Raw genomic sequence first — 72,089 nt, 5'->3', positions numbered from 1 at the left:
TTACTCCACAAACTCAGGAGATCAGAAGATAACACACTCAGCCCTCCAGCCACTTCCAACGTACCTCCACTCAATGGAAGACCTGAATAAAAGTGTTGGATCAGTTGAGTTGCTGGAGGAAGGGTAAACAAAATGTGTCAAAGGAGCTAAGATCTCTCTCAATGTTCCTCTCTTATTTGAAATGTATGCAATAAAATCGCTGCAGGTAAATAGTACCTTTTGTGAATACATCATTGTCTTGGAATGCAAAGATGTCTACATAGATGTTCAAAGTGTCCATTTGAAATTTATTCTAACAAGAGGCAGCCTATTTCAGGAACCAGAACATCTTGCACAGAACATTCACAAATCCCCCCAAAGAACTTAGATATGATTAGCTAATACACATGGCCGCTCTCTAGAAAATCGGCTTATTAATTTCGTCTCTAGACTTGGTTGCCTGTGATATATATTTGTCTATGTTAGTTTACATATTCAGTTGCCTCCTCTGAGGAATTCCTCTTTCTTTTTCTCAGACTGCAAACCTGTTCTTTCTACCTCCCAGTTCAACTTAAGTAGCAAAGATTCTTTCAAATTAACTTGCAAATTAAGCAAAACTAATGAGGCTCTCCTCGATGCACTCCTAGAGTGCTTTGACTGTGATAACTTATGCGGTTTTATCTTCCCATACAAAATTCTGAGCTCCTTTAATCAGGCAGCAGGCCTTGTACATCTTTGTATCTTCTGCTTCCAAAACATGATTGGTATCTGTTGCTAAAACTTCTGTGCGGGAGACATAAACTTCTCCTCCTCCTCCTCCTAAGGTGCTCAAAACAAACCAAAGTATGAGTCCACCAAGGTTCACCCTAGAAAACCAATACATTGTAATGTTACTTACAAAGCAATAGAGACAGACTATGCCCACGATTGTGGGTGGCATTAGAAGGTCTGCACATAGCATGGATGGTGACTTCCCTATGGATGGGTAGATGGAGTCCCCTCCACAGTGTTTTCTAGACTATATACTCTAGCCCCTCCTGGAGACCCAGAGCCCACATGGACCCAGGACAGAACTGCATTGAGACAGTCTAGCTGCTTTAAACTGTACTGTAGTGAAGGATTCATAACTCTCCCTGCCTTCTCCCTTCCTGACAGAATGGCAACCGTCAATAAGCTGAGCTGTGATGATTGTTTACAAGGCCCAGTCAAACTTCTAAAGATGAGACCAGTTTGGCTTGAAGGAGACCCTTGTACTTCTGTACCTAATAAGTGCTATTGGTCTTTAAAACTGAGGGTTTTTTTTTTTAATAGATGAACTTAGAACATGAGTTAACCCTGTAACCTGAACCATGGAGAACCATCTTAGCTGATGATAACAGAAAATCAGTTCACAAAAGAAAAGAGACTTTCCACTATCCATTACCAGAGTTAGTTTTGTGCATGATTGACAGTACTGTAAACAACATTCATCTGAACGGGGACCAGAAGTAATAGTGTAGACAGTGAGGACTTTATGGAACTGCTCAATGGTAAATACTCTGGAAGGGGCGTATGGGATAGTTCACTCTTTCACTAATTAGGTTTTGCAACACAAAGAGAAGCATACAAGACAGTAAGTACCTGTGAAAGGGAGTCACATTTGGCATAATGATTGCAAATTCAAATTCAAATTTTCTATTTGAACACTATTTTTGTTGTTCTTGCTGCTGCTACTGTTGTTGGTGTTGGTGTTCACTTTTGACTACTCCATTTCTGGGTCTGGCTTTAGTAGAATCTTCCTATAAGCCAAGAGGCTGAATGAGTTATACTGAAAATGCTGGCACAGACAGCAGGGGTGATCCTCAGTGAGTTACCAGCTCCCTTGCAATTCCATAACAATGTGGCTTAGTAACAGCATGACTATAACCAGAGAATGCTTCCTAACAACTACTGTGGATTAGAATTAGAATCTCAGGCTTCTTTCCAGTAAGCTGGAAACTTGTCAAAATTATTTCCTATCCATCCAGGTCCTTCATTTGACCTCATGGACATTGTAGGCCTTTGTCTCAGCAAGACAGATATGTGAGACCAAATCATCTCCATATCTCTCTACACACTACAGTAAAACCAACTCAAGAGCCAGGCCATCTGGCTAAAGTTTCTCAATAAGTGTAATATCAGAGTAAGATGAGGCTCTGAGGAGCTCTTGTCCTGGTTACTGATGCCAGAAATAAGACTTAAGGAAAATGTTACTAAGGGAGGTTGGCTCTTGCAAAAGCAAATATGGCTGTGATATCAAGTTGCTTTTCTAGTGCCCTTCGCATTGTAATTAGAACACTCTCTCTCTCTCTCTCTCTCTCTCTCTCTCTCTCTCTCTCTCTCTCTCTCTCTCTCTCTTTGTGTGTGTGTGTGTGTGTGATGCTGCCTGGGGATCTATCCCAGGGCCTTATGCATGCTAGGCAAGATTTAAATACCCTTCCTGTATTCCCCATGCCTGAAACAAACAAAAAAAATTATACAGTGTGCTTCTTGAAAATTCCATCTGTAAATCATGTAGATCAGTTCAGTTCAAATATTCATGTGTCTAGGAATCACCTGGGAATCATATCTTTTAAAAAGGAACCAATTCTAATTCAGGGCTTGACTAGACCCTGAGATTCTAACAAGCTCCCAAGAGATGCTGATGTAGGAGCATCCAAGGTCCACAGAAGAGTTTGCTTGAGAATGTCTTGTACACAGAGGGATGCAGAGTGTGATGAGTGTTGACTGAGGAGCCCTCAGGCAAGTCAGATCTTCCCCAGACTGACCAGTCAGGGAGCCTACTCCTGAGAAAACCCTGTGAAAGATTAGCATAGCAGTGGCACAAAGCTCTTGTTTTTTTCTTTTAATATTTAAAGAAAGCAATGTGCAGAGATGAAAGCAAACAGGAAGGTGACTTTCTGAGGCGACTCCAAGAGGAATAAGAACTGATTAGTTTACAAGGACAAGATACAGAGAGACTGTGTATCAAGAATAATTGTTCCCCACTTGGTTCTTTAGTTTTTCACAAAGTTTGTGAAGAGGGAAAATAATTGATCCCTCGAGAGGTGGAGGAGAGAAAGTTCTCAGGCTGAAAAAAAAATGTTTTCACAGATAGACTTTTCCAGAATCTGAAGTTGGCAAGATCACAGATGAAAAAAAAATCAATCCCGTGGTAATTGATTGAAAAGTAAAATAATTTATTTGAATATAATAAGAGATCAGCGTCTCCAGGCTGTGGAGCCTGGGATCCTGCCTGTACACCTGGACAGCTTTTCTTCATTTTCCTGGATTCTTGGTGGCCCCACGCGGTGACTATCCACACTAAATTCCACTTCTTGGGTTTTTTTCTCAAGCTATCCCATGCACAGAGCTAGTTTTAGAAGTGAACAGGAGGTTACTCATACTTTCCTTCCTTCTCTGTTAGTCGCGGCTCAGCTCATATTTAATCCAGTGTAAGAAAATGAACACCGGAACTATTCCTACGCAACAAGGTTCCATGACTTCCTCAACGAACCACAGATTTCCAAGGAATGCCTGTACCCTCTCACCTTCTTGCCCACAGCATCCTTACCATCTGCTTCTCATCTGTCCTCTACCACCATTGCTTTACCAACCAGACGCCCTAGTACTCAATCAGAAAGTACTGAGAAAAGCAGCCTCAGGAGCATTAAGCAAATGATCCCAACTCTGGGACATGGAGCCTGAAAGACCCCGGTAGGGACCTTCCCTCAGGTGGAGACCCCCGGACCCAAAGACCAGGCCAAGACCACGGGTTGGATGCAAACTGCATGAGGTTTATTAGGTAGATACAGGTACCTGCCGGCGGCAAAGTCTTTCGGAGGACTTGTGCGCCTGCAGACTGGGAGGAGGTCTTTTTATAGGAAAGAGGGCAGCAAAAGCAAGTTTTACAGAAGCAGAAGTGTGGTTATCGGAATGGGGGGGGCATGAATGGTTTTTCCTCTCCCACCATGGATGACTGGCAGCAGACATCCTGTTCTTATCTTATAGATATCCTACTTTGCAGTCATCCTGCTTTGTAGATGTCCTATCTTTTTTTTTTATTTAAAAAAAAATTTTCTGCCTTCTCCCCGCCTCCCATTTCCCTCTCCCTCCTCCCGCCCCTCTCCCCCTCCCCCCACTCCTCTTCTCCTCCCTCTCTAGTCCCAGGAGCAGTCAGGGTTCTCTGCCCTGTGGAAAGTCCAAGGTCCTCCCCCCTCCATCCAGATCTAGGAAGTTGAACATCCAAACTGTCTAGGCTCCCACAAAGCCAGAACCTGAAGTAGGATCAAAACCCCGTGCCATTGTCCTTGGCCTCTCGTCAGCTCTCATTGTCCGCCATGTTCAGAGAGTCAAGTTTTATCCCATGCTTTTTCAGTCACAGTCCAGCTGGCCTTGGTGAGCTCCCAATAGATCAGCCCCACTGTCTCAGTGGGTGGGTGCACCCCTCGTGTTCCTGACTTCGTTGTACATGTTCTCCCTCCTTCTGCTCCTCATTAGGACCTTGGGAGCTCAGTCCGTAGATGTCCTATCTTATAGATATCCTCTTTTCCTCTCACGAGAGCAGGCTAGCTGCTGATCCTAAGAATCTTTCAAGCAAACAGGACGTTCTCCCGGGAGCCTGCTAGCTGCGGGTTCTGAGGAGGGAGTCTGTAGGGTCTTTCAGAGCCGATTCTGCGGGAGAAGAGAAGGAGCAGAATATGTGAAGGAGAAAAGAGCAAGTCCGAGAGTGGAGACACAGGTTCTTTTCCTCTCGGGTACATGGAAGAGACAAGGCCCCAGGATCTCCGTACAGAGATAGGAAGCCGGCTACTCAAAGAACCATTTCTGCGGGAAGATAAAGAACTTTGGAGCTAGACAACTTGGGCATAAATGGAACTGCTAATCAGGAGTCTGAGGGAGGACCCAATGGCGGCCGGCTACTCCCAGCACTTCTTCCATTTCAGAACGCCACCCTAGACGCTGAACCTGGGTTTTGATAAAGAAATACATCCAAATCAAAGTTTCCCACAGAGACAAATAAAAGATTACAAAAAGAAACAAAGCACTGAATGGTAGTGGTGGTGCACACTGGTAGGATTTGGTGAAGGAGGCTGAAGCAAGAGGATCATGAGTCCGAGGAAAAGCTCGGCTGCACATTATTGGGGACTGGAGAGAAGGCTCAGCAGTTGACAACACTGGCTGCTCTTGAAATGGACCCAGTTTCAATACCCAGTACTCACATGGCAGCTCACAACTGTCTGTAATTCCAGTTCTAGGGGATTTGACACCCTCACACAGAAGTATATACAGGCAAAACACCAAAGAACACAAAACAAAAATGAATTATATATGTAAAAGAATACTGAACCAAAATGAGGGAAAGAAAAATTTAATAGCACATTTACTAATAGTTGCTACAGTTCAATTTCTCCCTGTGTGTTAGATCTTATTCTAATAGATTTATTTACATGAATTTATTAATTTGATCATTCCACTATTTTCCCTACATGGTAACCTGTTCCTTTACTATCTCTGGCTCATAGACGCTTGGTTTTGGAACATTTGAAGGATGCTATATGTGTAGTTATATTTTATTTATGTTTTAATAAATATTTATTTAATAAATAAAGCTTGCCTAAGGAGTTGAGTGGCAAAGCTAAGTCACTAGATGTCAGGCAGTGATGGCATATACCTTTAATCCCAGCATTTGGGAGGTGGAGGCAGCTGGATCTCTATGAGTTCAAAGCCACTTTGGGCTACAGAAGATCAATGCAGAAGCAAATCCAGGTGGTGGTACTTCATACCTTTAATCCCAATACTAGAGGGAATATAAAATGGGAGGAGAGAGAGGCTTAATCTGCTTAATCTGTGATTGCCCAGCCTTGGTGGAGGTAAGATTTCTCTAGTGGGCTTAGAAATTTGTTCCCCTGGTTTTCGGGTTGAACCCTGATATCTGACTCTGGGTTGTTTATTATTCGTGCTACATGTATGTCCACCAGCTTTTCAGAACGTGAAGGAAGAATTATCAGTGGAGATGATGAAATGTGCAGACTACAAAGATGGACTTAATCTGGTCCTACATAGATAAAAATGGCTACATACCATGGGGTGGTGGGTACAGATGAAAAAAGGCTGCTGACCCCCAGGAGAAGAAGAGATACACTGTACGGCAGCTATGGTGAGACTGAAGGAAACTATCATTCAGCGTGATCAACACAAGGATAAAAAGATGTCCATACACTCAATGTAGTGGGTGTCAGAACAGGTCAACTGGAGTCATGGGCAGGGTCACAGCAATAACAGTCAATGGTCTTAGAAACAGAGACAGAGTTTCCACAGTATAGGAGAGACACAGAAAGGAACCTGACAACCCAGCAAGCAATCACTACCTTCGTACAAACTAAAGCACTCAAGTAGTTAGGCAGCACAGAGAGTAACATTGTAGAAAATGTAGTGATAAAATGTCAGGGAGGGGTGAGGAAAAGAAAAGTGGAAGAGAAGTTTTTTGCTTTTCTTTGTTTTGTTTATCACACACACAAAAAGAGGTTGGGTTAGGCAATGAACCATGGAAACCAATGATATGGTCTTGTGTGTGGACAGCGGGTCTGTCAGCATCCTAACTATAATGGAGGTGAAAATAACTTCACAAAGCAGACATTGCAAAGGAAGAAGTACTAGGATTAGTGGAGCCAAGGAAAATGAGGGTGATAAGAGTCAGGACCCCCAGCACCATCCACAGGAAAAAAAAAAAAAAACAGAAGACTTAAAACCTGTGGATACGAAAATACCTTAGGAGCACAAATTCCCTGACAATGACCCTTGATGGCATTTATCTGTCTTACCTGTGAGAGTCAGAAAGTCTTAGCAGGAAATCACTATCAACTTTTCCCTTTCCCAAAAATATTGTCAATAGCACTTCTAACTGTAGGCTATAGGCATTTTAAAAAGAAGTTGTATATATTTCAGTTGTATGGCATGGTGTTTTGACATACAAACACAGTGAAATCATTGTTAAAGTCAAGCTAACTAATATAGCCAGGATTTCACATGACTACCATTGTGTGTAGGTGAATAAATTTAAGATCTAGTTAGTTCCTTTACAAATTTTAAGCATGCATTATAGAATCTATTACTGTAACCCCATGCTGCAGATTAAATCTCAAGGACTTATTCATGCTAATAATTGAAACGAGTAAGCAGGATTGCTTATCTTCCTCCAAATCTTTTATCGGACATGCTTTGCAGTTCAAAAGTCTAGTAAAATTTTCTAGAGCAGACAATTCTCCCATGTGCACATAATACTGTGGAGACGTGAAGCACATTAGAACATTCCTCCTTGTTCCTCCTCTGTCCCTCTGTCCATGTTAATCATTTGGCTAATACTGTACAGATTATCAATTACTTGATTCTTCAATGAAGTTTCTTAATCTAGAAAATTGCTGGGTTTGCACACTGTGATTTTCATATGAATAAAAGAGCAGGACTGAGAAATGGAATGGAGCATGAACACACACATGTATATGTATGTATGTGTACAAGTCTATGTGCATATCTTAGGTTCTACTTGTAGTCTTTAGGGATATGGTTTAATTTGTTTAATAAGATGGTATCCACGTCAACTTTTCTATAAGAAGCATAATTTTATTCTTTTTTTTTTTTTTTTTGCTGGAGTAGCAAGATGACTCAGTAAGGAAAGATGTTTTTCATAAAGCCTGATGACTTGTATTCCATCCACCAGGATCCACATGTTGGAAGGAGAGGACCAACTCGCCAAAGATGTCCTCTGATCTCCCCACACACCATCACACACGCACACACACACACACAGAGAGAAAGGTCAGACACACAGCACACATGCACACACATGCTTTACAATTTCATTGGGGATATATAACCTATTTTCTTATCCACCCAACTGTTAAAGACCATAGATCAAAAGATGATCCTATAACTTTACTATCAACAGTGTCACAGAAAGCATGGGGAAGCTTAGATTCCTTTGTGTTTATTCAAAAAAAAGTCACTATTTTTCATTCAGTTATTGAAGTATTTAATTATAAATATAAAGTAAAGGTAGAAGCTGATCTTGGTGAATCTCCTTGTGTAATTCTTTTACAAAAAGGCCAGTGAGATAGCTGAGCAGGTAAAGGAACTGGCTGCCCACTCTGACAAGCTGAGTTCATTGCTAGGACTTACAAAGTAGGAGGAAAAAACCCAGTCCCACAAGTTGTCCTCTGACATCTACACATGAACATCCCCCAAATATATAAATAATAAGTAAATAAATAAATTTAAATACTTTTTAGAAATTACAAACACAGGAAATTTGCCCCAAAGTATAAGTTCTAGGTAGAATGCCAGGTTCTGAAAGAAAACATGGATAGACTGTTTGCCTGTCTGTGATATGTGCCAAGCTCTTTTCTTAGACTTACCATCTCTTCCCAAAATGCAACAGGACTATGTAACTTCTTTGATCAGGTTCCTGTTCAGTTTGGTAGTGATTACAGTCATTACTTCCTTCAATATTCAAATAGCAAAGTATAGCAAACATGGAGAGAGATCTGAGCCTCTAAATCATTTAAGGCCAACTGTAGCATATTTTATATGTATTTGGAAGTTATGGGTGAACCAGTGGGATGAATAAATGGTAGTAGGTGGGAGCTTGAGGTGGACAAATGAAGGCATGAGAAGTTTTAAGAATATGGAATTAGAAAATAGTCAAAAACATCATCTGAACTTAGTGAAGTCCTGTGATCAACAGCAAGGAGGAAAACCATGAGAAGATGGGAGAAAGAACAGAAGAAGAACAATAGCGAGATTCACGGGTTTTCAAAGGAAAGATGCTTGACTAAAAGCACAAGTGAATGTTCTGGGAGCATGAGATGCTAAGGATGCTATTCTGCCTGGTTAAAGGCAAAGCTTATGGATGAATTTACACATTAGGCATGAAAAATCCGCTTGTTTTAGGTGACACCAAGTTTAGAGACTTGAGTGGTAGCAGTAGAGAGAGCAGCAATATGAGTAATAAAATTAACTCTTCCTGATCATGAGAGATGTTCTAAGGAAGAAAAATAGCAACCACCAAACCATGCTAAAGGGAAACTGAAGTTGAGGAATCAGCCAGTGGCTGTTGTCTGGACCCCAGCTTGTACCTAATGAACACAAGGCATGTACAGTTGGTCTCCACCACGCATCCTATACCTGCATTTCCAAATGATGTCCTACTTACCAGTAGATTTTTGAGATTGCCTTATTTCTCAGAGGGTTCTGGATAAACTCTAAACGAGTTTAAAATTGGGTAAAGTTAGGAATGCAGTATATAGGTACAGGAAAAGAAAATCAATTATGCAGTCAACAAAAAATGCCCCAAAGTCAATGAAATAAAAGATAATGGGAAGAGAATATTAAATTCAGGGCTGCTTGGCAGTGACTCCGTTAGCCATGGAGTGGAATACCTGGTTTGTCAATAAATGCCCTGATAAAGGAGTTTTTGAGAGTTTGTAAACTTTGGCAATGGGCCCATGAATACACAATTTCCACACTCTGTATCTCATGAAGCTAATTATTCTACCTAATTATGAGCTTAAAATCAAAAAGTAAGTGGTGAACACATCTTTGCCTATTCCCTCCTTACAAAATAATAATCTGCCAACAACCAAACTCCCTCTACACGTGTACACAAGCTTGCACACTTGCACATAAGCATACTTAATTCCATATTCCTCTTAGGAAGCCTGGATCTCTTTTCCACAATGGTTGCTTTGTCCCTGAGACAGAGACATCCAGTGTCTTTTCCTCCATAGTCCTAACAACCTAAAGAATCCTGTATCTTCAGCAGTCAAAACTTTAGGCTCTTTATATCTAAACTCCCAAACTTCAGTCTGAAATAGCTCTATTCAAACAGCTTTCTCCATGCTTGCTGACCCAATACCATGCCTCACTCCACCTTTCTCTAATTCCAAGTTCCCCACACATTCCATCTCTGCTGGGCAAGTTAGCTTACTCTCTTTTTAAGACCATTTATTTCTTCCTAGAATTACGTCTTAGTCACTTCTGCTTCCTGGAAACACTGCATCAGTCTCTCTCTCTCTCTTTTTTTTTTTACCATGCATTATTTTTTTCCATGATCATAAAGCCCATAACAGCTAAAGTCATTTGTTTTTCTCTTCTCTTTAGCACTTAAGGGCTTAGGTTACCCAAGAGCTGCAACCATTTTAAGTTCTGATTGAGACTTGGAAAGAAGATGAAAAAGCAATTGTCAGGAAATTATAAATTGATGAGAATTAATAAAGGAGTTAGCATACTGTCATCTTTAGACATCCAGAATACTAAATTGCCCATAATGAGAATTAAGTACTCATTAAGGAGCCGCTTCATCTCAAACAATCCCCAGTATCTCCAGCCGAGGCAGAGCTTTACAGGTCCCTTTGCAACTCTTAGTTATCAGTCTGTGGTCCTATGTCTATAGGAGAGACACATCATTATCATTGAGTATTATACATTCTGACAATGAAATGGCTGTGCAGGAGCAGTGCTCTCCCAAAAGAGTGCTAAACACTTATTACAGTGAAATTATGTTTGTCTGATCATCGCCTCCTCGCAAATAATTGAACATTATTTAGGAAACACATTCAGAAATAAATGAAAAATTCAAGACCTTGAGGCAATAGCAGCCTTTGCCTTGAGAAATTTATGTTCAGGCACAAAAAGTAGAACTTATCTAATAAGAAAAGTGATACTATGTCCCAAATTTGCAAATGTATGATACACAGAAGAGGCCTATTGATCTCTACCCTTCCGAAATATTCCACCTCCTTCCTTCAGGAGCTGAAATCAAGAAGTATCTGTCATTCTACATGTTGAGGCACTCTTCCTCACTAAAACTCTGAGTCTTCATCATCTTAAAATGTAACTTATGTAAAATCCCACCTCTATCTTCTTTTAAAAGGAGTAGGTAGTTCCTTGGCAGAAGCGAAATGAAATACATTTGAGACGGAGAGATGTATAGAGGTCAGTCAAAACTATATGAGAGAAAGAGTGTATGAGAACTTCGGCCTTCCTGCTTAGCATTTTCCTAGTAACAATGTAATCTGGAAAACACTTCAGCAAGGTTGGTAGTCAAGCCATGTCTGAGGATCGCATCCTTCTCTTTGCTTCCCTGTATATACAGTGTGTAGTCCTCCTTTGCTTCTGACTGTTGTCTCATCCTGTTTCCTTTCTTGACCAACTTTCTTTGAGTTCCAATAACCTGGCAAAGCTGTATGTCAGTAGATCCATTAAAATTACCACATCCTAACTTACCTTTCAGGTCAAATACTCATCGTCTCTGGATTTTGCTTCAAATTCTTCAGACAGACTATTTAAATGACCCAGCTCATGATGTTAAGACTCATCTACTGAGCAGGACAAAACTCTGATAAGAAAGGGTGATTGTTCCTCTTTCAGCATCTAGCTGGGTAGTTAACTATTCTAGATTTAGGTTTCCAGACTACAGCTTTCCATGATTTCAATGTTTTGCAACCTTCACTACATATTACAAGTTTTGTAATGTTCTTAAGCATCCAGGAAGGATTCCAAGAAATTCTCACATTATTTATTGGTCTGAGGTGATGCTCCCCAACCAACTGCAACATGTAGACTCATCAAGAACTTCTGAGACTCTCCTTTAGAGAATTTCAAAAAGACAACTGGATTTGCCAGTGATTCATGAAGTCTTTCTAGCTTGATCATCAATATCAAGTATATAGCTGGTCTTTTAGCTGGTCCTCCTATTCCATTGGTACATAGTCCCAAAACCAAACTAGAGGACTTTTAGAAAAGTTATGTATTTGTTTAGGTATCAATAGCCTTCCCCTCAAGAAACACTGACATTCCAAATTATAGAATCATAAATGAACAATGGCAAAGGTGGGATGATGTATATTAAGCTAGATTCTTATGACAACTCCTGGTTTTCATTATCAAGTGATTCCACTAGTTTTATGCCATGTATAGTAATGTTGAGCAATTAACTCTGCCAGCATCCTCCTCTTCATTAACCCTCCTTGAATTTCTCCCTTTTTTGGTCCAGAAGCAATCCCTTCAGTGATCAATTAGAGACATCTTTTCCAACGCATTCTACTCCAGCTTCTCGTATGATCAGAAGACAGGAGACACCAGTGCCTCCTCTTGTTAGGGTCATCTTCTTGGTAAATTTACCAGAGAAAGGTTTTGTTTCTTGAAGTTCCCATTTAATAATGTAGAGAAGCAGCTCTTTAGTAAGCAGGGGTTGCCAAAGGCTGCACAGGCAGTTCTGGACATGAAGTCACAAGATTACTTTCTGACTTAAACATTCATGTCTCCAGAACCATGACAAACAATACCGTGAGATTATCCCAATGTCCTAAGTGATTAAGTCAAGCAGTTCCTTCTGAGGGCCTGCAGCCAGATATTTGTGCTGGAGTAAGACTTCAGAAAACATGTGTAAATAGGACAATGAAGATGATAACTAACTCAGGGAGCGCTCACACTCAACACTCCTGTGTTAGAATTCATGGATCCATGCAGAAAAACACTGGCATACATCAGAACCACTAAGGCACATACATATGCTCATACACATCAGACCATGGTCACCAGTGCTCAGGTCATATGTGAGTCCTCAAGCACTTGTAAACACTGTGCCCTCAAACCCTGCCTTATGTGTCGCCATCAATACTCACATATATTCATGTTAAGAGAGAAACAAATTCCCATTCCATGTGCTGCCTTAGCTTCCATGATGAACAGCTAGAGATATCCATCCCCTTCTTCTCTCGCTTCCTCAGGTTATCACCCTATGGGAAACAAAGCAGAGGTATGGCATGCTTCTTTGCAGCATGGGAAGAAACAATTGTGTTTCTTTTAGGAGATGCATTGATCAAACCCATGGCTCTTCTTCCTGCCAAGTAGGAAAGGAGTTGATCCCCTACCTGGAGTAAGGGGAACTCAGAGATAAATCTAAATAATGAAAGAAAGAATCTGGACTCAGCCATCTTGACAGATAATATTCATCCCTGCTGCTATAATACCCTGGTTACCCCAGAGGGATGGGAAACAATTTCAGTGTGCCTCCTCATTTCCCACCCTGTTCCTCATATTGCTCTACATGCCAGCGATGATTTCATTTCAGAGATCATCCTCTTGCTTCCAAAGAATAACAATGACCACCGTAAAGGCATATACACCACGCTGTTCTCTCACCTTCCCTGAGACTTCCCAGAGGTCAGGATAGTGTTTATTGTAGTATTCCTGGAGGCTACAGACATGTTGCATCTAGAAAAAAATCCAACATAAAAGCCATAGGATTTGGAAGGTATTCTACAGCAGTCTGTTTATCCAGCTAGGTAAGTTGTGGTAGCTGTGCCTCCTGCTCCTTCTATCATACAACTGGTCACCTACTGCTTATGCTGAAGTCCCCGTGTGAGTGATACAGAAGCAGGGCTTCAAATCAGTCTGATTCTTCAAAAGCCATTTAGCCACTGATGATTGTGAGTGCTGTGATTCTTGAGACTAAGGTTTTGAGAGGTCACTGCTTAGAGCCACCTTCATCTTGTCAGATCCCTTGGTCATAGTCATCTAGGCAATAAGTGATTTTGCATTTGACTGTCTAGTAGAAAGTGTGATGGAAAAGGGAGTGTAACATGCACTTTGTCCTCAAAAAACTCAAAATAGAATATAAATCTCCTTGTCTGGGTTCTGGTAAAGGTAGCGTGGGCTGCTTTCCATGGAGTGTTCATTATCCTTTCCCTAATTTTATCAGATTAATTAACGAGCTTTTTTATTAATTAATTCTGAAAATGCATTTTGAAGTTTATTACTCTATTGACTTGACACTCACTATTTGGTAGTATAGAGATTAAGGAATAGTAATTCTAATAGATTGCATATGTTTATGCAATGATAAGAAAATATTTGTTAAGTTGTCTTATACAGCTGGAGGCTGAATAGTTCACAGTGGCCACATGAAGGCAGGAAATCCAGAGAGATATGTAGCTACTTATTCCAAGAACAAGAAAGACCAATGGTGTAACCCCAGTCTGAGTCTGAAGGCCTGGAGACCGCACATGAAGTCAGTGAAGAATCTGGAGTCCACTATCCATGGATGACAACATCAGAATAAAATCACACTTGCTCCAAAATCTTCCTTTCTAAAAAAATTATCCAGGTCTCTACAGGGAGAATAGGTATTACCTTACAAGTTCACTGACTCATAAGCCAAATACTTTTACAACCCCTCTCAAAAAGAAGTATGCTTTGTCAATTGTCAATGAATCGCTCAACCTAGAATAGTGGACGGTCAAGATTGTTCATCACAGGCATCCATTCCAGCAAGGCCACAATGGAGCAGAAAAAAAGAACAACTCTGGGATGCTTTTCTAGAGAAGAAAAATGGCACCAGGAAATATGTATGTAATGTGGTATGAAATGAGGAAGCTGGAGAGACAGCTCCATGCTTAAGAGCTTGTACCACTCTTCAAGAAGACATGCTTTAGTTTCCAGAACCCATGTTGGGTACCTCACAACAACCTGTAACTCCAACTCCAGGTTATCTGATGCTCTCTTCAATCTCCTTGATCATCTGCACTCACATAAGAATATATCTACACATAAACACCCAAATTTTTAAAAATAAATATTACTTTAATTCAAAATAACTAAATATATTTCTATGGAAGTCTATGTAAGTAAAACTATTTTTATACAATATAAAACCAAAGCAAAAAAGGAATTAATTCATCACCTTTCACTTTAATTTTGTGATGAATGAAATGTTCATAAGCTGATGTAGTCACCAACTACTGATTCCCTTAAAGAGTAATTTTGGGATGTTAAGGAGGATAAATATAACTTAAATAAGTTAAATTCTGTTGTAATAAGGAGCGGCAGGGCTGTGTCCCCGGCATCCGGCCGCCCACATGGCTAGCTTATGCCCCGAAATAATTATACGGAAACTATATTTTTTTAATCACTGTCTGGCCCATTAGTTTCAGTCTCTTATTGGCTAGCTCTTACATATTGATCTAACCCATTTTTGATATTTTGTGTAGCCCCACGAGGTGGCTTACCAGGGAGATCTTAACCATAATAGAAAGTGACTAGAACGTATGTTAAGGGAATAAATCAATCAAAAAGAATAAACATTTATGATTAAAATATACAGAAGGTGACTAAGGGGAGAACTCAGTTGGCAAAATGGCTTGCCCCCAAAGCATGAAAACCTGATGTCAACCCCAAACAGTCCCATTAAAAAAGCTTGGCATAGTGACATGTGCATGCAAGCTGGCACTGGGCAAGGAGAGACAGGCAGATGTCTGGCCTCACTGGCCAGGCAGCATCACCCACTCAGTGAGCTTCAGGCACTTGTCTCAAAAAACAAGGGAGACGGTTCTGGGAGTAACATCCAGCCTTGTCCTCTGGCCTGCACCGACACACACACACACACACACACACACACACACGAGAGAGAGAGAGAGAGAGAGAGAGAGAGAGAGAGAGAGAGAGAGAGAGAGAATAGAGAGATCATTAGGAGAGAAGACAAAAGAACTTACTCCTCTAAAGATGAGGATTAGATATGTAGATATGGTAAGGAAAAGAGTGGTACCTACTATTCTCACACCATGCTTTTAGCTCTTTGATCTTCCCAAAGATGAATGTTTTACTTGCTTTCAAATTATGTTTTGATTTTTGCTTGCTGTATTTGTCCTTGCACAGTTTAATAACCCCTTCTGGAAACTAGTGTACTATGATCTAGTCTACATAGTATATTAAAATATAATAGAATTGGGCCAGTAACTGGATCAGCAGGTAAAAAAGCTTGCTGATAATCCTGGCAATCTGTATTTTATCCTTAGAACACACATGGTAGAAGACAGAACTAAAGTTATCTCCCAAAGTTATCCTCTAATCCCCCCACACACACACTGATTAGCTAATTAATTAATGAAATTTTTAAATTTTTGAAGACATAACATAATTAACACTCTATGAATGTCCTTCCATTATGGACAACGATGCTAAGCAATGTAGTCAATTATTAGTTGCTAATCGCAGAATCCAAACCCAAACATGTAAAAAAATTATCATATTTTCTTTCTTTAAGTGATGTGATACAAATCAATGATCCATAAAAGAGTAACTATACCCAAAGACAACCTGTTCCTCATAAAGTATATTGGCCTAAGGAACACAGTTTGCCTTAATTTTCAGCAGGAAATTCTCGCTGAGTACAGATGGAGGGATTAATGACACATCAGCGCAATCTGGTGCACACTGAATCATTTCAACCCAAACTAGCCTTTCATTGGGTGGCTGCAATTTACCTTTCCAACACATTTCTTTTAGTACTTTTATTCAGAAGTTCATTTTAGCCACACTGGTCATCCAACAGTTTTTTTTTCTCTCTCTAGATTACTCTTGGTCACACCCTTAGCCATGTTTCCATGCTCTCTGTTCTCTTCTTACTTCTTAATGTTACTTACCTCTCAGTAATCCATAGGTCAATGACTTGCTGCAAATTTGTGATCTGTAAAGACACTGTTAGTCACGAAGTAGTTAATTCTCTAAGGACTTGATATTTTAATAGAACATGAATACAAATAGACATGTGACTATAATGCAGGAAGAACTGAAAGCATTCAAATTTCATAATAATACATTGTGACTGATAAGGTTTAGACACTATCTGCAGAGGGAACACATGAAACATATCTCAAGGAATGCATATAGCTTTCCTTCATAGCTGGACTATGAAGGTGGGCAGTGTTTAAGTAAAACTCTTTGCAGGCATCTTTAAGGAAAAGGGGAAATGTGGTTTGTCTATGAGGTAGAAATTATGCATAGGAAATCAAGCAGGAGGTGTATTTGTAGATGTAAGTTGGCTGCATGGTAGATGGTCTTGAATACCACTTCTTTTATTATTTAGTCACCTTGATAGGCAGGAGAAGCATTGAAATATCATTAAGTGTCCTGATGAGGACATCAATTTAGAAAGGATAATTTAATAGTAGCCTTTAAGATTTTTTGAATTAAAGGAAATAAAAGTCAAGGACCATAAACAAACAAAAAATGTGTAGTAAACACAGCGGAGAGTAAAAAAGGGAAATAAGAAGGAAATGAAGAAGGGTGGAGATGGACAGGAAATCCATACTGCTTGCTAACTCCATCTCTTTCAGATGCTGACTACAAAGAAAAGGACTCCAGATTTCGTACATGGCAGACTAAAGAAATTACAGAAGCCAGATGGGGAAGAGGTTTCTTGAATATATTTTTAGTCCACTGAGTTAAATGTTAGTGTGATGTGAAAAGAGAAGCAAGCAGCAGGGCATTGCAGGGAGTGTTTCAATGTCAAGGATGAAGTCAGTGCAGACACTGGTGGACATTGGTCAACATAATGAAGTTGAAGCTTGGAAAGTGTAGAGACGAAGTCTGTAAACACACTTGAACTTAAAATGGCAAGCAGGTGGATTAAATTGATCCCGAACACAAAGACACCATTTCATCTATAAAACTCAGAAGAACACTCTGTCCTCTATCCTCTGCCCTCTGGGCAGTTTCATGACATGTGCAGTTGTGCAGATGCTGTGGACATTTCCCGTAGAAGCAGAATCTGCCAAAAAGCGCATAAGGAAAGATAAGAGGCATGATGGCATGCCAAGTGGCCTGAAGGCACTCTTGATCTTTCCCTACTGGCTGATCCCTCCAGAAACTCCACTAGCTAAAGCAGACTGCTTCAGTTCCATACACTAAAGGAGATACCGGCCAAGGAGTGTTAATCCTAACCTCTATATTCAAAGGTTTGCCACAAAAACTAAGTTGGAATCTTAACGGCATTAGGAAGTGTGCTATAATAAAAGAGGGCTTATTTTACAATTAGAAAGACCTAGATAGCAATCTTATCTGGCCACTTAATATTTGTGTTATCCTGGATGAATTAATTTCTAGACACTTTAATTTTCTCATAATACTATGTACTTCATAGGGCACAAGTGTGACATAGACATACCCATATAAAACAACTACAATATACATAAATGGGCATCTCATTCTCCTTCTACCACATTGTTTATACATGTACACATATCTGTATATTTATACATGTATGCATGTCTGTGAATGTGATACGGTGTGTTGGTTTGTGGGGTCTATTTCTCCATCTTCCCCATAGACTTTCATATTCAAATACCATGTTTTAGTTTTATTTATTTATTTTATATGAGGCTATAGTTTCCCCTTCTTCTTCTCCTCTCAGTCCCTCACCTCCACTCCTGTCTCTTTCCCACACCAACCCACCCCCAATCCACTCCTCCTCTGTTTCTGTTCAGAAAGGGGCAGGTCTCCCATGAATATCAACAAAGCATGGCATATCAAGTTTCAGTAAGACTAAGCACCTCCCCTTGTGTTAATGCTGGGCAAGGTGGCCCCTAGTATATAGTAAAAGTGGATTGGAACATGTTTTCTCTTCCTGTAGCAGGGAGAATATAGAGTCAATTCTGCCTTGGAGATAGTCTGCTTCGAATTCTCCAATCTTCACATCTCTGTCTCTCCTGCATCAGTTTTCCCATTATGTACATCACAAACTCACCAGGAATATCAGTCTCTAGGAAAAGCTTTCACAAGAGAAGGATAGCACATTTTTTTATTAAAAAAAAAAGACTACAGCTTAAAGAAACCCTGCAGAAATAGAAACTTATTGGAGCTGGAGAGATGGCTATAGACAGTGATGAGTCACCACATGGGTGCTGAGAACCAAACCCAGGTCTTCTGCAAGAACCGTGACAGGATTTGGCTGCTGAGTCAGCTTGCAACCTCTTGAGATATTTTAATTCTGGAGGACATTTACTCATTTCATTACTCTCAAGAAATGTCTGTTGGTTGACAATATCTTAAAGCTAACGTGTGTGCCTTCGTGATGAACACAAGATGCAATAGGAAATTCTCCTCCCACTAAACTTGCATCCTGTTGGAGGGATAGGCAAAACAAACAAATAACAAACGCTGGTATATACCTATAAACCTAGAACTTACACGGTGGGGACAAGAGGATCACGAACTCAAGGTCATCCTTGACCACATGATGACTTTGAAACCAATTTGGGGTACACAGACCCTTTCAATAAAGAAAGAGCGAAAGAGAAAGAGGTAAAGACAAAAAGAGTGGAAGGAGGAGGAAGAGGCAGAGGGAAGGAATGAAGGAAACTCCATAGAGTATATGACAGTAAAAGAAATAAACCCAAAACACTTCACTATTACTGGGATACATGGATATTTCCTGGAAATGTTGAGTTATAGTCCATTATTTTAGCACTCATTTCTATAAAGAAGTCATTGAGTACTCTGAATGAGCTTCCCTTAGAAACCCACAGGAAGAAAATGGCAGCTGAGTTAGTTTGGTTTTTGTTTGTTTGTTTAAAGTGGTAACTACCAAAAAGCACTAGATATGTAAAGACAGTCATTAAAATATCTCAGGAAATAGTGAATGTCTACATTTCTTGATTCATCTCTGCAGAGATAATGTTTTTTAATTTAATTTTATTTTTATTGGAGCAAGCAAGCAAGACATTAACAAAGGTAGGAAGAAAGAAGGAAGGAAGAAATTGAGAGAGGAGAAAGAAAGAAAAAAGAAGGAAGGAAGGAAGGAAGGAAGGAAGGAAGGAAGGAAGGAAGGAAGGAAGGAAGGAAAGAGGGGGGAAGAAGGAGGGAAAGAGAAAGAGAGAGAAAGAAGATAAGGAAGACTGCTTAAAAATGATTTCAACTTTCGTTAACATTCTCTATACCCATTAGAATCATTAGATGACCCATTAGAATCTACTGTAAAGCTTTGTAAAAACATCAAGTTTCTACTTCATTTTTATCAAACTCTGAGTCTAGGCCAGCCTGGTCTACAAGAGCTAGTTCCAGGACAGGCTCCGAAGCCACAGAGAAACCCTATCTCGAAAAACCAAAAAAAAAAAAAAAGAAGAAGTGCATCCAGCATTCTTTGACTTGGATTTGGATACAAGCCCAATATCATATTCGCAAGCTTCTACTCTGGTTTCAGAGTTGGTCAAATTTTATTTCTTCTGGACCCAAGCCAGTGGGGCTTTTTCCTCCTTAACAGTCCAGTCTTTTATATTTCAAATTTTTGCTTCAGGTTCTCTCACCTGATTCCCATCTCCACAGAAAATGTTACTCCAAAGTGTGATTCTTCCATGAACAAGACACTTTAGAAAAACTCAATGTAAGAAAGTGTGTCTTCTCAAGCAGCCAAAACTCTAAACTTTCTGAGGAGTAACTGATACAAAATATACCTATAGAAAATATCTATAGCAACTTTGATTTTAAGTGCTATGTCGTGGGAGGTGATGAAACAAAAGAAATTTGAATGTTGCTAAATGACATATATAAATATTGTGTTTCAAAAGAAGGAAAAAGACAAACTGGTCAAAGATATAATGTTTGCCAGTGGGACACTTGGGCTGTATCAATTCAGCCAACTCTTGCACCACCGATACAAAGGAACATTATTCCAGCAGAAGTCATAATTATTTTAAGGACAGGTCACAAAGACTTAAAATCATCCTGAATTGCAGTGAGATTTCATAGTTCAATACTCAATATTCAGACATGGATGTATGACATTCTGAATATGTGGGCTTGGATAGAACAATTTTTCTAACACAGATACGGACACGGACTGTCCTAAAATGTCAAACAGTGCCTGAATCTAGCCAGCTACTCTGGGGAATTGTCTTGGTTAGGATTTCTACCTCTGTGATAAACACCATGACCTTCATCTTACACTTCCAGGTTAACTATCTGTCCCTGAGGGAAGTCAGGGAAGAAACTCAATAAGGGCAAGAACCTAGAGGCAAAAACTGATCCAGAAGTCATAGAGGACCATAATTTTTTCAGACAACTAAGGACCACCAGCCCAGGGGTGGGACTGACTTCTTTGGGACAGGCCCTCCCACATCAATCATTAGTCCAGACAATACTCCCACAGATTTCCCTACAAGATAATTTTATGAAGGTTTTTTTTCCCCAATTAAATTTCTTTCTTTTTGAAGATAAGTCTAGATTTATATCAAGTTGACAAAAAAAAAAAAGACAACATAGGAAGCCAATAATCTGTATGGATCAGGTCACACTATGAGTGGTGGTGCCCTAACTCCCTTCCCCCCCCCCACACACACACCAGGAAATACGCAGGAAATGTCATAACTCTTCATGGAAATACTAATCTTTTCTGATAAGTCAGCAGGCACTCTCAATTTTATTATCTGGTATTTATTATTGAGTTTAGCAAATTCCTCCCCAGTTTAATCACTACAAATATTTGACCAAACACCCAAACCTAAGAAAAATTCTAAAAATTAATTCACTATAATATCTGTTCTGGCCCCAATATAGATAAGTCCTCTTAAATATACTTCTTCTTGAAAATTGTGGTATATCTACAGGATGAATTTTCATGTTGCTAAGGCTGAGCAACACTTTTGAATGCTTAGTGTGAAAGGAGATGAACATGGAGAATCCAGGGCAGTACATGACCATGACTCAGAACTTGGGATAAGGAGGAAGGAGCATAGGAGTTCAAGGATAGCTTTAGATACATGGGACACCATCTCAAAAAGCATAAGAGTGTAAAATTATCCACCAGAGATCAGTTCCAGCTTTAAGTGAAAAATCTACCTTATTCCAAGTCCTGTGATCTTCTTAATTTTATGTTTTCATGGAAAAAATAATAAACTCATTTATTATGTCTTGATATATGTACATAATTTTGAATGGTTTAGTTATACAAATTGGCATAATTATCACTGCACTTACTGTTTCGGGTAGGAAAACGTTTGAAATTCACCCTTTAAGTTATTTTGGAATATACTGGTATTCTTTTTTTTTTTTTTTTTTTGGTTTTTCGAGACTGGGTTTCTCTGTGGTTTCGGAGCATGTCCTGGAACTAGCTCTTGTAGACCAGGCTGGTCTCGAACTCACAGAGATCTGCCTGCCTCTGCCTCCCAAGTGCTGGGATTAAAGGCGTGCGCCACCATCGCCCAGCTTATACTGGTATTCATTGTTAACTATAGTCACCTCTGCCTTGTAACAGAATCCAAAGCTTACTCCTTCTTATATAACCGAAACGCTGTGCCCTTTGATTAGAAACTTCCTCCATGTCTACTCCAGCCTCTGGGAACTGTATTCTCTCTCCTCATGCAAGATCCTGTGGTGTTTGCCTTTACATACCTAATTTCACTTTCCACAATATCCTTTGAGTTCATTCTTACTGATAAAAGGAAAATTCAGTCATAAATTAAAAATCAAAGAGTATAGTGTGCATACATACCCCAGTTCCTTTATTCATTCCTATATAATAGAAAGTTGCATTGATTTCACATCCTGCCTATTATAAGCATAAGATGGACCCTCACTTTTGGTGATTTACTGGATGTTTGTTGTTGTATGAGGGTATGAAATATATATATACGTATACATGTATATATATATATATGCCTATAGCAGAAACCGTGCTTCAGGTTTCGAATTTTGATCTTCTATCGGGCTAGTCATATGTGTCTTTGTCTAAATGCCAGGCAGTGATCACAAGTGTAGCAACAGATTATCTCTAAAAGATTGTGCTGTCAGAATTGTTTGGATGCAAGCATTCAAAAGATTGCTTGTTATATTCAACACTTATTGGGGTGTGTGTTGGATGGTACCACCTAAATTTAGCTTAATGTTAATGATACATTCAAGGTAAACTATACTGAGCTGCAATGCTTTCCAAATTAACATAGTAAGTGCACCTTCACCCTCCAAAGTTCGTTTTGGTGTATCCTTAAAATTAGCCTGCTGATAATTTGCTAAAGGATATTTGCTTCTGCCTTCATCAGAGAGATTTTCTTTTTTCCGTGTCTTAGTCTGGCTTTTCTATTTGGGAAATTCTAGCTTGATAGAATGACTTTAAAGTATTCTTCCCACTTCAGATTTTTTGAGAGAGTTTGGGAAGGATTGAGTACTTTACTGTTAGCCTCAGTTTTAAAGCTATCTGGTCCCTCGTTTTTCTTTAACTGTACATTTTATCACTGACTCAATTCTATCCTCCCTCTTTTATTTAGCTTATTTGTTTGTTCTCACTTTGTAACTTAAGTTGGTCTCCAACTTAAGAGATCCTCAGGGCTGAGCCTCTTGAGTGCTGTTGGGAGTGTAAATCAGCAAAGTCTCTCTGACTTTGGAAGGCCTGTTTGTCCGGGTCAAGATTCTTACTCTGCAGGGTTTTCCATTTCTTTTCCTATAGAATTTTGTGCACATAATTCATCTCTCCTGGACTTCGGGCTTCCAATGAGAAGTCTCCTAAGAGCTACTACATATATAACCTTCCTTAAACTTGATGTTTCTTATCAGTTGTTGCTTTCAGAATCCTTTGCTTTTGATTTGTAATGGTTGATCATGATTTGTGTTAGTGAATTCCTCTTTGGGTTGAATTTGGGTGATGACTTTACAGCTTCCTGTATCTATTATTATCTTTTACTAAATTTAGGAAAATTTTCAACCATTGCTTCCTTAAATTTAGTTTATTTTCCTCTTTTTTTATTTTGTAATAAAATGTGCCCTGAATAAACCTTTGGTCTCTTGATGATATATTGATGATTCTCAAAAGTCTTCTTATTTTTTATTCCTGTCATTTCGATAATAATCCAAGTGACTTATGTTTGGGCTCAATGATTTTTTTTGCATAACCATATCGGCTGTTGAAGCTTTGAGATGAACTTCTTGCCTCAGCTACTGTGTTCTTTATCTCTTGGGCTAGTATTGTTTCTCTTTGTCAAAATTTTTACTTTGGTCATGAAGTTTTATTTTCCAGACTTTACTTAATTTTTTAATCCATATTTTCTTGCAACTCTTTGAATTCTGCTCAGGATTGTTTTGAACATTGGATCCTGATTTCCCCACATTGGTGTCTGTGCATTTTACAGCAACTTCCTATTTTGGTTTTCGCAGGTATTCTTTAGTGGAATTCATCTTCCCTGTCTGCTCTACCTTAGGGTACTAAATGAATCAGCTAAGAACAACGCCAAACAAAGAAATATTGCTACAAGTCTATCTAGAGTTATTTGTTACTTCCTGTGGCCTGAGATGCTTCAGAGTCAGGTGAACACACTGGTCAGAATGTAGTCAATCAGTGTTATTCAGGCAGGACGAGCTCTGCCATATCCTCTGATCATGCAGATGGAAAGCTATTTCCCCTGACTGGAAAGCAGTGTTGTTTGGAAACTGTAGTAGGAAAGTGCTCAAAGCAATACTCAAGATTTTATAAAGTCTCTGGGGTTGATGCTCAGCTGCTAGGGATGGAGTAAGTCAGAAGTACCTGTTCTGGCATTCCAACCGTGGGAGCACTCAAGCAGAGCCCCGTGAAGTAGCAGAACTGCTACTGCACCACAAGGGTTGGGTGAGGACATTTGTTCCCATTTGCAGATATTGGCAAACCTACACTCTGCCTCCCCAACTCAATGTGTTTTTCTCATCACTGTGAACAAATATCTGACAGAGCCACTTAAGCCAGAACTTTACTTTGGATCATAGCTCAGAGGATATAGTTCATCATGATGAAGAAAACATGGCAGTGACAGGAGTTTGAAACAGTGGCTTTGTCATGTGTGCTGACCAGGAAGCAAAGAGACTCCAGGTTAGAAATGGGGCAGGACTATAACACTCAATGCACATTCACAGTGAGCCACTGCCTCCAGATGGACCACCTTCCAAAGGTTCTACAACCATCCAAAACAGTGTTTAAACACATTATTCTGGGCAGGGGCATTTCATCTTTGAACTATATGTATCTTAAAGAACACCAACAGAAAGCCAGGGACTTTACGGGAGCAGGTCAGGGACTTGAGCCTTGCATCTTGACAGACCCTACTTGTAGTAAAACTATTCTGTTACCAAATTTCTCAAGGCTGCACCTCCATCAGTCAGAGTACAAAGCCACCAACCACTTTCACGTTGGTCCATGAGGTGCTCCATCCTCACTCTAAAGTCCTGTGTTGTGCACAAGGATCTTCTTGTCTACTGTTAGATGCATCTCTGTGATGACAGCTGAAATCATCTTCCTAGTCTTACCTCCTCGGGGTGTGTGTTTGATTAATCTGCTACTTCTGAACAAACGATAATATATAGTAACATAAAAAATACTTGTATCCATAGTTAAGCACAAGCAAGTGGGCAGTAAGGTTAAGAAATGGCCATATTATCAATAATCTTTAAGTAAATACAAATAAAAACTACAATGAGATTCTGCTACAGTTGGTCCTAGAGCTGAAAGAACTGGACACAAGCTCCCATTCCTAATTCAGAAGCAGTCTTCAATTGATAACACTTGCAAATAAAAATTTACTTTCTTCCAAGAAAGTCTTACTGGGGAAAGAAACTCTTTTTTTAAAACTTAATTTATTTATTTATTTATTAAAGATTTCTGCTTCCCGCCACCACCTCCCATTTCCCTCCCCTTCCCCCAATCAAGTTTCCCTCCTTCGTCAGCCCTAAGAGCAATCAGGGTTCCCTGCCTTGTGGGAAGTCCAAGGACCACCCACCTCCATCCAGGTCTAGTAAGGTGAGTATCCAAACTGCCTAGGCTACCACAAAGCCAGTACGTGCAGTAGGATCAAAAACCCATTGTCATTGTTCTTGAGTTCTCAGTAGTCCTCATTGTCTGCTATGTTCAGCGAGTCCGGTTTTATCCCATGCTCTTTCAGACCCAGGCCAGCTGGCCTTGGTGAGTTCACAATAGAACATCCCCATTGTCTCAGTGTGTGGGTGCACCCCTCGCGGTTCTGAGTTCCTTGCTCGTGCTCTCTCTCCTTCTGCTCCTGATTTGGACCTTGAGATTTCAGTCCGGTGCTCCAATGTGGGTCTCTGTCTCTGTCTCCTTTCATCACCTGATGAAGGTTAATATTCAGGAGGATGCCTATATGTTTTGCTTTGGGTTCACCTTCTTATTTAGCTTCTCTAGGATCACGAATTATAGGCTCAATGTCCTTTATTTTTGGCTAGAAACCAAATATGAGTGAGTACATCCCATGTTCCTCTTTTTGGATCTGGCTTACCTCAATGGGACCTCCTGAGAATGAGAAGCTTCTGTAAAGCAAAGGACACTGTCACTAAGACAAAAAGGCAACCCACTGTCTGGGAGAAGATCTTCACCAACCCCGCAACTGACAAAGGTCTGATCTCCAAAATATATAAAGAACTCAAGAAACTAGACCGTAAAAGGCTAATCAACCCAATTATAAAATGGGGCACTGAGCTGAACAGAAAATTCTCAAAAGAGGAAGTTCAAATGGCCAAAAGACACTTAAGATCATGCTCAACTTCCTTAGAGATCAAGGAAATGCAAATCAAGACAACTTTAAGATACCATCTTACACCTGTCAGAATGGCTAAAATCAAAAACACCAATAATAGCCTTTGCTGGAGAGGTTGTGGAGAAAGGGGTACACTCATCCATTGCTGGTGGGAATGCAAACTTGTGCAACCACTTTGGAAAGCAGTGTGGCAGTTTCTCAGGAAATTTGGGATCAACCTACCCTTGGACCCAGCAATACCTCTTGGAAATATACCCAAGAAATGCCCTATCATACAACAAAAGTATATGCTCAACTATGCTCATAGCAGCATTGTTTGTAATAGCCAGAACCTGGAAACAACCTAGATGTCCTTCAATGGAAGAATGGATGAAGAAAGTATGGAATATATACATATTAGAGTACTACTCAGCAGTAAAAAACAATGACTTCTTGAATTTTGCATGCAAATGGACGGAAATAGAAAACACTATCCTAAGGGAAAGAAACTCTTAAGGGTAGGCTGCACACCCAGCAACAGATGGCCAGAAGGAGAGGAACTCAACAGCATCTTTGGGAGTTCCTCGACTCGTAATGTTTTGTCAGGGCCTTTTCTTTTTTAAATTTTAAATTATTTTTTATTTTATTTTATTTTACTTATTTTTTTCTTCTCTTTGTTTTAACCCCACAGATCCTGTGCATAACATTATGGCTTCCAGTTTAGTGTTTTTATGAATTTCCTGATATACAAACAAGTAGGCCTCTGTTCTTTATGCCTTCTCTTGTGCCTTTTCTTTCATTTTGTTTGTTTTGCTCAATTTTGACATGTTTGATTTTATTTTATCTTATCATATTTTATCTTATTTTATTGTTATCCCTTAGAAGTACTTGCTTTCCAATGAGAGAAAGAAAGAGGGTGGATTTGGATGTGAAGGGAGGTGAGGAGGTGCTGGGAGGAGGAGAAGGAGGGGAAACCATAATCAGGATATGTTTTTGAGAAAAATATTTATTTTCAACAAAAGAAAAATGACAAAGAAACATATTGTCACAGTAGAAAGCTGGTGAGAATGTGGCTTAGTTGAACTTCAAATGCAAGGTTTGTTGGGTGAAAATTGAAGATTTTGTTGGCGATATAGCTCAATCTGAGTAACTATTCCAAAGGTCACTGGATGTGCTGAGGCAGGGTAGTTCCCTTCCAAGATGCAATCAACTCTGTTTTGGCACTTGTTCTGAAAACTTGAAGTTGTTTCAGTCCAGTTGATTTACTGGTGGAAAATTTGACCACAATGCAAATCTCACATCTCTTTTCAAAAAATAATTTCTTTTGTTTTTGAGATACTTCTTTTCCCCCCTTTCTTTCCTCCAAACCCTCCTATATACCCTTTCTTGCTCCCTTTAAAATTCATAGACTCTTTTACAATTAATTTTTGGTTTGTGTATGTTCCTAAATCATAAATACAGCCTGCTCAATTTGTTCAAAGTTATTTGTATATACATCACATTTCTTTACAGACACTTTCATCAGAAAGAAAGACAAGGTAACAGGAACTACCCAGGGAACCAAATTTACATAGAAACACCTAACCAGTGGACAAAACTTATGTAGAAAACATGTACCCAATAGACCAAATTTACATAGAATCATACAAAGCAATTATGTACCTCAAGCATCAACCAGCTTTGTCTGTTCACTGCCTTGATGACTCTACAAGACTTATTTTAATTCTTTTATTTTATATAATCAAGCACTTCTATAAATAAACAAATACTCATTCAACATTTCAAACACATTCAGTCCTAATCCAAGATGTCAGACAGGAGCAAGAAAGAAGGGCATAGTAGTTTAATATGAAGGTGTTAAATGAAAACTTCCAAATCCTGCCAAAGTGACTTTTTTTATTGTTGTTAACTCAGTAGTTCAAAATATCATTACAGTTTCCCAAGACTTCAGATTTTCAGATAAAACCATGAGTTTAGATTAGAAAACCACAAAAAGATTTCCTATAGTGATACATTAATTGAAGAAGGCTACATATTTAATCAAGAAAAATGGCATTACATTAATAAATCAGTTTCCATTATAAACCTCAAAGAACCTACATTTAAAAAAATAGAAGACAAGCAAAAGATGCCCAAGTATTTAAGGGCTTTAAAGCAACAATTAGTTGCCAAACTAGGAAAATGCTTTACACCTATCCACTTCTAGTGTTTTAGCTTTCTGATTTCAGACTATTGCTCTTCAGTCACCAATTCATGAGCTCCACCCTCTGATATCCACTTCTGCAAGCAAGCTTCATGTATTGCACAAGGTAAAGTAGTATATCAATTTCAGGACTTAGGTTTTTCCACCTAGCATGTATGGCATCCTACTATTATTTTCAGTTTAGTTGTAACTGAGAAAGATTTAGGACTGTGCCTTTAATCCCATTTTCTTCATAAGCCTTGTAGGATTTTCTTCCATTTTGTCTTTATTTTTGATTATTCCAAACATGCATAAAATTGATTGTGATAATATTTGCTGTCCAAATATCCCATCTTATCCACCCTGCCACTCCTGCTGACCCTGATCTTATTCTCAGCTAGCCCCCTTCTGCTTCCTTGTCTTCTTGTATGTATTCTTGTGCAGGTAGTCACCGCTGCTGTATTTATGACTGCAATGGCCATGTCATGTCCAGAAGACAGCATGTCATGGCGCTCACTGCTCCCTATCTCCTGTCTCTCACAGTCTTTCCAATACCTATTCTATCATCTTCCCTAGGTCATAGAAGAAGGACACAAATGTCCTATTAGGATTAAGCACTCAACAGTCACTTAATCTTTGTACTTTGACCAGTTATGAGTCTGTTTTACTGTGGCCCACTGCAAAGGTTTTTCTCTAACCAAGGCTGAAAGTAGTACCAGTCTATGGTATCAACTTAAATATTTAGAAGGCAGATTAATGTCCAATTAGCAAAACATCATTAGCAGATTTCTCCATAGGTCTGTAGCCTCCCCAGCCACAAGATTTTGACCAGACTTCCAGTACCTGGCATAAATTCTATCTCATGAACCTGGCTACAAATCAAATAAAAAAGAAATTGATATCCTCCGGAATATCTTTGCCACTGTTCCATCAGTAGGCATATTTTGTCTAGTAGGCCTTCTTGTGTTATAGAAAGCAGGGGCCACAGTTGCATGACTTCTGATGACTTTTCTTCCCCAATAGCCTGCAGAGGATCTTCTAACACTATGAACACTACCTGTCAGAGAGGAAATATCCAGTTCAGTTGTGGTGTGATTTCACTCTGTCTGCATCCAAAGTGTGTGGTGTGTTCATCAATGGGGTCTTACTGTCTAGTTCTAGTAGGCAACCAAGAGCGATGGCAATAACTTTATTGTTTTGTAAGCCACTCAGGACTGATTGCCAAACAACTCATATGGAGTTGTAGTTTAAAAACTCGTGACTACTGGAAGCAGTATTATCTATCCATGCAGGCTATCTTCATTCAAGACCTTTCACTTTTCAGATTGCATCTTTTCAGTTAGCCTGTAAACTGGTAGATTTGAATACTCGTATAGAAACCTACTACATTGTGAGGTATATGAGTTTTGCTGTGAGATTTACATAGTACACTGAGTTTTAGAAATGTCTATGACATTATAGCAGAGCCATCTGTGTATCACCTAAATAAAGGAAGTGCAAGTTTGTAACAAGATGTATGTATTTGTATTACTACAACAAAGCACCCATTGTACCTAGATTTATAAGAAAAAAATGTTTGATTTGTCTGGTAGGTTTTGGAGGTTGAAAATTCAGACAGGATAGCACAAGTTTGGTAGCCACCCTTTAGCATTCGCACTTATGATACAAATATGAATGACGGCTGTGCATGTGAGGACAAGCTAATGATGATATCTTGAACTAGCAGTAGAGGAAGGGACAAACCCAGGTTTGTATAAGAATCATCTCAAAAAGCACCAGGAAGACCCTTGAGAACACACCTCTAATGAGTTATAATAAGTCCCTATTCTGAAACATTCTGCCATCTCTCAGAAGCACAACCCAGAGATCAAGCCTTTAGAAGACGTTTGGCATGTAAACTGCACCAGTGTGCATAAATATTGGTTTTTACCAGTGAGACGGTTCAACTTGAAAAAGCACTTGCTGTTAAGTCTGACAACTGAAGTTCAGTCCTTGGGACCCACATGGTGGAAGAAGATAACCATCTTGTATAAGTTGTCCTCTGACATTAATGTCCTCATGCCCATATCCCTATCCATCCTACAGATTTTACATAATCCAGCCTTATAAGGCATGAGACAATTTTCCTCTCTCCTCTTCCTCTTTCTTGTATTCTTTTCTTCTCCATCCCCTTCCCTCTTCTGTATTGTTTCTCTGGACAGTTCTAGCACAGGTGCTGCTGGTATTTTGGAAAACACACTAAAAAGGAGAAAAATTTGCTACAAATACTTGGATGGAATTACGATCTAAATCCACAGTCAGTTTCAGATAGGAGCAGAAGACAATGAAGGAGATAAACCTTGTAGGCTCACTGTATTGAATGCCATAATTTTGGGGCTTCAGTCTGGTTCCATTTCAATCCTAAAAGAGTCCATACATAAACAGAAAACTGCCCATTGACTATAATTTTGAGAGAAACTATAGAGTATAGTTTAAGCTGTGTGTTAGATTAAAAATTCAGAATTAGGGCAATGGTGATATGCATGCCTTTAATCCCAGAACTGAGGAGGCAGAGGCAGGTGGCCTGGTCTACAGAGTGAGTTCCAAGACAACTAGGGATACACAAAGAAACCTTGTCTTTAAAAAAAAAAAAAAACAAAAAAAAAAAAAAACCATAACTCTATGGTTTGTCAAGGGTATCAGGTGCAATCTATCATGGCTACAAAATAAAGAAACACGGTGAAATTATTCAGAGGTCACCAGTAATTCCATTACTCCTGTATCTCACCCAATAATCCCACTTAAATGTTTGGTTAGAAGGCTCCTGCATGTTTTAGCTTGACTTAAAGGCTGGTAAACATTGCTTAAACATCCTGACTTCAGAGGCAATGGGCTTTGTTCTGGAAACTGATTTTGCTCGTGCATCAATAAGCCCCACACAGCAAGCATCCAATCACTGTTAATGTTTCCTCAGCTGCCACCCTACCTGCACTGTCAGGGACAGAGACACAGATTCCTGCTCATGCTTCAGCAGGGCTCTCCTGACTCATCACTCCCGAATTTAGCTTATAGTCAAAGGAGGTGAATACATCTGCAAAACTCCCCGAGTTCCATTTTACACACATACACACACACACACACACACACATACACACACATATATATCAGATCACTATAATATTATTACCTTTATGAATTCCATCTCATTATATTAATTTTTTCATGGTGAACATATAAAATAATGAGTTTGAGAATGACACTTAAGATCCATGTGTGTCACTGCATGTTGTTCATATGCACTGCCTATCACCCTTTCTCTTGGTCCCTTCTCCCTTCCAGTGGGTCTTTTTCCTCCCTACAAACAATCCTCCCTTTGTTTTCTTTTTTTATAACTTTATATCACACATGCGCCCACACATGTACATACATGCTAAACGTGTGTTCTGTAGATGATATGTAACAATATTTTCAGAATATAATTTGTGATAAAAGTTGATGGTAATGCCATCCTCTTGCCAATACTATTGTTGAGAAACCCTGTCTAGCAGATAGTTCTTAGTAGGCAAGTGTAAACCAAACTTGTCATGCTTTAAGCTATGAACAACCCAATAGTTATAAGAGACTAAGTAGATCTAACAAACAGATAAAAACCAAACTGTAAATGACTCAGGAGGCTTCTATGGGACATACCACACTGACACAAAGGGAAGGGATGAAGGACTAAGGTGAAGCCTGCACAAAGAAAAGGGTAACATTAAATCCAATAGAGCCGTGAAGAACCGGATAGAGTGGCTCCCAAAGGCAATCACAGAAGCAACATACATGAGGATAGGGCACATGTATGACAATGTTCTTAACATTCTCTATGAAGTCCCTCACTGCATCCTAGTAGCAATATTACATAGTAGGTTTCTATTTTTAATCCTGCTTTATAAATGGGCCATCTGAAATTAAGAAAATCAAATTCCCAGCACAGCTTATAAGACAGTATCCAAAGGAGTCAAATTTGGGGTCAGGTTTTGTGCAATCTAAATGTTTTGATTTACAATATTAAGCAACTTCTTTCAGAGGCAGGACACAAACTGACAAATATGAAATACAGAGGATGTTGAAAGAGGCGGCAGCAAGTAAGGATCCTTGAAGTTCCACATTAACTCAGAGTAAACACACATTGCGAATGGCATCAGATGTTGAACTCAGGAAGTCTGGTTCTACACTGGAGTGTTGACTCATTGCATTACCTGTTTACGAGAACCAGCTCCAGTGTTTGTTACTGGGAAAACTGGGCTTCAAAATCAACTAGTCGCATACCAGAGTCCATGTGCTTATAGCATTTGCCTATCCTGTTCTTGATGAAAGCAATATACATACATACACGTATAACTTTATTACATCCATTTATTTTCACTCCCTCTCTCCCTTCTTCCCCCCCCCCACCATTTCTCCCCCATCTCTTTCTCTCCATCTGTGCCTGTGCACATGTGCCATAATGTGTCCATGATGTTTAGAGGACACCGTATGAGTAGGAGTCTGTTCTCTCCTTCCGTTTTATGGGTCCTGTGGATCGAACTTGGGTTCTCAGGCTTGGTACTAAGGCCCTTTACCTGTTGAACTGTCTCACCAGCCTTTGCAATAATAAGTAAGTTGAGAAAGGATAATTAGGTTTTCTGATGCCTGCTTATAACCCCAGGATTTGAGAGGTGGAGGTGGGAGAATAAGGATTTCAAGGTCATCCTTAGCTATGTAGTGAGTTCAAGGCCAAGCTATGCTCCGGGAAACCCTGTCTCAAAAACAAATACATAGATATATAAAGTTCAGGAAGGGAAACTCACACAGATTTTAATAACTTGTTCATATCATCCAGCCAAAAAGTAACAAAAGTTCTATTGAAACCTGTGTAGAAGTGAATCCAGACTTGGCACTTAATCTCATGCCTCTATTTCCTCTTAACTAGTGAGGTTGTAAAGGTTACAGGATTTATACAGGGGTGTTTAATTCACACCAAGGATGCAGTGAGATGTAGCACAGGAGGTTACTTTTGAAGTGTTGCATTGTGGAACAGACGCTGTCTGAGAGAAACACGAATATGACTCTGTGTGTGTATGTGTGTGTGTGTGCGCGCGTGTGTGCGTGGTGTGTGTTCATGTGCACACACAATATTCTAGCTGCCTTCATTGATTAATCCTAAAGTAGTAGTGGTTTAATACAATAGAAGTTCATTAGTGCTCAAAATGGAGGTAAAACGGCCGCCTGGTCGCCCCCAGCCTGACTCCGGCCGTCGCCGCCGCCGCCGGGGGGAGGAGGGTCATGATCCAAAGGAACCAGAACAGTTGAGGAAACTGTTTATTGGTGGTCTGAGCTTTGAAACCACAGATGGTAGCTTAAGAGAACATTTTGAGAAATGGGGCACACTTACAGATTGTGTGGTAATGAGAGATCCCCAAACAAATCGTTCCAGGGGCTTTGGTTTTGTGACCTACTCTTGTGTTGAAGAGGTGGATGCTGCAATGTGTGCTCGGCCACACAAAGTTGATGGGCGTGTGGTGGAACCAAAGAGAGCCGTTTCTAGAGAGGATTCTGTAAAGCCTGGTGCCCATTTAACAGTGAAGAAAATCTTTGTTGGTGGTATTAAAGAGGATACAGAAGAGTACAACCTGAGAGACTACTTTGAAAAGTATGGCAAGATTGAAACCATAGAAGTTATGGAAGACAGGCAGAGTGGGAAAAAGAGAGGATTTGCTTTTGTGACTTTTGATGACCATGACACAGTTGATAAAATTGTTGTTCAGAAATACCACACTATTGATGGGCATAATTGTGAAGTGAAAAAGGCCCTTTCTAAACAAGAGATGCAGTCTGCTGGATCACAGAGAGGCCGTGGAGGTGGATCTGGCAATTTTATGGGTCGTGGAGGGAACTTTGGAGGTGGTGGAGGTAATATTGGTTGTGGTGGAAACTTTGGTGGAAGAGGAGGCTACGGTGGTGGAGGTGGTGGCAGCAGAGGTAGTTATGGAGGTGGTGATGGTGGATATAATGGATTTGGAGGTGATGGTGGCAACTATGGTGGTGGTCTTGGTTACAGCAGTAGAAGAGGCTATGGTGGTGGTGGACCAGGCTATGGAAACCAAGGTGGTGGATATGGTGGTGGTGGAGGAGGAGGATATGACGGTTACAATGAAGGAGGAAATTTTGGTGGAGGTAACTATGGTGGTGGGAACTATAATGACTTTGGAAATTATAGTGGACAACAGCAATCAAATTATGGACCCATGAAAGGGGGCAGTTTTGGTGGAAGAAGCTCAGGCAGTCCCCATGGTGGTGGCTATGGATCAGGTGGTGGAAGTGGTGGATATGGTAGCAGAAGGTTTTAAAAAAAACAACAGAAAAGGGCTACAGTTCTTAGCAGGAGAGAGAGCGAGGAGTTGTCAGGAAAGCTGCAGGTTACTTTGAGACAGTCGTCCTAAATGCATTAGAGGAACTGTAAAAATCTGCCACAGAAGGAGCGATGATCCATAGTCAGAAAAGTTACCGCAGCTTAAACAGGAGGCCCTTCCTGTTCAGGACTGCCAGAGCCACAGTTTGCAAAAAGTGCAGCTACTGATTAATGCAATGTAGTGTCAATTAGATGTACATTCCTGAGGTCTTTTATCTGTTGTAGCTTTGTCTTTCTTTTTCTTTTCATCACATCAGGTATATTGCCCTGTACATTGTGGTAGTGGTACCAGGAATAAAAAATTAAGGAATTTTTAACTTTTCAATATTTGTGTAGTTCAGTTTTTCTACATTTTAGTACAGAAATTTTAACAAAAATAACGCAGTTTTGAAGGTGTTTCCTTGTGAGTTAACAAGTAAAGAAGATCATTGTTAATTACTATTTTGTATGAATTTTGCTAAAGTTAACTGTAAAGAAACACCTACTGACTTGCAACTTAAGGGGAATCTATTCTCCCCATTTCCAAAACCATGATAAGTGGGCGCTGACATGTGGAGAGAATAGATATTTGTATGTTTGCAATGTGTGTTTTAGATAATTAGGATTGGGTAATAAAAAAATAGCATATTTGTGAATTTAATAGCATTAAGATTACTTTCAAATGAAAAAGATCTCAAAAGTTCCTATTTGGTTTTTGTGCATTTTCTTTCAAAATGTAATCATGATTTAGTATGTTAGATCTATTGAGTCCTAGCTGTGTTAAGAACATCTGCATTCCTCATTTACCTTGGTCACACTGAAAACTGCTGCCAATAGTTTGGGGTATAAAGTGCTTATACTGCCCTCTACTAAAGGGTGGTGAATGTATTTCATCTCCCAGTTCAACAGTTCTAATACAGGACCACTAAGTCTGCTGTGTCTGAGCAAACTGGTGGATACCTGGTTCATTATGCTTTCCAAGTTTTAAACCCCAAAGCACACGGATCTTGTCCCTTTCCTTGGTTTACTTTCCCCCTCACAAAATTTTTCAGAACGGAGGAATAAAAATCACTTGTTGAACCCCTAAGTGGCTGGCATGCTTTCCTGTTTATACCCTATACATTTTGCTGGATGATGAAGCCAAGGATAGTTAAGGTGTCATTGTCCATAACAAAGCAGCAGAAAATGTAGCACAGTTGCTTAGTGTGAGCCACCTTACTTCCCAAAGATCTTGAGTTTAAATTGAATAGTCCTGAATGCTTAAATCCCCAAAGAACACACAGTTATTCTTTGTACATATTTCATCCTAAAACATGTTGGTGTTTGTTCAGAGACCCTGGTTGAGAAGAGTTCTAGATACTAGGTCGTTTGAAAAATGTCTACTGTTGCGTCAGCTAGTGCTTAACTTCATCCAAGCCCTGAGTATGTGCTCTGCTGTTGCTTTCTTTGGCAGTTGGACATTGAATTCAAATTTTTCTTGGTTTTTGAAGTATAAGCAAAACAAGCAATAAAAAGGGAAATGGGGCGGGCTAGTGTAATATGCTCTCTTGTGCTCTAATTCTGTGCCTCTGTGCATTATTAATATTTGGATGCATGCAATGCTAGCATGGAACTTTAGTCTTCACAAATACTGCAGTTTTTCCAGAAAACACTCACAAACCAATAAATGTAACAGACAACAAAAAAAAAGAAAAAAGAAAAAAGAAAGAAGTTCATTAGTAGCTCCTGTAAAAACTTAAAAGGCACCTCAGCTCCTAGAAGCGCTTTTTGCTAGTCCTATTTCTAAGGTCACTCTGGGCATTAGAATCCTATTCAAAGGAGGAAGTGAGAATTGAAGATAACAGAAGGCGCTTTATTTATTTATTTTTTTGTCCTCGTGGCAAAATCCTTGGTAAAATCAAAATTAACTTACGCAAGAAAAGGTTTGTTTTGGCTTGCAGCTTGAGGGCACACTGAGAAGGCACGGTGATTGGAGTGTCGGGCATCTATCATGGCACCTACATTCAAGAGCCGAGATGAAGTCTGGTGCTCAGCTCACTTCTTCATTTTTATGCAGCCTTGGACTCCAGACCATGACACAGTATAGCCTGTTTTCAGGGTGGACACACTCACCTCAATTAACCCAATCTAGAAACTCCCTTTCAACATTTGGAGAGGTTTGTGTCCTAAGTGATTCTTGATCCTACCAAATTGATAAATCAGCATTACTCGTTGCAGAAGGCAACAAAACTCCAAAGTGACTTGTCACTTACCAGTACAGAACTACAAGTTGAAGACAATCTGCAAACAACCTGTTTTCCTCAGAGAGACCCAGGCGTTTCTCATAAGGCTTTGAGTCAACAAGATGAGGTGTACCTACATTATAGAAGGTACTCTAACAAAACCTGGATGGTTTAAATGTTAATCACATTGTTTATTTGTTTTTTAATGTCTTCAAAGCAAAATCTATAATATGGGGTATCATGCTTAGTCAAATTGACTCATAAAATGATCATACCAACCAATGTTAATATGACCATTACTTTTGTTACATATTTTGTAGGGTTATGAATCCTATATATCTCTGTTGGTTTTCTGGAATGATCTCTTTACTCTCTATAAATGCTCTGAATTCATTTCCATTTATCTTTTCTGATTCCAAGTTTATCAAAACTGCTCCCTATACACATTAAAGAACAGAGATGTACCTTTGAAGGGGGGAATGATCCAACAAAGAGCTATATCTGTATTTTTCATGTGGATCTGGTCTGGACCATTCCTTGGCTAATATCAGCTATGATGATCCTCTGGGAGATATTACTCAAGTAAACAAGAAAAGGATTTGGTGTAAAGAAAGTTAAAACATGGAAAAGTATTCATAAAGGAGGGTCACTGAGACTAGGGCAGTGGAGAATGAGAAAGTGTCACTCTTGAGACAGAGAAGCAAGTGTTTGGCTGAAACTACAGAGGGAAGAATTATTGGTGCCCAGCTTAAGAAGATGAAGAGATTAGCACAAGAATAAATAATCAGGGGAAAATTTTTAAAACTTCATCCACTGTGTACAAACAGCTAGACTTTAATTTCTCCACACTCACTAAAGCAGAATACATAGGTAAGTCTTAGACAGAAGACTTTCATATTCAGACCCCAGAGGATCATCCTAGCCTTTTGTCATTCAAGAGATTTTTTTTTTTTTTTGGTTCTTCGAGACAGGGTTTCTCTGTGGCTTTGGAGCCTGTCCTGGAACTAGCTCTGTCGACCAGGCTGGTCTCGAACTCACAGAGATCCGCCTGCCTCTGCCTCCCGAGTGCTGGGATTAAAGGCGTGCGCCACCATCGCCCGGCTCAAGAGATTTTTTTAAAAAAAAAAATCTCGTAACAATAAATTTTAGGTTAAATGACATCTTTGGGTCAATAAAGACAGTGGGGATATGTAAGGAATAGGGAGTCTCCTGCCGTTCCATGGGGGAGAAATGCATGTGCTGGGATGTCTCCGTGCTATAGTTTGGGTTCTGGTGCAGTGGAGGAAGACCTTGTTGTTATCTTCCTACATGCCTTCTACCATAAAACAAGTGTGGGAAATGACTGGGGATTTTAAGGCTGAAAGGTTGGATTGGGGGATGCAACTATGTAAATGACTTCTATATAATGAAAGCATCACTCTCACCTAGATATTTTGAGTATCTGGAAGACTTACTATCCCTCTTGAAGTACAGAAGGGTTTAACAATCACAAACATCACAATGTCATTGGGAACTACGGTTACACTTCTACAACATCCAGAGAGCTCAGCCCTTCCTTAGTTCTCTCAGCTATATCATTGGTAGTGGTTTCTGGATAACTGTATCTGATCATGTCAGAGCTCTAAGACATCTTCTTAGTGGCATCTCCTTTTGAATCACCTACAAAATCATCAAGTGAATGTGCTGAATAGCTGTTGCTTGGAACCTACCACACACTACGTCTGCTGGCTGTGAAGATCAAACCAGCAGTGACTTAAGGAACAGAACAGAGAATTCAATGAGACAGAAGAAAAACATGTCCGTAAGCCAAGAACAGGCCTTGGAAGATCTCTGACACTGAGAAAATAAGGAAGTTCAATCACAGATATTCTAACAGTTTAATTAATAATATTTATTCCATGGAAAAAAACAAACCTCCTCAACAAGGAAGGATCATGAGTACAGAGAATGCCAGCTTTTCTGCTTCCTCAATCTGAATATAAACTTGTGCTAAGCTCCAGTGGCCCTACTGTTCTGGTGTCCTGTTTCCTCCACCATGCACGGTTTCTCATTCATGTTCAAAGCCGCCACCCTCTTGGTCCTGGGCCTGCAGCTGGGGATCAACAAGGCTCAGAATGACATGTGAGTCAAACCCTTCTTTTTTTCTGCAGGAAAGCCATAGACAGAAATCTACTCCTGATCTGGAAACCTGTACTTCTGTAGATTTTTAGACTGCAGAGATCTCTAGCCTTAGAAGCTCTCATAGACCTCAGGGCGGGTTCCATCCACTTAGTAGGCTCAATCCATTCCCTTCACATTTCCTCTGGTTGTATGGGCTTGCCTGGGAAAGAAAACCTCTATTGACGTGAGTTTGCCGTCAGCAATTAGTCTCACTCTCTCTGATTCACTGTTGAGATTTTTACCCAGATTACCTTGCAAAGGTAAGAAGTCTGCACATTCTCAAACCAGCTTCAGATGTCTATGGCAGGGGTCACTGAGAAGAAGAGCTTTGTCACAGACCCATGGTCTCAGGTTGAACTAGCCAAACAGGTATCATAGATATTTTCTAAATTAAAACCAAAAGATAAACACTAGGACCTTTAGTAATACTCACACTAGGACCTGGAAGCCACCATACTGAGAATTCATGTTTGAAGAAAGCAGAGAAGTTGAAAGAGTAGAACGAAGTAAGAAATGAAGCCAGAGACTGTGGGGGGAAGGGAAGCAGCGTTACCAAATTAAACTAGAAACATCTACATTTGCAGCAGTCTAGGGTGTTGGCTTTCTGGATTATGACCCTTTGGATGCTCTGGGAAACTTGGTCAAGTGTCTTGTCCACATATTCCAATTTGGATGGCGTTTTTCCTGGGCCAGAGGGAAGCCCATGTTGAAATAAACCTTACACTTAAAGTGTCTAGGTCATTCACACTGGCCAGTAACTCTACTGTGTTTATTAACAAATACCTACCTTGTATGGAATCTCTAGACTCAGAAAAGAACTGGCATGGCTAATTGCTATAGCTAATCTAATCACCGTGCCAACACTAAACTCATTCACAAAATGGAAATTTTTAAGATGCCTGGTCTTCATGTATCTTTCCCAAAATCTGAATCCTAGAGCATTTGGTACAAGAAGGAAAATGTAATATATTTTGCCCTAGGAAAAAATGGAGCTATGAATAATACTGTGTAGGAATTCTTTTCTCCTCCACAGAACACCACGGACCTTAACCAAGTTTCTTTATAAAGAAGATACAATCTCCTTGGCCCCGAAAAGCCTTTGTTGACTAAAGAGGAACACTTAGTCCTTTACTTCATCTTAGGCTCTTTTTTCTAAGCTATGGTGTGTTCCCAATTACAATATGTGCAGATTTCCTGTAGACCTAAATAGATACACAGTCCTTGGCCCTCTCCGGGAATCATCAAGGAAGATATTCAAGGGAGATCTCTGAACTGCTCCGGTGCAGAGCTGTTTACATGATTCTGTGGGTGTGAAGTTCTCTCCTAAGAATGACTAGACTCGTTCATTCCATTCAGTATATAAGGAGCTGGCAAACTGTAGGGCCGTGCTTCTTAACCTTCCCAATGCTGCAGCTGTTTCTTATGGTTCCTCATGTGGTGGTGACTCCCCTAACCATAAAACTATCTTCATTGCTACTTCATAACTGTAACCTTGCTCCTGCTATGAATCATCATGTAAACACCTGGGGTGTCTGATGATCTTGGGTAACTCCTGTGAAAGGGGCCTTCCATCCCCCCAAAGGGGTCACAGCCCACAGGTTAAGAAGCACTGCTGTCGGTGGTAGGAAATGGCATGAGGCAGTAGGTAGTTTTCCACTTTAAAATGTGTTATTTGAAACTGGAAAAAGAAAGATGTTCCCTTTTGAACAATATGTCTGTTGCTTAATTAAACAAAGATAAATATTCAAACCAGCCTACATGCAAAAATTCCTGGGGATTCTGATGCTTAGCATTATATCTAAGCTATATAACTCCCTCCTTTGTTCTGTCCCCATGCCTCCTTCCAGCTTGGTGCTTTTACCATGTGCAGGTCTCTGATCTCTGTGCCCTGTTTTTGTCTTCCCAGAGAGGGTGGAAAGTCAATTTTATTTTATTTAGATGTTCCGAGATATGCAGAGGTAAATGAAGAGATCACTGTGAAACTTGGACTTGAAACACAATATAAGGAATGTTCAGTGGTAAGTAGATACCCGGGACAGTGACTCCAAGTCAAAATCTGACTCTTGAGTTATGAACGATTGACTTTACCTCTTGTGTTAATACTGCACGATAAACTTAATAAAAAAAAATCTTCATACGTGTTTTGTCACCCAAATCTCAGAACAAGGTGTAGAATTTTAGCAGATGATGATTGCCATTTTACAGATTAAGACGCCCTGGTCCAGAGGGTCTAGAAAGTAAAAGAATGAGAAAGAAAGAGATGGAAAGCTGGTAGAGTTTCCTCCAGGGTCATAAGCATGACTGGACTTCGATAAGGACTTGAGAACAGGGTTTTCATAAGAACATCCTGCAATCAAAGCCACAGGTTGAAACACAGGTAAAGAGAACAGGAAGGATCTGATTCTTCTTCTCCAAAAGCCCCCAAGCTGAGCCTGGTTTCCTCTTGCCCTTCCACTGCCTCCTGACCTGTCAAGATACTGAGCCGCTTCTTCTTTTTCTAGTGTGTTGTTTCTCAGAGAGCATTCCAAGTTTTGAAACTATAATAGTACTCATTACAAGGCAAAATCTTGCCATCTAGGGAGATGCCACATTTCCATATCAAACATATGCCCAGGGTGTACAGAAGGGGGTTCCCAGCTCTACATGCTGAACAACCTGAAGACAGAATACAGCATTTTACTACAGTTCCCTACAGCATGACTTTCTTAATTCAAGTGAGGTCCCAAGAATAGTGATCAAATAAGAAACAAAATAGTACTAGGAGAAGATGGTTTATGAAAATATAATCTAAAAATAGCCCTCGTCTTGATAAAAGAAAGATCCTTGGACATAGTGCAAACATATCCCACTGCTTTAGACTTTTTTTTTCCATTTACAAGACAAGAACATGAACTGTGCTTGCTAATGTGGGTGTAGGATGGAGCTTGATTCATAGTTTTGCAATTTGTGTTTTGTTAGTCATAACTACAGATGAGGTTGGGGAAAATGTTTATACAAGGTATACAAAAAGATCTCTGACAAAGACAGTTTCTGGTGATGACAAGCAATGAAAGCCTGTTTGCACCTTTTCAAAAAACAGTGCAGGCCGGGCAGTGGTGGCGCACGCCTTTAATCCCAGCACTCGGGAGGCAGAGGCAGGTGGATCTCTGTGAGTTCGAGGCCAGCCTGGTCTAGAAGAGCTAGTTCCAGGACAGGAACCAAGAAGCTACGGAGAAACCCTGTCTCGAAAATCCAAAAAAAAAAAAGTTCGAGACCAGCCTGGTCTACAAGAGCTAGTTCCAGGACAGGCTCCAAAACCACAGAGAAACGCTGTCTTGAAAAAACCAAAAAAAAAATAAAAATAAAAAAAAATAAAAAAAATAAAAAAAAAACCGCAATAATGGTGTTGAACTCAACGAAATGGCATGTGATATTATAGTGAACACGTTTCTGATTTTAAGATTCATGCTTCCACTAAGAAAGAGTGATCTAATTAAAAAAAAAAAAAAACACCCAAAGAGAAGAAGCAAAGGGTGTGAAAACTCTGTAAATAGTAAATTTTTCAACTACGATTTGTGTAAAAGGAATTTTTGCCAGTTTGTTTTGAGAAACCTCATAATTTTGCTCTGGCTAAACTCATTATGAGCTCAGTATAGACTGTTTTCATGATCCTCCTGCATCAGATTTCCAAATGTTGGGGTTATAGATAGAGATAATAGCCATCCTATCCTGCAATAAACAATTTTTTAATATTTTTTATGGGCATGAGTGTTTTCCTATGTACCATGTGTATGCCTGGTACCTGTGGAGGCCGAAAGAGGAAGTAGGGGTCCCTGAAACTGAGGTTTCACGTGGCTGTGAACTGTCATTTGGGTGCTTAGAACTGAACCTGGATCCTCTGCAAAAGCAGCAAATGCTCTTATTGTGGAACCATCTCTCCAGCCCATCAACTAACTTGTTTGTATTTAGAGTTTTCTGAGGTGGGGTGTGGGAGAGGCTCAACATATAACTATAAAGTATATTCATATGTTAAACCTTTTAGGAATATATTTCTTTTTGACTGAACATTGTAAATCCTCTTTTTATAGTAATTATATTGTTTTGTCACTAAATATTTAACAACTTTATTTTGGGGGTCATATTTACTTATTTTAGAATTAAAAGCAAACAGCATATACCTGCTATTATACACTAGAATGTAATGACCCAAAAATTCTTTAATGCTGGAGAGAACTTGAGGTGAACTATAGCCCCTTGGCATCTTTATGCAACAGACAAGTTCTCCTGATCTCAGGAAACCTATAATTTAGTCATCAGAAAACTTCTTCTAAGGGCAAAATGTACTCTTAATGACATGAGAAACTGCCATCTTAAATAATAATGATAAAATTACCTACTACAGTAATCTATGTGTCTATGTGTTTATTAATGAAGTACTCCCAAATCTAACACATATGAAATGCAGGTAAAGTTAAATTTGCTTTGTGAAGGCACTGTCTGTGATAGTTGTGACTGGCTCAGGTTAAAGAAGGAAGTACTGTGATGGCCGCTGACATCATACCACAGATGACGTGTAGCACATACACTGCACCCTGATTTGTTGTTGCACATAATTCTTAAAAATTCTAACTCATGAAGAGACCTTGTGAAAATATAATGAAAAGGAAACAAGGGCTTCTCTCGACACCAGAACAGGACTCTCTAAATACGGTTCTCAGACTGAATAGCATCCCAATGCTATTATTAGTGTTTGGGGGATTATCATTATTCAATATAGAGCTGCCAGATATCTGAGCAAACACCAGAGATGAGTATACAGCAGGTGTCCTCAGTCCCATGTATGTCACTACTCTGATAATGATCAAGGTAAAAAAGAAATGACTGCAGGCAGTATTTCAAGACAACTGAATCTGAAAATTGATATGACTTGACTTCTTTCTGTTTGTAGTAAAAAAATCACATATACTCCTAATTTACTATGTTGCATTGATGACTGTAATTTCAGGAGAAATACTAAGTCTCATTTAAAGGCATTTCCCCATCATTTTTCACACTTACCGAATTCTATTCACAAGTCCATCTGGGTAGACGGATCCTTAAGACAAAAGTCTTTATGTTAGACACCAGAAACAGGAGTTGATGTGTTACAGTTGTCTGAAGTCTTAAGCTGAAAGGCATTCTCAGGTTTAAAAAGCAAAGAAAATGGACCCAAAAATTGTTTGCTTATCTAATTGTGGCCAGATATGGGCAGAGGCAGTAACTTTTAAATTTACGGTTGGAATAAGTGGGGGCAATAGATTAATTCAATTGTTACAGAGTTAGAAGGGGCTGCCGATGGGCTTTGGCCATCCTTCTCACAAAGCCTTGTCCTGGCATGTACATTTAAACAGCTGGGCTGCCATTCCACTGGGTCACAGAGGAAAATGCTCACAAGTCCTTTCCTAGAACCCTAGCTGGTACCAAACGCGAGCCTTCCCCCAGGAGATAGTCACAGTGGGGTAAATCTTCTTGCCTGATGGATTCACTTACATCCTCCTGAATCTCGTGCTCAGACTTCTCAGGCATGAGTCTGAAGGTATGAGGAGGGAGAGCCTAGCAAATTTAGCCTGTGATGGTGAATATAATGTGTATGTACCACCAGTTGTTCTCAGCTACTTCTTCTCTTGTATTGCTGTCTTCTTCCCATTTTGTGGACTAACAACGGGCCATCTCTCCTGACCAGGTCAAAGCTTCCCTTGTAACTAATGTCCCAATGGAAGGTAGCTTCAACTATAAACAAACCCGCTGCCTCTGTAATGATCAACGAATAAACCTGTACTGGGACTTTCCAGTTAACGGTAAGTTGGAAGAACTACCTGCCAAGGGAGAAACATTAGAAACAAATAGGGCCACAGAACTTTCTGATGGAAAAATAGAAAGTCGAGGTGGTGGGTGGAAAGGAAGTCCATGAGGGCAATTCCTGGGTTCTAAAGCTGTAGAAAGCATGGGGTGAGAAAATTAAATAGGGTATTGGTTTGCAAGTGATTTGGGGAAATTGAATCCCAGGGGTCAGTTACCTGGTACTAGCAGGAAAAAAGCAGGACCCTAACGTGTCTGACGGAAGCTCTTTGTCTTTATCTCTTCCAGAAACTCTCAATTTTGCAGTAGTGGTTGAAGTTGTTAAGGACAAGGGTATCTGCCCTAACGACGATGCAATGGTGCCCATCAAAGGAGACCTGTATTATAGTTATCGTAGTGTGTATGTGTACTAATGGAAGCCTCTTATGTGTCTTTCAAAACCAATTCAATTTTTTTAAATTAAAATTGACTGGAATATCCATGATAATCTGTTAAGTAAAATTCTTGTAAGCTGCTCTGTGTATTATTGCATCTTGACTCCAAAACCCATCCTCAAAGTCAGCAAAGTACCCCAAATTTCTTACATTCATCTTTTAAAGAACCACTGTTGAGATTTTCATGAGTTCTACTATGCGGTGACAGAAAAAAAAAAAAGGAAAGAAGGGCAGGAGCTTGACCTCGGTGTGTAATGTGCTTGCCATACAGGTGTGAGGATCTGACTTTGGATCCCATGAATCCACACAAGGCCAGAAATGGTGGCACACATATGTGACCCCAGTGCTTCCACAGTGAGATGGAAGGCAGAGATGAAAGTCTCCCCAGAAGCTTTTGAACAAGCTAGCTGGGTGTTTGCAGTGGTGAACAGCTGCAGATGTTCTTTTAAGCTGGGTGGAAGGCAAGGGCCAACACTTGATCGCCATATGTATTCCATGCACATGAGAGAAGAGCCTCTCCTCAAGAGTAGAAAGGTCACTACTATGATGATCCAAATACTCAACAAATAAAAAGGAGAGCCAGGGCAGGAAGCCAACCATCCCATTGCCCTCCAGGAGCTCCACCTTCATACCCCAGGAGAAGGGTTTATTTGAACTCAGGGAGTTGGGACAGACAGCCTGTGGTCCTCGCCATGAACTGAACACTGCCCGATGTTCCGCTCCTTCTTCTCAACCAGTTACAAACAAGAAGCTCTGATAATCTGGAGAGCTGGATACATCAAGCGCCCTGGGGTGCTTCCTCTGACAGTCTCCACTACTATTGTTTGATAGAATTGAGATATGAGCAAGGGTCATAAAATAGATGAAGCAAATTCTGGTAGGTAAAGAAGCAGGTCTCAAAAACCCAAAGCATAAAAAGGTAGCATATGCTCTGCAAGGAAGCTCTCTGGTCCTGGGTCTGAGGAAGTGGAAGGACTCAAGAGGGTGTTACAAGAAGGATCCAAATCAGAACAGATTGAGTTTATCTAAACCAGAAAATTGAATCACATCCTCTAAACCAGTGATCCTAGATGAGGGTCCAAATCCAGGAAAGGTAAAGAAAGTTGCTCAAAAAGGTTGCTTGAGATGTTACTAGGACACTAACACAAATTGCTTCTGTCAAACAGGTGTTAAAGCGCATGCTTCCTTCTGAAGGTAAGGCATTGTCTCTTACAATGATATGCATCTTTGCAGAGGGACAAAGCTCTGTTTCATTTTTTCCTGGTATGTTGGTTTCCAACACCTGCATCAGACCTTGCCCCTGTACAACCCTCTCTTTAGCCTGGTGGAGACAGATTATTACCTTTCTGAAAATATTTGTTATTTCCCAGGGCTAAGATTATCAATTAGTCTTGTAGTCGTGTCTATAATCATTTCCCTGAGGCTTTGTTTTTATTTTGTATCTGCTGCAGAAAACTCCGAATGCCACATTTAAAGAATAATTTGAGTTGTCTAAGGTTTTTAATGCATGCTTTCATAGCTTTTTCTGGATGTTTGGAGCAGACTAGCTTAGGAAACAAACGTCTATCAATATTTGATGCTAAAAAGAAATGAATAGCCTTTAATTATAGTAAAAATAATCATATATTTGTTCATAGTATATCTTGTTTATATATATATATATATGATAAACATACTTAGGCAGCATACTTGGGCCTTCTGCTTGGAACTAATTCCTTTCTATTTCCATATTTGCATATGGACAAAACCATCTCATCTGAAAATACTTTCCATTTTTAAAATTTTCTGTAGCTTAAAACCCATAGCCCAGGTTGAGTCCAATCTCTACTGCCCTATTTCTACTATGAGATGCATTAATGTTCTTACCATCACACTTAGAATTTGTGACCCTACCTATGAAAATCACCTTGAGCAGTTGATGTCCACAGCCTCTTGTTCCCTGTGGTGCTCAGTATTGGATCTTTATAGAGTCCACAAGCATCAACCAACTTCTTTTCTGTGAAATAGTTCTCTGATATAAATGGGATGACCTCATCTCAGAAGCCTGTTGGTCAAATCGGCAACCTTCTCCAGGTTTTACAAAACTGTAGCTAATATCACTAATTTGTAATATATCCCTATTTATCTAAAAGATCTCTGAGTTGATATTAAAAAATACAGGCCTGATTATGTAAAAGTTTGAGCCTTCTGAAGAACCTCCTATCCCCTGTTTTTTTTCTGACTATCACTCAATCTCAAGCTCTTTTTCTACCTACAAGATAAGGATGGTTAAATACAACATTCTTGAGAACAATAATATTGCTTCCAAAATTCAGGATCTACTTAGCACTCCTATGATTTTATTAGACTTAAGTTTTACAAAATGTAATGCCCCAGTCCATTAAACACCTTAAATACTCTCTATTAGATAGCCCTTACATACCTGCAATGTGCATGTATCTAGAGAGATATCTATGATGTCTATCTGTCTCTTCCAGTGCCAGAGATTCTACTAACACAAGATAATCTAGCAACCTATGAATTAGTTTTGTATCACGAAGCATGTTAGGGTATCCAAATGCTACAGTTTCAATGTTAACATCACACTGAAATATCCTTCTGCTTAAAAAAAAAAGAAACTGTCATTTTTAAACAACATATATAAATATGGAAGGCCTCATAGACTTCCCCCACTTTAGCTTGTCTATTTTTGTTATTCTTGTTCCACTCATGTTTAGGCAATCATGTTAAGATCTTATGGCTGTAGATTTTGACATTCCTAGCAGATACAATCTCACAGGAACTCCCTGATCCTCTGACTCTTACAATCTCTCTACCCCCTCTTCACCAACGTTCACTGATCCTTAGTTACAGGAGTTGTTTTTACCCTACACAAAGAACTATGGACAACTAAGGAATGCTGAGAGTGGGGGAATAGTCTTCCCCAGAAAAGAGCACACCCTTTGATTACCCAATACAAAATGGTCATCCCTGAGGAGATATATAAATAAAATTATACACAGACTGAGCAAGTTATATTTGGTAATATATGCACACACATATATGCATATAACAACAATGAAAAAAGATGCTATGAATTTGAAAAAAAAGCAAGTGTTTATGGGAAGGTTTATACGGATGAAGGGAATGGGAGAATGATGTAATGATATTATAATCTCAAAAATAAAAGAAAGGATTTTTTTAATCCTAAAAGGCACTAGAGTCTACGGCCATACCACCCTGAATGCACCCGATCTCGTCTAAAAGGCGCTAGACTAGATAAAAAAAAGTCAACCAGAAATATAAACCCTGTTTTTTTCTACTTAGAAGAAATCATTGAAACACTCAAAGTCATTGAGACAGAGATTTTCCATGGTTGGCACTGCAGATGTCTGAAAAAAAAGAAGTCTTTTTGGTCCTGTAATTCAATGCCTTTGCATATACCCCAGTATCTACATTGCTATGCCCAACAATTCCCACCAGCCCTCTTTGAATCTTTTCTAGACCAGTAAGAGTGCAGAGTTGTCAGACAAATGACAGTCAGAAATGGTTCAGTGGGATTAGAGACACGTAAAAACCCTAGCAAGTTTTCAGCACTTACTTAGCATAGATATATAAAGTCTTATTTCTCTGGAGTGAAAAGTTAAAATTACTGTTTTCGACATTATGTGCTATATGTTTCCCTCAAGACTGTGCTATGGTTTCACTCTGTGGTAAGGAGCTCTCCTAATTTACCTCTAATTTATCTCATTGCCTCGTGCATGTCAGCATCACATTTTGTAACTAATATTCTCCTCATTTTCAGAAGGAAATTTCACAATTAAATCTTAGTCTTAAAGGCCTCCCTTGGAGGACCTTACAATAAAGATCCAGAGTGCTCAAGAAAGAAGGAGATAAGCTGGAATACCATCAGCTCTTAAAGGAAGGCAGGGGAGAAAAAAGTTATATAGAACATTTCCATATACATCTTTTGGGTGTGAATACTTTAGTTAAAGGCCATACTTTTATGAGACTTATTAAAATCAAAATAAGTTTCATTGAAATGTTATGCTTCCATAAAGAATTGTGGTGGAGATGAGAGGAGTAAGCAGATAGTATTTTGGGAAAAATAATCTATAGCTAGGATTTAAATTGTTAATAAAATATGCATATCTGAAAGGATCAAAAATTCTCAAATCAATAATATCAACACAAGGCATGAATCTTATTCTTTTCATTGGGAAACTAAGACCAAGAACAATGAAACTGTCAAGTATAGAATGAGAAAAATCTCCCTGGTTTAAGAAGATACTCCGAGCTCCAATTTTGAGACATGGACAGAAATCTAATATCCATCCAATATCAACCCAGCAGAACAATAGAGAATGAAGCAGGAAAAAAGTCAAAAGAAATAAACAGGGAGGAGAAGTCAACTAGAAACATTGGACTTAAAAAAATGTATGCAGCAAAAATGCAAACAAGTGACCTTCCATGAAATGAGCTCAAGAAATAAAACACTATAGTTGCCCTGCGCTGAGTTTTGCCATGAAGTACGTATCAGGACACCATGTACAAGTGCCCAGAGAGTTGAAGAGAGAACCCTAAGTTGCACAAAACACAAGTCAGAGGCCAAATTCATTTTGCCTGGAAATGCGAATGCAGCAGAGCAGGTGTGTAGACATAGTGCCAGAAAAGAAACATGGGAACTCAAAGCAAAGAGCTGGGTCATCTGACTTCCACTGGTATGAGGTCTCATAGAAGTGTAACTTCAGCCGAAGGGTCTGCACCATCTCACCCCAGTAAAAATGGCTGTCATCCAGAAAACAAATTACGAGTCCTGGAAAGTTTGTGAGGAAAGAAGACCCACTCTTCATTTCTAGTGGGGGCATAAACTGGTTACACGCAATGGAAATCAATGTGATTAAACTTAAAGATAGAACTATTCATCCCCAAATGATCCTATACTTTATCACTAAGACTCTTGCTTAGCTTTGTTTATTTCTGTTTTATTCACAGGAGCAAGGGTAGGGATTGAGCCTAGATGCCCATCAGTGCATAAATGGATAACAAAATCACAGTACATGCAATGAATGAAACATTACTCATCCATAAAAACTGGAAAGGAAAATGTCAGGAAAGAAGATGACTCTGGAAATTATTTTATTATACAAGGTAACACAGACTTAGACAAATATGCCATGTACTCTCTCATTTCTACTTTCTAGTTATTAACATTTATAATATTAACATTATATTACATGTGTACAGGCACACACAGGCGTAAATGTTGGTGTAGTTCATGAAACTGAAAAGTGAATCGTGAAAGGAAAAAAATAATTTAACTGAAAGAAACAGGATGGTAGAATACATGCGTCAGGGATATGGGAAGGGAACTTTTGCAGTTGGAAGGTTACATGGTCGCAGAGGGAATGGAGGAGAGGAGCAAGGAGGATCAACCAAAATGGAGTGTATGTGAATACGCTATCAAGGAACCTTCTACTATGTGCCAGCATTTAAAATAGAAGACATTCTGTAACTTAGAAGGCAGTCAGGTTTCCCTTAAGCATATCAGTTGAAGCCTTTTGCCTTAAATTACTAGTATTAAAATGTTCCAGAATGGGTTTGACATTTCCATTTGTACTCCAACTATGCCAACGTTTTCTCTAGGAGAATATGAGATGCCTTCCTCAAATAAAATCACATCTGGCTCATTCCTGTAGTTTTTCAGAAATGTTAAAAAATACTCCCTAGTGGTTCTCTGAATTTGATTAGAGTCTTTTGTAGTACTTGGCCATTTCGTCTCAAGTTTTAGCAATTTAGATCTCCTATCTTACAGTTAGTTTAGATGAATGTTTGCCAAATTTTTTTCCAAAGAAAAGCAATCTTTTTGTGGTTCTTTTTTGTTGCTCTTTAAGTCTTCGTTCTATTAATGCCTGTCTTGATTTTGTTATTTCTTTTGCCACCTACACTTTTAGGGTTTAGCTTCTCTTTGGTTTTTTCAGAACCCAAGGTGTGTTCTTGTGTTTTTCATTTGAGATCATTCCCATAAACACTCATAGCTATAATGCCTTCCATTCCTCTGGGAAGCAAATAACTCTGGAAGTTTTCTTTTGTTTCTTAGTCTAAGACAGAGTCATTAGCATGTTTACACGAGTTGTCCAAACCTCTCTTTGCCTCAGGTCTTTTCTATTGGACACTGAGATTATTTTAGTTAATGACATTGACAAAATCTACAGGTGGATTTTTAAATATTTTATTTATTTATTTACTCTGTGTGTGTGTGTGTGTGTGTGTGTGTCAAGACACATGGGTGGAAGTCAGAGGACAATTTTCCGGAGTCAGTTCTTTTCTGGTGTATGTGGGATGTAGAAATCAAACTGAGTTCACCAGGCTTTGTGCCATCTTGTCAGTCCTACAGATGAAGTTGTTATGGCATAGGACATTTTATTTGCCAGAGCAGTCCCCAAGTTGCTTTATATAACTTATCTCACTTCTAGCACTTCCTCAACACACCCCCAAGCAGCTTTGCAATTTGGGCTCTTGTTCCAAATGAGAGACTATGTCTGGCTCCCTAAAACAAAGTCCTTTTAGTTGTTCAAAATGGAATTGACTTGGGACATAATAGGGGCTCAATTAATGCTCTGGTTAATCATGAGAACAAACAAAGAGTATAAAATAAATAAAACTGGGTTGAAGATTTCTAAGGAGGGAAGTTGAGCTGCACAGGTAGCTGTGCACCCTATACTCCTCAGTCACACATTTCCATCGCAGGGTCAAGTACCTGGCATAGAGAAACTCTGTAAGGCAAAAAGAAACCTCATTTTTATTTTTATTTTTTGAATCTTTCCCCCATTTTATTAAACATAGATTCTTTTCTCATACAATATATTATGAATGTAGTTTCCCCTTCTTCTACTCGCCCCAGTTCCCAATACCTTCCCATCTCCCCTCTCATTCAGATCCCTTTCTGTCTCTCACTAGAAAAAAGCAAGCGTCTAAGAGACAATAACCAAACAAGACAAAATAAAATATAAGATAAAACAAAAACCATCCCATCAAGACTGGACAAGGCAACCCAGGAGAAATAAAAAAGTCCCAAGAGCAGGCACAAGACTATGATGAGATCCAGCCATTTGCACACTCAGGAGTCCCATTAAAATACTAGGCTGAAAGGTGTAATATATATGTAGAGGACCTGGTGCAGACCCATGTAGACCCTGTGCTTGTTGCTTCAATCTCTGTGAGTGCATATGTGTCTTGCTCAGCTGATTGAGGGGCTTTTCTTCTCCTGCTGTCCTCCCTTCCTCCTAGTTCTTACATTCTTTCCACTTCCTCTTCCTCCGGGTTCCCTGAGCTCCGAAGAAAGGGATCTGATGGAGATATTCAATTTAGAGCTGTGTGTTCCAAACACTCACTCCATCTGCATCATGTCTGGCTGTGCATCTCTGCATTCTTGCACATCTGCTTCACGAGGAAGCTTCTCTGATGGTGGCTGAATAAGACACTGATCTATGAGTGAAATATTGTGAAATATCATTAAAAGTCATTTTATTGATACTTTATTTTTTTAGACCAGTAGTGTTTGGTTTCACCCTGGGTCTGTGAATGATCTAGTCTCTAGTTCCTGGTCACTCAAACAATGCCAGACACGGGTTCCATATCATGGGGTGGACCTACATCAAATCAGACATGGGTTGGCCACTCCCACAAGTTCTGTGCTACCGTTTGCCCTAGCATATCTTGAAAGCAGAGCAACTTGTAGGTCCAGGGTTTTGTGGCTGGGTTGATGAGCTTGTTTCTCTTTTGGTAGCCTGCAGAGTACCTTCCTGCACCAAAGACACTAGAACGTAGGAGTGAAGGCTCTATGTAGACACCAACTTGGTTTCTCCAAATTCAATGAGTTGTGGGGATATTGTCCTCAGCAGTGCATTCTGCTGTTAGTTTTCTGAGAGCAACCCATTTTCTTAGCAATGCCTAGGTTGTTTGGGGGGGTTCCATGGGATTCCCCTCATACAACAACTCAACTGAATGTAACCCAGTCCTAGTACTGAAAACTTCCTCTGTTGAAAGAGTTGGGACTCCATATCTTCCATTATTAGGAAACATTGTTAGAATTGCCTTCATATATTTTAGAAAGTTTCCACTGTACTAGATTTCAATATCACTTCTTAAAGCCCCTAATAGAATAGATTATATGGGTGGACCAGGGGCAGGTGGGGACAGGACGAGGAAAATCAGGTGAGGAGAGGAACAGGAGATAGGGTTGAGGGAAGGGATGCAGGGGGAGAGAAATCAAGTTTTTAAAAATCAGTCCTATGTGGGTCTTTGTCTCTATCTCCATCCATCGCCAGATGAAGGTTCTATGGTGATATGCAAGACATTCATCAGTATGGCTATAGTATAGGGCCATTACAGGTTCCCTCTCCTCAGTTGCCCAAGGAACTAACTGGGGACATCTCCCTGGACACCTGGGAGCCCCTCTAGAGTCAAGTCTCTTGCCAACCCTAAGATGGATCCCTTAATTAGGACATATACTTCACTGCTCCCATATCCACCCTTCCTTTATCCCAAACATCCCATTCCCCCAAGCTTCCCCCATCCTCCCCTTCTCACTTTTCTCTCCCCATTTCCCCTTACCCCCATCCCACCCCACCCCCAAGTTCCCAATTTTTGCCCGGCAATCTTGTCTACTTCCAATATCCAGGAGGATGACTGAGCTCCCAAGGTCCAAATGAGGAGCAGAAGGAGGGAGAACATGAGCAAGGAAGTCAGGACCACGAGCAGTGCACCCACCCACTGTGACAGTGGGGCTGATCTATTGAGAGTTCACCAAGACCAGCTGGACTGGGACTGAATAAGCATGGAATAAAACCGGACTCTCTGAACATGGCAGACAATGAGGGCTGATGAGAAGCCAAGGACAATGGCACTGGGTTTTGATCCTGCTGCATGAACTGGCTTTGTGGGAGCCTAGCCTGTTTGGATGCTCACCTTCCTGGACCTGGATGGAGGGGGAAGACTTTGGACTTCCCACAGGGCAGAGAACCCTGACTGCTCTTTAGACTGGAGAGGGAGGAGGAAAGGAGTGGGGGGAAGGGGAGAGTAGTGGGGGGAGGGGGAGAGGAATGAGGGGAGGGGGAGAGGAGTGGAAGGAGGGGGAGGGAAATGGGAGGTGGGGAGGAGACGGAGATTTTTTTCAATAAAATAAATAAATAAATAAAAATTCAGTCCTATGATAAAAAAAATGCTTATGTCAGGGAAAGAAGTAATGTGAAATAAGATTTGACTGTAATGTATTTAAAGAAGCCAGTTGAGAGTTTAGAATAAACTGTAAAAGGAGGGCCTGCTTGTTCATCCCGGCTGCCCGGCTAGCTTAGCCCCAAAATAACCATACAGAAACTGTATTAATTAAATCACTGCTTGGCCCATTAGCTCTAGTTTCTTATTGGCTAACTCTTACATCTAAATTTAACCCATTTTTATTAATCTGTATGTCACCATGATGTTGTGGCCTACCAGCAAAGTTTCAGCATGTCTGACTCTGGTGGTGGCTCCATAGTGTCTCCCTGACTCCGCCCTTCTTTCTCCCAGCATGTAGTCCAGTTTTTTTGGCCTACCTAAGTTCTGCCTTGCTATAGGTCCAGAACAGTTTCTTTATTCATTAATGGTAATCACAGCACACAGAGAGGACTTCAGCATCACCTCCCCTTTTCTGTTTAAATAAAAAGAAAGATTTTAACTTTAACATAGTAAAATTACATATAACAAAATAGGTATTAAACAAGAATTACAGTTACAATATTTATATCTACTTTATCTTTTAGCATAACTAAGGAAAACTAGAACTAGAACTATAAATTCTTCAACTCCATCAAAGACTCCAGAAGGATATAATATTACCTAAGTAAACAGAAAGTGCATTGTAAGCAACTTCCAAAACTCTAGAAACAACAGAAACATCTAACTGCCTGGACAGTCAACCAAAGTTCCTCTGTACCATTGGGGCATCCATCTTCAGCCTACTTGCCCAAAGTATCCAGCAGACTTTTCCATGAAGAAGGAAATTTTAAAGACAGGTCTGCCTATATTGGCAGTTTGCCAGTCACTTTTTTTAGTATCCTGCAGAATGTCCTGCAGACTCTTTCATGAAGCAGGAACCCCAAAGGATCGTCTTACCTTTAGGCAAGTTTAGCAGTCATTTCTCTAGGGATCCAGCATGTCCAGTTTCTCTAACAAACTCCATAAGGAGACTCTTTGATGCTCATCTTCCTCTTGAAGTAGATTGGTACTGCCAGGAGCAGATGTGTCTCACTGTCATGAAAAGTCATAAGTTATTAAAACATTTTAAATGCCAAATTTTTAAGACCTCTGAAAGACTTGAAGAATACCTATTTAACTGAAATGTATCTTTATACATCTAGAAAATCTAACTAACATGACTACAAACTTAACTATTATAGATGAGTATTTATTAACCTATAATTCTTAATTATACATTTTAAATGAGCTAAACAAACACAATACATTAATCAAGATCAGAAATACATAGACTGCTCTTGCCAAAGACATGAGTTAAGTTTATATATATAGAGAGAGATTAGATAATTAATAAGTTTAGAGAGAACCATATTTCAACAAATGTTTAAAAGCTTTTAAGTATAAGTGAGAATTCCTGGGAAAAAATGACCAAAGACTGAGTTTGTATTTTGAGCCACATGAAACTGCACCAAATCAACATGCTTATGAAATGTTTTGATTAATGGAAATTTTCAAAAGCAAAACTGTGCTACATGCAAGTCAAACATTTAAATGCCAAAAATGAGTCAGGTCTGGGGAGATGGTCAGTGAGTAAGATGCTTACTGTTAGGTCTCAAACTTAGGGCAAAAGGCTAGGTACCTATCAAACTGGACCTGGCAGCAGGTTCACCAAACATCCCTCAGTGCCAACCTATTACAGGCTATGGATGGCATACACCACCCCCTACCCTAAACTTCTGCAGTCCAGGGGTCAGGCTGTTCTTTCCCAACTTGCCCTTCCCTTCATAATCCAGCTGTTTTGGTTACCCGGCCCTTTCATCTACCCTTTACTCTGCTGGATCTTCCCTCTCCCTTCTTTCCCCTCCCCTCTCTTGACATAGCCCAGCCCAGGATCATGTTTACTCTGGACTCCCAGATGTGCCTGCCTCTGGCCATCCTCTCCCTTTCATCTACAATAAACCTTCTCCTCCACCATACATTCCTAGGAGCAGTCATGTCCTTCCTCTGTATTTCTTTCTTCCATTCATTTACAGCACTGGCTTGTGGGCTTGGATTTGAACCTTTGTCATTTCTGTGAAGCACTAAAAGTGACTTTATGTACCTGTAGCCCCAGCAATGAGGGAAAAGTTTTCAAGGACAAGACAGTCCAATTTCTTGGGGGCAGCCAGTCTAGATGAAACGGGGAGCTCTAGGTTCAGGGTCAAACCTTGTTCAATCAATAAGGCGGAGAACAATAGAGGAAGACACCTTACTGAGAGGACCACACAGGCTGCTTGGTCTTCTCTCAGAGATCAAGCCTGAGTTTCGGTTTCCTGAGACTGAGCAGGCAGTTTCTGAAAGAGCCATGAACAAACGAAAGTCCCCAACACCCCAACAATGACGAGGGGGCCTGGCACATGGAGTACCGGGCTAGATTTGAGTCATAGTCAGAAGCTCAAGGACAAGGCCTGGAACTTGTCCAGGCCTCCCCAAAAGTGAAAAATTAGCCATGATCAGCCCTTGACTAGCCCTGGCCAATTTAAATGCAATAATATGATTGCCACTTGCTTAAGCCAATTATATCTAAAATAAACTAACTTCCCTAGGATTTCCCCTTCTGTTGTGTTTAAAAGAAGACCACATGTCCCTCTCGGGATCTTTCACCATCTTGTTTCTGTGTCTGGCAACACCCCAACATGCAGAAATAATAAAAACACTCTTGCTGATTGCATACGTCGATGGTGCTCCTTAGTGGAGCTTCCCCAGAACTCTAACAATATAATCTACCTCTGGCCTCCAAAATACATGTACAGGTGAGCACACCCACCCACACATGCACATAGTGTAAATCTCTCTCTCTCTCTCTCTCTCTCTCTCTCTCTCACACACACACACACACACACACACACACACACACACACACACACCAGAGGAGATCAAGATTTTACTTACAGGGGAAGCATAAGATTGCCCAGGAAAATTTGGTCACTGACATGCAAAGAGGCTGAAATACCAGTTAGGACCACCTAGATGGTTGGCAAGCCAAGGTTTTGACACCAGTTCTGAGGGTTTGTGCTCTGACTTCAACAATGCAAGAATTTTTCAGCACCACAAGAACCTGTCTACTATTCAGAGGCAGAGAAGGTTGCCTTTGTTATGTAACTTAACAGAAACACCCAAATCAGTGCCTACCAGACCCTCTACCAGCTATACTCCTTTGTGTTCCAAGTGAATGACCCCAATAACCTGTGACCCAAAACAAAAGAAATTTAACTTTCCTTTGACTACAGCTACAAAGGCTTAAATAAATAAAGAGATGCAGCAGGTTGAATAAGAAATGCTGCCAACAGGCAACAGTATATTGGAATACTCAGTTCTTAGCTGGTGGTGCTGTTTGGAATGGTTACGGACCTTTGGGAGGTTGGGCCTTGTTGAAGGAAATTCACACTGAGGAGTTTGAGAGTTTGTAGCCTCTGACCACTTCCAGTCCACTCTTTCAGCTTCCTGTGTGGTTGAAGATGTGATCTCTCAGCTTCCAGTTCTTGTCACTAGGCTGCCACTTGCTGCCATGCCTCCCCACCATAGTGGACTCTTCTGTCTAGAACTCTAAGCCCAAATAAATGTTTCCCGAAGTTGCCTTTGATTGTACTGTCTTTAGCACAAAAACACAAAGGAACCAACAATATGTTTCCAATTTTATTGGATGAATTATGATTATAAAGTCAAACTATATCAATGCTTCCCATATGTGACATTTGCTGTGACTTCTAGTTTCTTGTTTTCTCATATAGCTAAGGTACTTGTAAATCTCTTTTTGTGACCTACTTGTTCCTTGAGGTTTCTCTCCTGCCCTCATATCCCCAGATTACTAACACACACACTTTGTAACATAAATAAGCTAAGAAAAGGATACACATTGAAGTAAGTAGATTTTGCTTTTTACAATAGATAAGTGAATTTCCTAAATTAAAAATACCCTTAAGGATTGTTAATTGCACCAATTAAGAAAAAGACCACTAGTATAATCTTTGAGCCAAATTTGAAATAAGCTTTAATTAAACACAGGCCAGGAAAGTGGACTCTGGCCAGATCCTTTCCTGGGTTCCCAGTAAATGACCAGGACATGTTTTGCAGGGGCTCACAAAGGTCAAGGCCACCGTATTTCCCATCAGGTCCAATCAGTGGCAAGCATATATCCTGGCCTACTTTCTGCCTGAGTACCTCCCCCCAGCACCCAATCAGGAGCAAGCATATATCCTGATGTATTTCCTGCCCACGTACGTCCAGCCTACATGCAATCATGCACCTCTGGTACAGATGTGTCAAACAAGCATAGGACAAGCAGGAACTCAGTCATAACTGCAAATAGAACTCTAAACCTGCAAAATTCATTTGTCCTGTTTTTGTCTCGCCTTACCCCCTTGAGTTTTATCCTGAGTCAAATCCTTGACTCTGTAATAGGTACCTATTTATAATGGGATCTATTAACCATCAGTTTAACAATACCCTTAGAAGAATTGTTTAGTTAAAGCATTAATGATGCAAGAGCCAAGAGAAATTGGCACAAACAGAAGGGCCAAGGACCCTGAGATGGCTGACATCAGAGTTACTATCTAGGAGGATCCTGAAAATGAGAATGGGGATCAGTCATTTATTTTATCTCAGGTTCTTTTTTTTGGCATTTTTTTTAGTACAACCAGATTATCTTTAATGATTCCTGAGTGCTTTATATAAAAACAGCAATTTTCTCTTAAAGTCATATGGTACCCCCTTATTCGACATAAAGCACTGCAGTGCCCTATTATATTGTAGAACTATTTCAGCTAATGAAATATATTTTCCATCAGGTTCAGTCAAAGTTGAGCATATATCTTGATGTACTTCTTGTATGAGTACTCCCCACATATGCACATCCAATTAAAGGTAAGAATACATCCTGATGTATTTCCTGCCCACCTGCCTCCTGCCAAGCACATCTGCTGTAGATGGATCAAACAAACATAGGTCAAACAGGAACTGCAGACAGAATTCTTAACCTTCAAGGTACATTTTTTCCTGTTTAGTTCTCACAAGATATAAATGGAAGAATGTAGAAATGACATTCTTTCCCACTCAGTAAGGACTCCATGACTCATTCCAAACTACCAAGTTCCATAGAAAATATGATGCAAAGCTTAAAGAAGCATGACAAAAGCTTTTTAAAAAAATCTGTATTTTTAAAAAAGCAATACTACAGGGGAATCTAACAGATTCCCACCAAAGCTGCTGCATTTAGAAAGATAAGAAACAAAAGGAAAGACAGAAGAGTACATAGGCCTGTCATGATTATTTTTATCTGCACAATACACCTTCTATCTGAGCTCTACTACTTAGTTTGGGTTTTTTAATTTGAACACTCTAACCCTTAGGACACTGATACAGTTGACCTTCTCCCTAATATGAGGTAATTGAAAAGAAGCTGTTGACATCTGATATTCTGAGCATTCTTTGAGATTGCATGGATTAAGATATTTAGAATTATTATCAGAACCAAGTGGAGGGTCACCCCCTAACCTGACATCCCCATGAAAAAAGAAAATCAATAATCTACTATGTTTTACTCCTTCAGTCATAAACTAAATATTCAGAAAGGACCCTGAGACAATGCCACCCAAGTTCAACATCTATTTCAAAGAAAAGTAAAATGTATGTTCATGTAGCATTGACACAAATTGATTTATATGCCTGCATTCAAAAGAGGTAAATTACCTTTCCTGCTCACATCTTCTGGAGCTTTTCATTCATACCCTAGTGCACACATTTGTCCCTGCACATCTGTCATGATGTAGTTGGTACCCCATCCTCAATCTCTCCTGTCATCACCAGGCTGGCTTCTGTGGTCCTGACCACTTTGTCACCATCTGAGATTCTGCAAATGAAAATCAATGAAGCACTAAGATAAATATCACCTCTCTTATAGCGCATCCAGAACACGTTTACTTCTGAAAACCATGCATTGTTATTTATTTTAAATGATCTGATCGATGCACAGCAAATCATATTTGCTAGCATTGTTGTCATTTTCATGAATTTGTCAGGTAGGACTGCTGTCGTTTAGACATGGAGGGAAGGAAAGTCACACCATACAACAGAACACACATGAGAGTTTTATTGGAGGGGAGGGGAAAGAGCACAGAAGTGACTTCTGGGGGTGAGATTGGAGAGAGAGAAATCAAGAGGCAGGAGGAGCTTGCCTTTTATAAGGGAATGTAGTGCATGCGCCTAGGGAGAACACTACATAGCAGCTGTCAGGATCCAGAGAGCTGGTCAGTATAAATTAAAGGCCTGAATTCTAACAACTGCATGGGCACAGGGAGTGCTCTCGGTCGCTACAGTTGATGACATATTCCATTAGGTCCCTGAGAGCAGGCCTGCATAAATGCCTGAATATTAACATTGCTCCCTTTTGTTTATTATATAAAAAAAAGTGAGGACATAGGAAGAGGTGGCAGATAAGGTGTGGGAATGTGGGCACTGTGTTCTCAACACTGCTTCCTGTTGACCTGGGGGCATCATCATCTTTGGGGGACCTGAGAAAGCTGGGGTGCTGGCCAAGTCCTGGGATAGCTGGCTGTTTCACTTTGTTGTTCAGGCTCTGTAGGACTGTCTGGTATCGCTTGGACCTGGCAAGATGCTGGCAGAACAGAAGATAAAGTTAAGTTTAGGAGGAAATTTTTTTCTTAGGTCCTGGTAATCGAGGGAGGGGAGTCCCAAGACCAAGGTGAAGAAACTTAGACTGTTGATTGACAGTACTTATTCTGGGGTGCATCTGACTTGCTTGAGATAGATCCAAGTTGACTCCCTGAAGCTCACAGGAGTTTTTGAGTTTACAAAAAGAGGCAAGTTTTAGACATATTAACATCCCCACTGTTATCATCTGTACTGAAATTTACATTGGAGAAATGGCAGTACTCTCATGTCTTTGAGTCGTTAGAAACAACCAAAAGGAATTTAAAATCCTGAGCTTGTGGCTATGATAATAGTAGTAGTCCTTTGCCAGAGCTAGATTAATAGCTTATCAGAATCCCATTAATGATTAATGTTAAGACTATGAACTTTTGGAGTCTTAGTATAACAGCAGCATAGAAAGAGAAATCTGGAACATGCTTCATTATACACCTCAAATAACTTTCTTTTTATCCCTAGTTACACTTCCCTATCTTCACATGAACAAACCTTAAAGCACCTGGTCCTTTCCCATCATGACAGCATCACCTTGACACCCTCTTTCTATCCAATTTACCAGGACACACAGGTCCTTGTTTCCCAAGGGCAGTCATTGCAGAATGAGTACCTATTAAATAAAGGAACAGTTAAAAAGGTTACATTGAAATCTTTTCTGTGAGTCTCTTTGCTAAATCATTGAGGAGCTGGTTAAAGAGGTGGGTGTAAGAGCCAGACCAGGTCAAAGCAAAAGTGTTGTGTGACTGCGTTCTCAGAGGGATAGAGAAGAAAACATCCTTGAGTTCCAGAACTGAGAAATGAGATTTCCCTGAGAGGATAGTAGAAAGGAATGTGTAGGGGTTAGGCATAACCGGATAGAGCAGGACCACTGCAGAATGAAGACCACTTGTAGAGGTTTTGAACTAGGTGGTAAGTTCCACTGGACTTTTGGATTTTTCGAGACAGGGTTTCTCCGTAGCTTTTTTGGTTCCTGTCCTGGAACTAGCTCTTGTAGACCAGGCTGGCCTCGAACTCACAGAGATCCGCCTGCCTCTGCCTCCCAAGTGCTGGGATTAAAGGAGTGCGCCACCACCGCCCGGCTCCACTGGACTTTTTAACTACGGGTATAGAGGTGTTACAGGGAAAAGATGTGGGATGGAGTGGGTTTTTTCTTAGGAGGCCAGAGATGATAGGTTTAAGTTCCCTGAGGCTCTAGAGTAAGAGTGGGTACTTGGGCCAGACTTCACTGCAAAGATGGACATGTTTAGAAGCCCTTAAGTCGAGTGCTAAGTGTAGGGATCTGAGTATTTCCAAAAGGTACCCCAGAGGGGAGTTTGGAAGTATGGTTGATGACACAATTCCCGTGAGTGAAGGAGAGAACCAAGATCCAAAGTCTCGACTTTCCTAGCATCCCAGGAATCCAGGGAGGATGGAATTGAGTAGGTTCAAGCTGTTCAGTATGCCATCACACAAGAATAGGGGCCAAGGGCCCCAAGTCTGAGAAAGGCAAGATCGCCTGGCCCCAGCTGTGAACAGGGTCAAAGGGTGAGAAACCATGCTCATGAGAGTTAAACCTCACACATGGGACATGACCAAAGGCTAGTGTTAGCAATGAGGGTCACCATAGCCTTAAAGATCGCGATTGGGAAATTCTCCACCCCCAGAAATACCAGAGGGGTTCACCAGATGCTCAGTGGTCACTGCCAGGAATACAGGGAAGTGTTTATGGCAAAGGAGAGGAGAACCTAGCAATTGTGCTGGTGTTGGGTGGAGCCCAGAGATCAGTTAGGTGGAAAGCTAGCCTGTTGCAGGTAGACTGGGAACAGGATACTGGCATGCCTCAGACCGCCTGTGAGTGGGAAGGACTGCCAGAAGAGTGTGCTGTAGTCTCAGGATGAATGTTGTAATTTAGCAGCAGAGGGAAGGAAAGTCACACCATACAACAGAACTCACGTAGGAGGTTTATTTGGGCATGGGGAGAGGAGAGACCACAGGAGCAGCAGAGAGAGACAGAGACAGAGAGAGACAGAGACAGACAGACAGACAGACAGGCAGACAGACAGACAGAGGAAGGAGTAGGAGGGGCTTGCCTTTTATAAGGGGATTAGCACATGAGCTGAGAAAGTACTCTATGTAGTGGCTGTAGCTGATGACATATGCTGTCAGGACCCTGAGAGTTAGTCAGTGTAAATGCCTGAATACTAACAATTGTATGCACACAGGGAGTGCTCTTAGTGGCTGAGGTAGATTATATGTTGTTAGGACTCCGAGAGCAGGCCAGCAAAATTGTCCTAATGCTAACAAGAACCATGGTCTGCAATGTGGAGACGAGCCTCCCAAAAGGCTCTCAGGAGCACCCACAAGGGAAAGAACACAATACAAGAGATAAAAACCCTACACTGTGTTATAAAGTGTGTGTTGTGTATTATAATACAAATCTCTACAACAGTATAAACTGTTGTCCCTCAACTCTGGATGCATGAGATAAAGCCCATGTCTATCCTGGAAGTATTGCTGAGTAAAAGAGAAAAGACAGAGTTCTGTTTTCTGGTACAGCTGAGCCACCAGCTTGAAAATCTGTTTCTGTCCTTTGATATTTCTATTTTTTATTGTTTTTTATTTTATTGAAATAGATTTTTTTCTTTACATATTATATCCTAATTGTGGTTTCCCTCTTTTCTTCATACTTCCTCCTTCTTCCCCTCCCATTGGAATCAACTCCCTTATTGTCTCATTAGAAAACAAATAGGATGGAGACAGAAAGTTTGCTCAGAGATTAAGACCACTTGTTGATTTAGAGGCTCTTTTTTTTTTTTTTTTTTTTTGGTGTCTTCCATCCCTTCAGCTCTTACACTCTTTCTGTCTTCTCTTCTGAAGAGTTTCCTAAGCTCTCATGGAAAAGATTTGGTGGAGACAACCGACTTAGACCTGAATATTCCATGGTCTCTTACTCCTTGAATTTTGGCTGTAGGTCTCTGTTTCTGTTCCCATATGCTGCAAGAGTAAGCTTCTCTGATTATGGATGATAGATGAGTGTAACAGAACATCATTAGGAGTCATTTTATTGCCACATTATATATTATTTTGCTTTATTTTCTGTTTTTTAGAACATCAGTTCTTGGTTTTACCCTAGGTCCCTGGGCTATCTGGCCTCAGGTTTTTTGTCACTTAAGCAGTGTAGGGAATGGGTTCTGGTGAAGTGGGACATAAGTCAAACCAGATATTGACTGGTTACTCCCACAGTTTTGTTTTTTTTTTTTTTTTTTTTTGCGTCACCATTAAACTAGCATATTTGGTCTGGAGGATGCCATTATGAAACAAATGGTTTTGTGACTAGATTGGTGTTTACTTCCTCCTTTGGTTGCCTGTAGGGTAACTTCCTGTAACAAAGGCACTAGAATGTAGTGATGAAGTTTCAGTGTAGACACCAGCTCTATTTCTTCACTCTAAATGAGTCTGTAGGGTTGTCTTTAGCAATGGGGCTTTGCTGTCAAGTTGTGTAAAACAACTTACAGTCTCAGCAAGTACCTGGGTTGTTTGGGGAGTCCCGTTGGAACAACGTGGGCCAATAATTCAATCACCTGTAATCCAATCCTAGTCCTGGAAGGTTTATTTGGAAAAAAGAGATGGTCATTTGGGGTTCTGTCTCCCCATTAATTGGTGTTTTCATTTGTCCTGCCTTAATTTTTATATATATTTTAGGGATCTTCTACTCTATTGTTTCTTTACTACCCATAAAATGGTCATTAATATTAACCATCTCTCCCAATAATTCCTCCTTCCTCCTGCACAGATACATTTAGAGGCTAAACTATTATAATTCTTTGATGAAAAATAGTTTCTGAGTTTAAATGGTGTGCCCAGGCTTCCATAGATGTAACATTATATGATTATGTTTCCCTCCTCAGTTACCTTCTGTTATCCTCTGTTAAAGGCTGTCCTGATCAACTGAGGCTTATCCTGAGACCTTGAGGTATGGAAAAGTAATATAAATCCTTCCCTAAATCAGGAATACGCTTGGCAGAGCCAAATAATGGCCTGGGGCCAGGGCTTTGGGAATTTTTCCCTGAGGCCATAAAGATCCTAAGAACCCAACTCTTCCAAATGTAGGGGGGCTATGTTTATCAGTCTCACTGCTGTGTGCTCAGTCTGTGATGCTCTTGAGATACCCTGTGTTCCCATTTGCACCATTATTTGATCAGCTTCTTGCTGACTTCTTCCCGTTTCTCCCCCCAGAAATACTGTATAAGATGGTTTACTTCTTAATAAGATTGCTTGGTATAAGACATAGCTTTTACAAGACATCCTGATCCCAACTTTCTTATCACCTCTGTCTTCATTCTACTTTATCTTTTGATCTTCTGGTCCTCTTTCCCAGGGACCTGCCACTGAAGAACGACCTGTTGGTCCAGGTTATTTTTCTTTCTCCCATTTTACTGAACTTAATGGAGTAGAAACTTTAACAATTACAAGGAATCAATAAAATAAAAAAATTAATTCTTTGAAAACTTAAACAAGTTTGACAAGCAGCCAAGTTAAATAAAAGATAAAGAAGACTCAAAAATTTCTTAAGTAATAAATGTAAGGGAAGTAAGGTAGTTCATTTAATGAGTTCATATTTTAAAAATAGGATTGCAGGGCATTTGGTCTTTGAGAGCAGCCCTTTCCAATTAATAGACAACACTGATAAAATAAAAAAAAAATAATGAGCAGATGCCATCTTAATTTCTAGATCCTGTCACCTCAGCACTCTATGGCAGCATGAATAATAAAAACCCAGAGACAAATATTGGGGAAAAACCTAAAGATCAAAGAAGCAAAGCAGCCAAGTCACTAGAGAACTCTTACCTCCATGAAATCTTCAGACAGAAAGGGACTGAGTTACTGTCTTATCCCACCTTATATTCCTCTCAAGTGCTGGGATTAAAAGCATGCACCACCACTGCCCAGCCTCTAAGGCTAACTGTGGCTTCTGGGATTAAAGGTGTGTACCACCACTGCCTGGTCTGAATGGCTGACTAGTGTGGCTGTTTTGCATTCTGTTCTTCAGACAAGTTTTATTTATTAAAATACAAATGAAATGTCACTACATTTCCCTTTTATTGTCTTAAATAAAATAGAAGGCTATGTTCATAGCAGCATTATTTGTAATAGCCAGAACCTGGAAACAACCTAGATGCCTCTCAATGGAAGAATGGATAAAGAAAGCGTAGAATATATACACATTAGAGTACTGCTCAGCGGTAAAGATGATGACATCTTGAATTTTGCATGCAAATGGATGGAAGTAGAAAACACTATCCTGAGTGAGGTAACCCACACCCAAAAAGATGAATATGGTATGTACTCACTCATAATGGATTCTAGCCATAAATAAAGGACATTGAGCCTACTATTGGTGATCCTAGAGAAGCTAAATAAGAAGATCAACCCAAAGAAAACATATAGTTATCCCCCTGGATATTGGAAGGAGACAAGATTGCCAGGCAAAAAAAATGGGAGTTTGAGGGTGGGGTAGGGGGAAAGGGATATGGAGAGAGAGAAGTAAAAAGGGGAGGATGGGAAGAGCTTGGGGGAATTGGAGAGCTGGGATGGAGGAAGGGTGGATATGGGAGCAGGGAAGTATATATCTTAATTAAGAGAGCCATTTTAGTGTTGGCAAAAGACTTGACTCTAGAGGGGTTCCCAGGTGTCCAAGGAGATGTCCCCAGCTTGTTCCTTGGGCAGCTGAAGAGAGGGAACCTGAACTGGCCCTATCCTATAGCCACACTGATGAATATCTTGCAAGTCACCATAGAACCTCCATCTAGTGATAGATGGAGATAGAGACAGAGACCCACATTGAAACACTGGACTGAGCTCCCAAGGTCCAAATGAGGAGCAGAAGGAGGGAGAACATGAGCAAGGAAGTCAGAACCGCGAAGGGTTCGCCCACCCACTGAGACAGTGGGGCTGATCTAATGGGAGCTCACCAAGGTCAGCTGGACTGGGACTGATGGAGCATGTGATCAAACTGGACTCTGAACGTGGCTGACAATGAGTGCTGACTGAGAAGCCAAGAACAATGGCACTGGGTTTTGATTCTACTGAATGTATTGGCTTTGTGGGAGCCTAGTCTGGATGCTCACCTTCCTAGACCTGGATGGAGGGGGGATGACCTTGGACTTCCCATGGGGCAGGGAACCCTGACTGCTCTTTGGACTGGAGAGAGAGGGGAAGGGAGAGTGGGGGGAGGGAGAGGGACATGGGAGGAGGTGGAAATTTTTAATAAAAAGAAAAAAAGAAAAACTATATACAATATATACAGGCAATAAATACATCAACAATGTCTAGTCCATTTATATTTGACAAATTCAGAAAAAAAATACTCCATATCTACTTTGGTAGGTCCAAAGTGTTGTACCTAATTTTCTTTCTATCATAACTTCCTTTCTGCATCAGTTAAACAAGAAAAACTATAATTATAAATGTAACTATAACTAATCTTTAACTTCCTCAGAGACCCAAGAAGGAAATAGTATTAATTGACTAATCAGGAAGTGCAAGCAAGTGATTTCCAAAAATGTGGAAAATGACAGAAACAGCTGGCTTTCCAGACAATCATCCAGAGTTTCTTGGAGCATCCATCTCTATCCTACATGCCTAGAGTATCTAAAAAACTTTTCTGTGAAGCAAGGTTTTTAAAGGACTGTCCCACCTTGTCTAGGCAAGGTTTCACATTCACTCTCTTTTGTGTCCACCTGTCCCTTTAGGACAGTATACTGTCAGCAGTTGAGGCAAGGATACTTTCTTGCTCAGTGGCTTACTTTTGCCACAAAGAAACAAATCCATGTGAAATTTCTTTGATGCCCTTCATCTTTTCTGAAGTAGATTAGTGCTGCCAGGAACAGACATATCTTATTGATATAAAAAAAGAAAAAAGAACCAATGTCCTAAAATGCCCTTTTCTTTAGATCTCTGAAGTGTTTGAAGATGACCTGTCTATTTAAAATTTTCTTTGTTTGACCTTGAAAACATACCAAATGTGGCTAAAGTTTTTATTATAATAGGTGGTTAACTAGTAACCTGCATTTCCTTATTATCCTAACAGTTGATAAAAATAATTTTCAAGAACTAGAAATTTGCACTAAATTGGTTAAATAAAATCATAAGTACTATACCTTAAAAAGTGTAGAAATGTATATACAGTATATTCAAATAAAATTTATCTCAATAAATAAAATTTGTATACAATACACAAGTCCATTCCAATGTAAAACATTTAATACTAGTAGTTACTTTTAAAAAGAAGATTCAATAACATACCTTTTTATCTTATATCTAATTTCTTTTTTTTCCTTTTCAGAGTAGATTCAATAATCTACTCTTTTATCCTATCATATCTATATTCCTCTTTTTTCTTTTCAAAACAAGAGCTCTGAATCTAATATCCTTTGTTCAACTTTCTTCTTGCCCATAGCCCAAAACAACTTGCAACTGACTCTCCTAAACAATGACAAACATCCATAACCCATTGAATGACCAAAAAACACACATTCCACTTTTTGGGGATGTGGATATCCTATACTTAAATTTACTTTCTGTTATCGGGGGCTGGAGGTGACAGTTTCTTTAGGAGATCCTGAAAAGAAAAATTTGGGTTAACTGTTAAGTCCTGGGACAGGTAGCTGTATCATTTGTTGTCCATTCTCTGCATAATGGGAAAGTGCTTGCTTAGAGCAGTCAGTTAGGCTGGATCATCTCAGCTAACCACCATGAAAGGATTCTGAGTAGTTTGTAGTCGAAAGCTGATCTCTATGTGATGTTTTTCAGCTTAATGATGTTATCATAGTCCTGAAAAAATTGTTGTGGAACACCATCCTCCTTTTGGAGACTTCAAATGTTGCTGTTAGGCATATTTATGGTTCACTGCAGAAAACTAATAGAGACTCAAACCCAAAATTATGTACAGGAAGGTAGATGCAAGCTTTTTCTAGAATTAATCACTACTCTATATGACCATTCATATCATGGTTTAATAAATATTATATATAATATTATTTATGTAATATATATTAATCTTAAAAATAAATTGTATACCTTAAGAAAAGCTGCCAAAGAGTCAATATAAAACCAAAGGATTATAAGATTAGTAGCAATAAAGTAGTCTTTAAATATTTGTTTTCTTCTATCCCATATCAGGATAGAGACATGAGACAGAGATTTTGGATTTCACTTTAATAAGCATGCTTGGGTTTAGAGAAGGAGAGAGCCAAAGTCTAACTCCAAAGCCAGTTTTAATTTGTAATTGAACTGGAACTACAAAAGGACCATTTGCCTTAGAATCTGTAAAGAATTGCAAAAACAAACACTTGGAAAGATTTATGAAATTTTATCCTGTTAGAAATGTGATATACCAATAGGCCAATTTATTCTTTTATTTTTTTTTTGAGACTTTTTTTTCCTAGATGATTTGTCCTTTTCCTCCAGTTGTCTCATTTGTCCAGTGGTCTTCATATTCCTTAGCTGGATACTTTTATTCTCCTGAAAAATAAAACAGAAATAAAACCCTTCCCCAAACCTAATTTTGAGGAGATTCCCTTTGGCAAGTTATTTCTGATCAAATGAAAAGTATTTGTTAGTTTTGTAGGTTAGTTCAGATTAATGGCCATGCTGTTTAAGGAACTATCATCTCTTCTATTTAAGAAGTGTCTATTGCTCAAATTGAACCTTTAACAACTTTGATGGTATCCATAGCTTTTCTTCTCCCATGGAAACAAATGCAAAACCCCTTTCCCAATGTAATATATTTCCTGATTTCTATTCTGAGGTCAGTATAACTTTAAAGTATATCAGCTGATTTAATTCTGTAGTTTTTTTTTTTACTATTCAATGTCATACCACAGCTGTTGTTCTCTTCTCATTAGAATTTAGAAAATTCAAAGTTAATTATGCAATCTATGTCTGGTAGTATTTATCACCCCTTCCTGTTTATTTGGCATATTTTTTGAGCTCAATTTGACCTTTTTATAACTACCTGCCCCGTAGGATTGTGTGACATATCTGTAATATGTTTTATATTATAATAAGTAAAAAAGTCTCATTTTCTTTGAGACATATGCTGGAGCATTGCCTGTCTTTACTTAAGCCATAATGGCCATAACTTCTAGCAAATGTGTGATTACCAAATCCATTTTTTCTGAAATCAAAGCAGTTGCCCTTTGAAAACCTGAATAGGTATCAATGGTGTGGTGTATATATTTTAGTTTTCCAAATTCTAAAATATGAAACACATCTTTCTGCCATATTTCATTCCTTTGAGTACCCTTTGGGTTATTTCCTACAGGTAGTGCTGTATGGTTGTATAAATAATAAATAGGACAATACCTTATAATTTTTTAACTTGTTGCCACATGATGGAAAATAGAAAGTATTTTTTTAAAACTTTGCTATTGACATGATGCTTTCATGAAATTCTGAGGCCTTCAGTATATTTCCAATCATTTATTGATTGATTAATGCATTACCTTTTGCTAGAGGACCTGCCAGACCTGTATGGGATCAGGTCTGCGTGTTATGTATATGGGATGATGCCTATTCCTGATTGTATCTTGTAATGGAATAAATATTGAAGTCAATTCTGTATCCTCTGGTATAAATTCAGTGGCTCCAATATGCAAAACAACTCTTTATGCATATTGCAAATAAATAACTATGTTAAAAGGCCCTTTAAAATCCTTTAGTGCCATAAAAATAGCATATAATTCTGACTTTTCAACACCATTATAAGGGCTTTGATCCACTTTACTTAAATTTTATGACCTTCCATTCCTGATTTATTTGTGTCACTATAGAATTCAGGAACTCCAGATATTGATGTGTCTCTTACAATGCAAGGAAGGATCCAGTTAGTTCTCTTTATAAGTTGAAAACTTTCACTTTTGGGATAGTTGCTGTTAATCTCTCCCTCAAAATTACTACAAGCATTTTTTTCCTGGATTCAATTTCTTCCCATAATTTGTCAATTTTACCATTATTAAAGGGTTATAGGGTCGATTCTTGCTAACTGACAAAGTCTCAATTTTCCTTTTAGAACTAACTCAGAAGCCCTTTCCATGTAAGTTTTTAATTTTTTAATCAGTTTTTATGAGAAAATATCCATTCTAAGAAAATACCTTCCTTCTGCATTAAAAGTCCTGTAGGGTAATGTTTGGAGGATAATATGACCTGAACACCATTAATATTTGGATCCATACAATCCACATGTGCCTTCTATAATTTCCCTTCAATCAAAGTCAATTATCTCTCAGATTCAGTTGACAACTTCCCTGGACTATTTAAGTCTTTGTCATCATCAAAGGTTTTGTTTGAATTAATCAGGACATCAGGACCTTTTCCAATAGTGTGCCTAGATAGGAAATGTCCCCTAGCAATCTTTGGAAGTCATTAAAAGTCTACAATCAATCTCTCATAATTTGCACCTTTTGGGGTCTAACTTTTTGTAAATCTATTTTATTACTTAATTAATAGGATCTCCTCTTTGATTTTTTTCAGGAACTATTTATAATCCCCAAGAAGGCAAAGTTTTCTTTATTTCTTCAGACATTCTTTCTAAAGTATCCACATTTGAATCAGATAGTAAAATGTCATTCACATAATGATAAACTATAGATTCAGAAAATTGTTTATGTGCTTTCCAATGGCTGATTACAA

The 72,089-nt window shown here is 39.6% G+C and overlaps 2 protein-coding genes across 3 annotated transcripts; both read left to right on the top strand.

Annotated features, from left to right (window-relative positions):
* Window positions 1–33,686: 33,686 nt before the first annotated feature.
* On the top strand, window positions 33,687–35,002 carry LOC130880526 (heterogeneous nuclear ribonucleoprotein A3-like). 2 transcript variants are annotated; one of them, XM_057779613.1, is made up of 2 exons: window positions 33,687–34,506; window positions 34,654–35,002. In XM_057779613.1, exons 1-2 carry the CDS (start codon window positions 33,687–33,689, stop codon window positions 34,824–34,826), a joined length of 993 nt encoding a protein of 330 aa, XP_057635596.1. In that variant the 3' UTR covers window positions 34,827–35,002. The 2 variants fall into 2 exon arrangements, with proteins under 2 accessions (XP_057635596.1, XP_057635587.1); XM_057779604.1 differs by having other exon boundaries at window positions 33,687–35,002.
* Window positions 35,003–39,124: 4,122 nt separating this feature from the next.
* LOC130888110 (prolactin-inducible protein homolog) lies at window positions 39,125–45,479 on the top strand. The gene is made up of 4 exons (XM_057791014.1): window positions 39,125–39,210; window positions 41,156–41,267; window positions 44,951–45,065; window positions 45,355–45,479. Exons 1-4 carry the CDS (start codon window positions 39,125–39,127, stop codon window positions 45,477–45,479), a joined length of 438 nt encoding a protein of 145 aa, XP_057646997.1.
* The last annotated feature ends 26,610 nt before the right edge of the window (window positions 45,480–72,089 follow it).

The sequence above is a fragment of the Chionomys nivalis genome, chromosome 1 (assembly GCF_950005125.1).
Source record: "Chionomys nivalis chromosome 1, mChiNiv1.1, whole genome shotgun sequence".
NCBI lineage: Eukaryota > Metazoa > Chordata > Mammalia > Rodentia > Cricetidae > Chionomys > Chionomys nivalis.
Note: the sequence above shows the minus strand (reverse complement) of the source record. Positions and strands in the feature narration are given on the sequence as shown.

Coding starts and splice junctions, on each gene's coding strand:
- LOC130880526 (XM_057779604.1), top strand. CDS start 33,687: ATGGAGGTAAAACGGCCGCCTGGTCGCCCCCAGCCTGACTCCGGCCGT.
- LOC130888110 (XM_057791014.1), top strand. CDS start 39,125: ATGCACGGTTTCTCATTCATGTTCAAAGCCGCCACCCTCTTGGTCCTG. Junction 41,268..44,950: donor AATATAAGGAATGTTCAGTG/GTAAGTAGATAC, acceptor TCTCCTGACCAG/GTCAAAGCTTCCCTTGTAAC. Junction 45,066..45,354: donor CTGGGACTTTCCAGTTAACG/GTAAGTTGGAAG, acceptor TATCTCTTCCAG/AAACTCTCAATTTTGCAGTA.